This window comes from Scyliorhinus canicula, chromosome 4, assembly GCF_902713615.1.
Source record: "Scyliorhinus canicula chromosome 4, sScyCan1.1, whole genome shotgun sequence".
Taxonomy (NCBI): Eukaryota; Metazoa; Chordata; class Chondrichthyes; order Carcharhiniformes; family Scyliorhinidae; genus Scyliorhinus; species Scyliorhinus canicula.
In genome coordinates, this window is record NC_052149.1 from 163,732,775 (window position 1) to 163,793,722 (window position 60,948).

Genomic DNA, 60,948 nt, shown 5'->3' on the forward strand with positions numbered 1-60,948 from the left:
CTTCCTCGCCCAACCTGCACCTGCAGGTGCTGGACGGTCACCAACAACCCCTCATGTAGTCCCTGACTCCGTGATTGCACCCCCACGATCAATGGAAGTGTCCATTCCAGAAGGCCGAAACCAGTCTGGACAACAGCTAGTCCCTGGAGTCGGACTGCCCTCTGACTGTCCGCCCTCTTGGGAGTTCCTACCTCCACCTGCTGTACTGGAGCATGTATGTGGTGTGCACCAGATAGTGTCCCAGGAGCCTCGTCACTAAAGTACCCAACCAATGTGAGTGCCTCTGGGACCATGGAGGGTGTGGAGGCAGCTGGGACAGGAAATCAGGGTCATCATCGAACTCAAGCTCCGGGGTGTCCTGGGTCTCAGGTCTAGGGTTCGCGTCTGTGTCAGTGCCCTCATAGCCGATCGGCACCTGGGGCTCTGGCTGTGGCTGGGGGAATGGGACACCAGAAGGGCCTGCTCCATCAGCAGCAGATCCTGCAAGACACAACACAAGACACATGTTTAGACTGCGGGCCGGGTGGGGGCGGTATGTTGAAGAGGGTGGAGTAGGGGTGGTGGTGCAGTGGAGGTGTGGGTGCGGTGTGAGGGTGGTGCGAGGATGAGGATGGTGTGAGGGTGAGGGTGGTGCGAGGGCGAGGGTGGTGCGAGGGTGAGGGTGGTGCGGGGGTGAGGATGGTGCGAGGGTGAGGATGTTCTGAGGGTGAGGGTGGTGTGAGGGTGAGGATGTTCTGAGGGTGAGGGTGGTGTGAGGGTGAGGATGGTGTGAGGGTGAGGGTGGTGTAAGGGTGAGGGTGGTGTAAGGGTGAGGGTGGTGTGAGGGTGAGGATGGTGTGAGGGTGGTGTAAGGGTGAGGGTGGTGGCAGGGGTGGTGATTGATAGACGTGTCATAGGGAACCGCAACTCAGTGGGGTCTCACTCCCTCGCCCGACGCCGACTTCTGCCCCAGCGATTGCCCTTTCCCGGGCCCGCCGACCATGTCCAAGGCCCACTGTTCTGCCGCGGTGAGAGGCCACAGGGCTGGCGGTCCCTCTCCAGTCTTCTCCCACTCCTTGCAGCTATGGGCAGCCTTCTCCGGGCAGGACGGAGAAACAGAAACCACACAGTGATAGACTGTCTGACACATGCAGCCCAGAGATTGGGTAGCTGGTGGCTTCAGTGGCCAGGGCACCCGGCCATGGCAGCTGGTATGGATGCCATTAAAGAGTTGAAATTAGATCAGTCAGTAGAGGCTGGGTTGCAGACTCTTAAATTCAGGGGACCGAGTCTTTGCAGACAACATTTGGGAGATGTGAAGTAATTGAGATGATCCAAGTTCGAGTGGCTTAGAGAGAGTTCAGAGAGGTAGGGCAGAATTCTCCGCAACGGCCGACGCACCCTCCCCCTCCCCCACTGATCCCCCAGCAGCCCATCAGACTCCCAATCCGTCACCCCCATCAACTTACCCTTCCCTAACATCTGCTGCCTCAGACAAATGTGTTTAAAGTAGCAGGTGTTCCAAGTATCAGAGGTTTCCTCGAAAGTTAAGTACACTTGACAGCCTCTGGAATGCAAATCTTCCATTAAATTTCACACAGTTATGCATTTCACTTGTTAGTTGATTGACAGCTATATTAGTCTCAAGACAGGTGCTTACTGATTTGTTTATCGTCTTTCCCTTCATGCTTCAGTGCATCTCAAGTACCCTGCTTTGATACTAACCACCATGTTTATAAACATTCTTGCTATGACTGGCAGCTCCTCACCATACAAAAGGAGCCAAGTGCTTTCTGCTGTGAATAAGAGAAAGTGAAATGGCGGCAACCATTCCTGAGGGCTCTGATCACATTTGAGGAGAGGGCATCTGAGCATGCGGGAGTGGAGCATGTCAGAGACATTGATGATGGGGAACTAGGCCTTGGGAGCCCTCCTTGTATGGATTTATCCATTCAATGCAAACCTGAGACGAATGTGCTGATGCTGTCACTTGTACTCTCCTTTCTCACTTACATGTGCCTTCAGGAAGAAACTAAGGCGAGAGGAGGGAGCGGAGGGGGAGGAGGGGTCTCCCTTTCCAGCACTAGCTACAACCTAGAGATGAGCCAGGAGAGGGCAGAAGAGGCAAGCTCTACATTCTCACGGAGCCCACTTGTAATCTCCACCAGTTCAATACACACACGTTGGTGGGTATTAGTGCTAGTTCAGGAAGGACTCACAATCTGGTAGTCACCGCACGGACACGTGTCGCAACAGAAGGTGGGAAATTCAGCTGAGATCCCCACCTGCCAAAGGATGGCTGGGGAAGAGGCATCAGTGAGGTCAAGTCGAATGACGAGCCTCTGGAATCAGCCTTCCAACTCATGGTGGAGAGTCAGAAAGAGACAGGGCAAAATCAGACAGAGGTTTTGGAAGCCCACAACAGAGTGGAGCGTCTGTCGGAGGGGTCCGCCCTCCAGCCCTTTGATGAAATGGTGTCCACACGTACGCATCCTGTGGTCTCCATCTGGAGGGAGGCAGATGCCCTGGGCACCCTGGTTCAGCAAAATGCTCAGTTTCTGCCGGACGTGTGCACAGACCTGCACTCAATTGCCATTGCCATAGATGAGTTCATGCAGTGGCAATGCAAGAGGGGAAGGGGGCACCTCAATGCCCCTCCAGGTGCCTCTTCCCCTCCAGGAATCAGGCTGGGCCCTTGAGGAGAAGAAAATTAGCTGGATACCCGGTCTTCCCCTCAGGAATCTCAGTGGTTCTCCACTCCCTCCAAATCCCCTCGGGCTGTGACCTCTTCACCTTCATCCTCACCATAGATGGAGCAGCTGGTCCATTGGCGGAAAACCAAAGTGAGCCGGAGCCTTCCAGGCCTCGGCGCTCCAGAGGACGGAAGTTGAAGTCAACAAAGGCAACAGGGCCGTCAATTCCACAGGCTGTCTCCAACCCTCCAAAGACGTGCGGGCTAGGTGGACTGGCCATGCTAAATTGTCCTTAGTGTCCAAAAAGGTTAGGTGGGGTTACGGGGATAGGGTGGTGGTGTGGGCTTGAGTAGGGTGCTCTTTCCAAGGGCTGGTGCAGACTCGATGGGCCGAATGGCCTCCTTCTGCACTGTAAATTTTACGAAATCTATGAACCATGCTGCAGATGTCAGGCGCCGGGAAGTAGTAGACCATGTAAAATCAAGAAATTTGAATCTCAAGTGGTTGCACAGTTGAACGCTGTCAATATATCTTCACTATCACTAGATAATGTTGAGTGTTGTCGTTCAGCATCATTATATATCGGCTTTGTGAGGTTTCATCACCCCCATCTCCCCCAACACTCACTGTTCAGCTGTCGCGGCTGCACCATGAAATGAAATGAAATGAAAATCGCTTATTGTCACGAGTAGGATTCAATGAAGTTACTGTGAAAAGCCCCTAGTCGCCACATTCCGGCACCTGTCCGGGGAGGCTGGTACGGGAATCGAACCGTGCTGCTGGCCTACTTTAAAAGCCAGTGATTTAGCCCAGTGAGCTAAACCAGCCCCTAATGATTGATTAGGTGGGTCAAGGGGGTCAGTGCATAACTGAGGTGCCCAAAGGGCCAATAGAAGGCCTCCTTCCCTTCCATAACACATATCCTGCCCCCCCCTCTAAAGCTGACACAAAGGGGCATCCTCCCTCCCTCCACGAGAATAATAGGTCCCCCCGCTGACAGCACCCTCCCCCTCCCCCACTGATCCCCCCTGATTGATTAGATTGATTGACTGATTAGCCATGATTGATTCTGGAGGGAGGCGTGCCTGTGGCAGGGCCTTTTAGAGCCTTGTGCACGTGCTCTCCCCCACAATCATGCATTATTCATCCATCACACATCTGACTGTCCCGCGCCTTTCCAATGCTGCCTGCTGAGGTTCTCTTTCAGTGATCCAGCTGAGCTGACCAGCATCTCCACCTACCCACTGAATGAACTCTCGTGTAGCACCTGTGACCATCTAACACAAGGCTCCGCTCACTTTCAATTTAGAAGAATGATGGCAGTTACAATTTTCATTAGCTTCCCATTCCTTTCCCCTCCCCCCATTACCCATGTCCTTTCCGCCATCACTATTAACCCCCAATTCTAGCATAACCTTCGATCTCACTATATGTTACCGTTCAACCCGAACCCTTCTCCTTCAACAATGTATAGGTGAACATATATGTTCCTTACTGTCCAGAATATCCCACCCCCCATCCACATTGACCTCCCCAATCTCCTCGTTCCCACTCCCAGGCCCATGTCTGCCTCGGAGTCTCCACCAACCACTCTCACCTCCCGTTCTACCGCTACCAATGTAACTTCACCCTCTCACAGTGATGAGACCATCAATTCACAAGACACGTGATTGGAAGTAAACTGTGGTTTTAATAGTCTTACAACTAAGCCAGCCTGCGACCAGAGGAACTGAGAGCAGGCTTACGGCTGCAGAGCTTTATACTTCTGGTTAGTGGGAGGAGCCATGGGCGGAGCCAAGGGTGGAGCCCAGTACAAACTCCTCATCTCCCCCATGGGCAGAGCCGCGCAACGGCTCGTATACAGAGCCCACAAGGACACAATACATGTAAGGCAATACGGTGTGAATTACGAGGTATATAATTCACCACACAGTCACCATTCCATCCACCATTTGCAAGCCATGTTGATCCAGAAGTATCCTGGACCAGTGTGTTTTCCCACTGGCATAACTGAGAATCAGGCATGGGGGCCGGGGGGGGGGGAGATTCAAGTCAAGCTTTCATTGGATCCCATTAGCGGTATGCAAATCGGTTTCATGCCAGCTTCCAGCAGAATTCCCGATCCGCCATGGCAGGAAACACAAGAAGATCCCACTGCATATTCACACCAGTGTGAAGCTGATTTTTGCTCCTCCAGCTGAATTCCTCCCCCCTCCACATCATCTCTCATTTATCCTGCCAGTGGGGGCATTGAAGAGTTCGCCAGTTAACTCTATTTCTCTCCACAGATGCTGCCTGACCTGCTGAGTATTTAATGTATTATTTTTGTTTTTATTTCAGATTTCCAATGTCTGCATGTGTTGTTTTCTTTATGTAGAGTCTGGCTGATAAATCTTGCCAGAATATTTGATCATGGAAGACATCAAAGCCAAGTTATGATCATGATCTGTTGTTGACACACCACATGGCTTAGAAATTCAATTGGCAAGTATAGGGAGCTGAAAGGTTCAATATTGCAGGTCTGTGTTCATCCCATGCTTCACTTTGTATTGGTTAGAGAACCCTACAGTTTGCAGTTCATCATGAATTTGTTTAGTACGATCTGGGATGAAATGACATACAGTGCAAAACGTATCCTTCATTAGTGCCAGAGAGTAGAAATTCCCATACAAATACGTCTAATGCAGGAACAGTGCAAGACAATACATGGTGCTGTGTTTTTCTTGCACAACTGTTCCAACACTGTACAGCAATTCAAAATTAGCTTCTGACCGCACAGCATGCAGCTGTCAAGAAATTTCTGCATTTACAAAGTTGCAGCATTCAGCTGCACTCTTGGCTGAATGGACGTTTAGCTGCATAAAGATAATCTGAGGTACATTCCCATCGCACACCCAGGTTTCCAAATGAAGCCTTTGAAATGGCATCCATTAAATGAGGCAAAGGGCAATGATGATCTTTTTGGAATCAGTGACAACACCGTTTTCCCTCAACTGTTTTCATAGAATTTACAGTGCAGAAGGAGGCCATTCAGCCCATCGAGTCTGCACCGGCTCTTGGAAAGAGCACCCTACCCAAGGTCAACAACTCCACCCTATCCCCATAACCCAGTAACCCCACCCAACACTAAGGGCAATTTATCATGGCCAATCCACCTAACCTGCACATCTTTGGACTGTGGGAGGAAACCTGAGCACCCGGAGGAAACCCACGCACACACGGGGAGGATGTGCAGACTCCGCACAGACAGTGACCCAAGCCGGAATCGAACCTGGGACCCTGGAGCTGTGAAGCTACCTTTACAAATTATAAGTAATGAGCTACTACGGTCAGCATTATTTAACACCTTAAAATTTTGCTCGGGTGATTTAATTCAAATGAAAACCATATTGAAAACTCCATGTATTGTTCGTCAAATCAATGCTCTTTATTTCAAGTTTTGGTATCTTTGGTTCTCAGACAACAATATGGAATATTATTATCTACACAGAAACCTTCTGCAGTATAAAGATGTCCAATTATAGAAATAAGAATTACAAAATGACCTTGTTTCATGTAACAATTTCCTGCTTCCAGAATGCACACAAATGAATATAGCACCGCAACAAGCAAATAACTTCCTACCTCACATCCTATTTCATTTTCAAAAACTGTAACAAAGTCATAATATATTTTATGAGAACACAAAGTTAAGATTGTTGCACAAGTAGAAAGTAGTTAGAAATTCAGAACAAAAAGTCTCTGTGAGTGGTACAAAGAGGTGAACTTTGGGATTTTTTGATATTAAAAGGACTTGATAAGTAAGTGCATCTCCCCATGGTCTGCCTGGGACTTGTAATTTTGTGTTAAGTGTGGCACGGGGACACACTGGTTAGCACTGCTGCGTCACGGCACTGAAGAACCGGGTTCGATCCGGACTCCTGGTCACTGTCAGTGTGGAGTTTGCACAATCTCCCCATGCCTGCGTGGGTGTCACCTCCACAACCCAAAAATGTGCAAGGCAGAAGGATTGGCCACGCTAAATTGCCCCTTAATTGGAAAAAATATGTAATTGGGTACTCTAAATTTTTTTTTTTAAAGATTGTAATTTTGTGTTCTATATCCAAATGCACTATACTGAACAGAAGGCATAACAACATATTTTGCATGTGTTTGTGCAAACAGGAACTTCAAACCTTGAACTCAGCAATTCAAGGATGACACAATGGACTGAATCTATTGTCGCAATGTTAACTATAGGGTGAGTATAGTATGTGCGGTCCAGGCTTTGGTTGCATGAGGCCCAGAGAGATTTTAACTCTGCTTCTGTGCTTGAGGCTGGACAAACACGGTGGGGCTCACAAGCTGGTCAGTGGGAGGGAGCAGGATTTCGGGTGAGAGGAAACCACTATCAAAAATGTAAGGGAGTGCTCCTTGCCACTTAAGTCAGTGGTTAACGGATAATCAGGACATCATCGCAGATGAAGGATGATGGGGGAGAAGCCCCAGGGATGTCTATGCTTTACTCACGGGGCCTGGAGGAGCAGATCTTCCTTTTCCTTGCTCACAAAAGAAACACATTTTTTAAAAACATCTTCCTTGATCGCTTCTGATCCTACTTCCGCTTGTTGACATGGTTTCCATGGCAGCTCCTGCGTTCAGCCCGAGTCACACATGCAACAGGGGTTAAAAATCACTTCAGGGTCCTAATTGCATCATAGGATCTCCACTTTTGCATATTTATGAGGCCCTTATTGCCTGTGGGCCCCAACCCAGGCCTACCAAATCTTCGGAATTAAAATGGTGTTGGCTGGGAGCACGCAGGTGTGAGCAGGAATGCAAGGACACTTTAATATCCACCACGCCACCTCCAATTTGCCATATTCTTTTCAGGTATGTGGCTGTGTCAGGTATCTGACTGTACAATTTGGTTGATTCGCCATGGCTTCAATTTTAAAATTGGGGATTATGTCATGGGAATTTATTCATCTTATTATGGAAACATAATTATGTAAATCAAGGCACATGGTAGCCAAATCAACAGTATGAAATCGGTCAAAGGCATTCACAAAAGACTTTAGTGTTAGAATCAGATTAATTCAGGATAGTAATTAATCGAGATGTTCACAGCAGAAATAATTACAATAAAAGCTGACTGACTATTGTAAAGTCCTAACTGGCTCACTCCTGCTGTTCAGGTGAAAAAGATTTCCTATCCTTACCTAATGTGCTTACAATTGCCTCTAGTTCGCGTTATGTGGCTCGCTCATCCCCCCCACCCGCCCGCCCCCCAAAGTGCGTTAACAAACCAGTAAGCTTTGAAGACAAACACAAAGATTAAGGCCCACCATCACCATCTCAGGACAACTAGAGTGGGCAATAAATATAGCTGTGCTGTTGTCACTCACATAGAGAGAAAAAAATTAAAAAGAAACTTACTGGTTCCCTGCGACATTCTTCTCTTTGCTATTTTAATGGAGGTATTATTTTGTTAGGTTATGCACTAATATCACTGACTTTAAATAGCCCAGTCTGGATTTTACAAAGTGGTTGAATAGCTTATGCTGTAGCATCTTTGGAAATGTAAGCCTTAGAATCACACAGTACAAGATGTTTGTTTCTTAGAGAATTTGCTCTTCTTCGAGTTCATTCATATAGTCCTGATCAACGTAAATCATAAAGCCAGTGAATAAACTGTCTGCCCTGTGTGGATCATAAAACAGACCATTCTGTTCAGAATAGAATATCTGCAGCCAAACTTCATCTTCGCGTTTCAGGTACATAATCGTTGAGCCAGAGGCTACATCATAGTTCCCAGTGTTAGCGTCAAAGGTCTTAATACGATATTGCCCATTGTGTACTAACCCAATGGCAAGGTGCTTATTTGCCAGGCTAATATCATAAGAGAAGTAGTAAATACCAGGTATCTCACATACAAATTTGCCACTGGAAACATTATAGTGTCCTCCTTCATTTAAGAGGATTTTGTCAAATTTGATGGGCATACGTTCCTTTGGGTAGCTGTAAGTGATGGCCGCAGAGAAGGCAGACCTGGCTGTATTCATGCCACATTGGCAGATTCCAGGCAAACCAAGCTCACCATTGATTCCATCGGTGCCTTTAGTTCCATTAGTTCCTGAATTACCTCGATCCCCTCGAATACCCCTTGGTCCTCGGGGACCTGCTTTTCCAATAGCTCCTCGTATTCCCTTAACACCAGGTTTTCCCGTTATTCCTGGTTTTCCTCTGTCACCTGAAAAAAAAACTTTGCTTTATTTCTCGGTAAAATTTATAATCCAATATTTGATATCATTCAGGATCACAAGATTTTGAAGGCCCTGTACAATAGTGATTACTTTGCAAAAGGACTGTCAAAAGACTGGCTGTGAAGTTGTCGGGGTACCTCGATGTATGAAAAGTGGTTTATGAACTTATGTTTTTGTCACAGGATCAGCTGGAACACTTGGTTAGTACAAAGATTAAATAACCTGTTCCGTTCCCTTTCCTTTTCTCCCTCAACAGTTCCGACCAGTTTTTTGAATGTCCTTGTTCTGTGTCACTATCTAATGAGGAAGGAGCAGTGAACCGAACGCTAGTGTTTGAAACAAACATGTTGGACTTTAACCTGATGTTGTAAGACTTCTTACTGTGCTCACCCTAGTCCAACGTCGGCATCTCCACACCATAACTATCTAATGCTGACAGGAAGAAGTCTAGAGTTTATTGTTAGGCTGTCAGTTTATTTTTCTGCCCCTTTACAATGATTGTTTCAGAACTTAGAATTTTTCCATTAACCTAGAACCACGATGGGTGGAATTCCTGCCTGGTGCATTTTAAAAAATAAATTTAGAGTACCCAATTATTTTTGAAAGAACAGGGAACCATTCGCCACCAAGTGACAACACTTTATTCTGCTCAATGAGCTTGCAGCTACAGGTCAGTAAGATCATAGTAGATCTGATTGTGGCCTTAACTCCACTGTGGTGCCTCCCCTCCCCCATCAACCTGGACTCCCTCGTAGATCAAAAATGTGTCTAACTCAGCTTTAGATATATTCAATGACCCAGCCTCCACTGTTCGCTGGAGGAGGGAATGCCAAACACTAACGACCCTCTGAGAGAGGAAATTCTTCCTCATCGAAATCTTAAATGGGTGACCCCTTATTTTTAAACTGCACTCCCTAACCCTAGATTCCCCCATGAGGGGAACGTGCTCTCTGAATTTACTCTCTCAAGACCCCTCAGAATCCTACGTGTTTTAATAAGATCATCTCTCATTCTTCTGAACTCCAATGAGATGAGGTCCAATCTGCTCAAACTTTCTTCATAAGACAGCCCCTTCATTGCAGGAGTCAGCTTAGTGAACCTTCTCTGTCCTGCCTGCAGTGCAAGTATATCCTTCCTTAAGAAAGGTGACCAGAAAAGCGCACAATACCCGAGGTGGAGTCTCACCAATGTCCTGTTGTAGCAAGACTTCCCTACTTTTATACTCTACCCCCTTGCAATAAAACTAACATTGCATTTGCCTTTCTAATCACTTCCTCTACCTGTGTGCTGATTTTCTGTGGTTTATGCACTGATTATTCTGTTCTGCAGAATTCTTTAGACTGTCCCCATTTAAAGAATATTCTGTTTCCTGCCCTTCCTGCCAGAGTGGACGACCTCACATTTTCCCACATTTTACTTTATTTGCCAAACTTTTGCCCATTCGCTGAATCTATCTGTATTCCTTTGCAGACTCTTTGTATCCTCCTCACATCTTGGTTTCCGATCTAACTTTGTCTGGAATCTTTAATTTGGAGAACCCAAATGGTTTGGTGCATAGTCGTGCACAGCTTCGGGTTCGCTGCAGGGTCATTAGCAACTTTCGCTCTTTTGATTTGTGGCTGACCTTTCCTGGACCTCCTCATGCCAGTTCCAGTGCTCTAACGTAATCCGGCCGGCGTGCCCACTTTATTTACCATGTTAACTCCTGGTCCTGTTAAGGAACTAACTGCTCTCTTTGGCAAGGCAGCAGCAGACCCAAACTGGAGTTAGAGCTTCCTTCCTGGCCAATTGGGCAATTTGAATTTTAAAATATAGTGTTGGGAGAGTGGTGCAGTTTGCGCGCGGCGTCAGGACCGGGGGTTCATCCAGGTATCAGGCTCTGATCCTGCATTGAAAACTAACCCAATGTTTCAGGTCGATGACCTTTCACCAGAACTGATTATCAATTTCTATGTTCATTTCTCCCCTCCCTTCGTATCCTAAAGGTTCTTGGCTCTTGCTGGCTTACAGTGCCGTGGTGTCTGAATAGGGTACCTGGCCCGATTGACCATTTCTCATCAACAGAGAATGTTAGCATGCTGTAGAGGGCAGTTCATTTTTCCTTTACTCATTCATGGGATGGCTAGGCCAGCATTTATTGGCCACAACCAATTGCCTGTGAGAAGATGGTGGTGAGTTGCCTTCCTTTGAACCACTGCTGTCCTGTGATGTAGGCAAATCCACAGTCCTGTTGTGTGTGTGTGTGTGTGTGTGTGTGTGTGTTGGGGGGGGGGATCCCAGGATTATGATCAAGTGACAGCGAAGGAATGGTGATATAGTTCCAAGTCAGGATGGTAAATGGTTTGGAGGGGAATGTCCTGAGGGTGGTGTTCCCATGGGCTGAATAATAAGGTGGAGGGCGGGGGTGGAACTGCATGCCCACCCGGAATTCACGTCAGCATGATACCGACCGACAATAGATCAAGTAGCCCCACAGCCACAAAGAGAGGCTCATGAATCGTGGCTGAGTGGGACTTCAGTCCCCTCACTGGGGCAGAGGTCCCACCCTTTGGAGCTCCCGGTCAATTTGATTGACTGGCAACTCCATCCATTCTGGCAACACCAGGGAGGCATCAGAGGCAGCGGAACCCAAGGCCTAAGATCCCCGGAGCAGATGAGTCTGGTGTTCTGGGCCAGGAAGGATAGGGGAGGTTAGGGAGAGAAGTGGGTAAAAATGTGCTGGGCTCAAGGAAGGAAGAAAGCAGGAGGGAGGGGGTATTTACTTTAAATGGGACCACCCCACGATTGGCAAAGGGCAGCCCCCCAAAGAGTAACACCCCCTTCCTCCCCAGCCTTTCACCATTTCAGGTTAAAAATCGGTTTTCCTGCTCCGGCCATGGCGTGGGTAGCATATTAGGCTTAATCAATATGCTTGATAATAAGACTAATTGATCTTTAATTGGTTATTAATATGGCAGGCCAATTTCTATAAAATATATCACACACATTTCATAGAGAAAGATGGGATCAGTTAAAGCTTCTGATGGAATATTGAGAATAAGTTAAAGCCATTAAGAAACATAGCAGGTCTGTGATGTTAAGTTCAGGTTTAATTTCCTTGATTTTTAATTTACTGACTTGAAATGGAAATAATAAGACATTCTATGAAAGGAAATCATTATCTGCTGTTAATTCAAAGGAATATTTATTGTGAAAGTTTCAAAATTCAAAATTGCAAGGATTTTTGAATTACATTTTCATTTTGTAATTTTCAACTTCCCAACTACAGCGCAGAAAGATGTTAATTGTCACATAAGGATGAAGTGACCTCATATCCAATTTCTATAGTTGCTCAGTTTAAAAAAATCTTGCCCATGGAACAAAAGTACATAAATCAAAAGTTCCAAATCGAGTAACTGTATCCCAGACGAGAATGAGACAAGAAAATCTAAGAGCAAGTTTAAGGATATTAAAGATCTTTATAAGGGTAATTTTAGCATTCCAACATTTTGCCAAATCAATACATCTTCTTGTCTTGGTTTAAGTCAAGGAATGTTTTTTCAAAAGAGTGTAGAATGTATGGCCTTGTGAAATCAACCATTGAAAATGAAAATTGTAAATGAAGTCATTTTAGAAAATAAATAATAATGTTTGTAATGCACTAAGCTTGAAGCTGAAATCTATTTAACTTTATTGCTTTTGGTGGTGAGCACTACTGCCTCACGGCGCCGAGGACCCGGGTTCGATCCCAGCCCAGGGTACTGGCCATGTGCAGTTTGCACATTCTCCCGTGTCTGTGTGCGTCTTACCTCCACAACCCAAAAGATGTCCAGGGTAGGTGGATTGGCCACGCTAAATTACCCTTTAATTGGAAACAAACGAATTGGGCACTTAAAATTTTTTTTTAAAACTTTAATGCTTCGAAAATTTTAACTTCAAGGTTAAGAATTTAAAAAAACATTTTTTCATAAATAGGAGCGGGAAACCTAATATGGATTAACCCTGAACTCACACAGTGTACATAAATCACAAAGTTTGTAAGTAAATATAGCAAAGGTCATGCAAACTTGGACAGGTTCTCAGCTATTTAAATTCTTCCCTCCTCAACATTCCATGGATAAACACAGATTAAAAGCCGCTAGCCATTTACAATTTTCTTACAGTCTGATTGTGTTCTGGATTTTGTAACTAATCCATGCACCCGTCCAAGTATTAATTTAACAGATAAGGAGGGACATCACGTATGGCATCCCATTGTGACACTAAAAATAGAAAATTTATAAGAATGCCTGAAGACATAAAACCAAATTCACTATAAATGTCATTTGCAATGCTTTCTTAATAAAGGGTCTATGAACCTTGCAGAATGCTCTGTTCCTCTGGTGTAAATCTTGACTCAGTGTGATTAACAAAAGATGATAGGGAGTGAGCAACCAGTGGAGAGAAATATAAAATGCACTTCTGACTCTCTGTCATCCGTTTTACACTGTTGAATAAAGTCAGCACCTACACCATTGTGTTTAATGTGGAAGTGCTCACAGGGCCACACTGCTTTTGACAATCATTTTTTAAAAAAAATTTAGTGTACCCAATCATTTTTCCAATTAAGAGGCAATTTAGAGTGGCCAATCCACCTAGCTTGCACATTTTTGGGTTGTGGGGGCGAAACCCACGCAGACACGGGAAGAATGTGCAAACTCCACACAGACAGTGACCCAGAGCCAGGATTGAACCTGGGACCTCAGCGCCGTGAGGCCGCAGTGCTAACCCACTGCGCCACCGTACTGCCCTCTTTTGACAATCATGACTGTAAATTCAAGACATCCTGACACCAGCTGCTGGAAAGAGCAATGCAATTATTTTACCTTCCTCTCCTTTTTGTCCTTTGGGGCCATCTTTGCCATCTGCCCCATCTTTTCCAGGAAACCCCATTCTTCCCATTGTTCCTGCTTGGCCAGGGTAACCTGGAGGCCCTGGAGCTCCTGGAGGGCCAGGGGCACTGCAGATAATCTGGGAAGGATCAATCATAATGGGCGACTTTTTGCTTTTCGGAGGTTGATTGGCAGCATGGGACGTAAAGCAGAAAAGGAGAACAAGCCAGATCATCTTCAAATCTACGAAGGAAAGTTAACACAGGTTATCATTCAGACAGATATTCACTGGACTGTGCATCCAAATGCCTGAGACAATCCCTTAGTTAAAAACTATACAGCAGACGGGTAGTTTGTGAACCTATAAATATCTCCTTTTGTTTGTCCATTCTTAAGCTTGCAACTCATGTTCCATAGGCAACAGTTCCATAGGCACCCATAGTCATGCAATACCTTATATGACTGACTATTCTGGTGGTATGGTGGCCCAGTGGTTAGCACTGCTGTTTCATGATGCTGAGGACCCGGGTCGCTGTCCATGTGGAGTTTGGACATTCTCCCCGTGTCTGCGTGGGTCTCACCCCCACAACCCAAAGATGTGCAGGGCACGTTAATTGCCCCTTAATTGGAAAAAAATAATTGGATACTCTAAAATTTATTTTAAAAAAATGATTGACCATTCAACATGGGTTAGGAGTGAATGTTGAATGGTCACATGGCCACCCACTGATCACAACCTTCCCTTCGCTGGTCATTTACATCAATGTGCTTTCAGCAGGACTCATGATAATCATCTTGGCAAATTTGGGCAAACTTCCATCTGTATGTCAGGAATATTTGCAACAATTCTTGCATCCTTTCCTCCACAGCAATTTTCCCTTCAATTCCTCTTTGTTATGCACAGCTTTTTATTGCACTGCATTGGATTGGATTGGATTTGTTTATTCTGAATAGAGTGAAAAGTATTTTTCTGCAAGCAGCTCAACAGATCATTAAGTACATGGGAAGAAAAGGGAATAAAAGAAAATACATAATAGGGCAACACAAGGTAAACAATGTAACTACATAAGCACCAGTATCAGATGAAGCATACAGGGTGTAGTGTTAATGAGGTCAGTCCATAAGGGTCGTTTAGGAGTCTGGTAACAGTAGGGAAGAAGCTGTTTTTTAGTCTGTTCGTGCGTGTTCTCAGACTTCTGTATCTCCTGCCCGATGGAAGAAGTTGGAAGAGTGAGTAAGCCGGGTGGGAGGGGTCTTTGATTATGCTGCCCATTTTCCCCAGGCAACGGGAGGTGTAGATGGAGTCAATGGATGGGAGGTAGGTTCGTGTGATGGACTGAGCGGTGTTCACGACTCTCTGAAGTTTCTTGCAGTCCTGGGCCGAGCAGTTGCCATACCAGGCTGTGATGCAGCCAGATAGGATGCTTTCTATGGTGTATCTGTAAAAGTTGGTAAGAGTTAATGTGTGCATGCAGAATTTCCTTAGTTTCCCGAGGAAGTATAGGCGCTGTTGTGCTTTCTTGGTGGTAGCGTCGACGTGGGTGGACCAGGACAGATTTTTGGAGAAGTGTACCCCTAGGAATTTGAAACTGCTAACCATCTCCACCTCGGCCCCGGTGATGCTGACAGGGGTGTGTACAGTACTTTGCTTCCTAAAGTCAATGACCAGCTCTTTAGTTTTGCTGGCATTGAGGGAGAGATTGTTGTCGCTGCACCACTCCACAAGGTTCTAAATCTCCCTCCTGTATTCTGACTCATCGTTATTCGAGATCTGGCCCACTATGGTCATATCGTCAGCAAACTTGGAAATAGAGTTGGAACCAAGTTTTGCCACGCAGTCGTGTGTGTACAGGGAGTAGAGTAGGGGGTTAAGTACGCAGCCTTGTGGGGCCCCGGTATTGAGGACTATTGTGGAGGAGGTGTTGTTCATTCCTACTGATTGTGGTCTGTTGGTCAGAAAATTGAGGATCCAGTTGCAGAGTGAGCAGCCAAGTCCTAGGTTTTGGAGCTTTGATATGAGCTTGGCTGGGATTATGGTGTTGAAGGTGGAGCTGTAGTCAATAAATAGGAGTCTGATGTAGGAGTCCTTGTTCTCGAGATGCTCTAGAGACGGGTATAGGGCTAGGGAAATGGCATCTGCTGTGGACCAGCTGCGACGGTATGCAAATTGCAGTGGATCAAGGCGTTCTGGGAATATGGAGGTGATACGCTTCATGATCAACCTCTCGAAGCACTTCATTACGACTGAAGTCAGGGCCACCGGATGGTAGTCATTGAGGCACGTTTCCTGGTTCTTCTTTGGCACCGTATGATGTTGGTTTTCTTGAAGCAGGTGGGGACCTCGGAGTGGATTAGGGATAGGTTAAAGATGTCCGCGAACACCTCTGCCAGCTGGTCCGCGCAGGCTCTGAGTGGACGACCAGGGATCCTGTCTGGCCCATCGTCTCCCAAGGGTTCACTTTCAGGAAGGCCGATCTGACTTCAGAAGCTGTGATGGTGGGTATGGGTGAATTATGGGCTGCTGGGGCACAAGACAGTGGATTGTCGGTTACCTGCTCGAACCGAGCATAGAATGCATTGAGTTCATCAGGGAGGGGTGCGCTGCTGCCGGAGATACTGCTTGGCTTCGCTTTGTAGCCCGTTATGTTGTTTAGTCCTTGCCACAACTGCTGAGAGTCTTTCTGTGGCTCTAGCTTGGTTTGATATTCTCTCTCGGCATCTCAAATGGCTTTGCGGATGTCGTACCTGGATTTCTTGTATAAACAAAAAAACAAATTAAATTACAGCACAGGAACAGGTCCTTCAGCCCTTCCAGCCTGCGTCGATCCAGATCCTTTATCTAAACCTGTCGCCTAAATTCCAATGTTCCTATGTTCCCCGCCCGTTCATATATCTGTCTAGATGCATCTTAAATGATGCTATCGTGCCCGCCTCTACCATCTCCGCTGGCAAAGCGTTCCAGGCACCCACCACCCTCTGCGTAAAAAAACTTTCCACGCACATCTCCCATAAACTTTCCCCCTCTCATGTTGAAATCGTGACCCCTTGTAATTGACACCCCCACTCTTGGAAAAAGCTTGTTGCTATCCACCCTGTCCATACCTCTCATAATTTTGTAGACCTCAATCAGGTCCCCCCTCAACCTCCGTCTTTCCAACGAAAGCAATCCTAATCTACTCAACCTTTCTTCATAGCTAGTACCCTCCATACCAGGCAACATCCTGGTGAACCTCCTCTGCACCCTCTCTAAAGCATCCACATCCTTCTGGTAATGTGGCGACCAGAACTGCATGCAGTATTCCAAATGTGGCCGAACCAAAGTCCTATACAACACGGGGCAGCACGGTAGCATGGTGGTTAGCATAGATGCTTCACAGCTCCAGTGTCCCAGGTTCGATTCCTGGCTGGGTCACTGTCTGTGCGGAGTCTGCACGTCCTCCTCATGTGTGCGTGGGTTTCCTCCGAGTGCTCCGGTTTCCTCCCACAGTCCGAAGATGTGCGGGTTAGGTGGATTGGCCATGCTAAATTGCCCTTAGTGTCCTAAAAAATAAGGTTAATGGGGGGGTTGTTGGGTTACTGGAATAGGATGGATACGTTGGCTTGTAGGATGATCATTGCTCGGCACAACATCGAGGGCCGAAGGGTCTGTTCTGTGGTGTTATGTTCTATGTTCTAACTGTAACATGACCTGCCGACTCTTGTACTCAATACCCCGTACAATGAAGGCAAGCATGCTGTATGCCTTCTTGACCATTCTATCGACCTGCGTTGCCACTTTCAAGGTACAATGGACCTGAACTCCCAGATCTCTCTGTACATCAATTTGTCCCAGGACTCTTCCGTTGTCCGTATAGTCCGCTCTTGAATTAGATCTTCCAAAATGCATCACCTCGCATTTGCCTGGATTGAACAACATCTGCCATTTTTCTGCGCAACTCTCCAATCTATCTATATTTTGCTGTATTCTCTGATAGTCCTCCTCGCTATCTGCAACTCCACCAATCTTAGTATCATCTGCAAACTTGCCAATCAGACCACCTATACCTTCGTCCAGATCATTTATGTATATCACAAACAACAGTGGTCCGAGCACAGATCCCTGTGGAACACCACTAGTCACCTTTCTCCATTTTGAGACACTCCCTTCCACCACTACTCTCTGTCTCCTGTTGCCCAGCCAGTTCTTTATCCATCTAGCTAGTACACCCTGAACCCCATGCGACTTCACTTTTTCCATCAATCTGTCATGGGAAACTTTATCAAATGCCATACTGTAGTCCATGTATATGACATCTACAACCCTTCCCTCATCAATTAACTTTGTCACTTCCTCAAAGAATTCTATAGGTTTGTAAGACATAACCTTCCCTGCACAAAACCATGCTGCCCATCACTGATAAGTCTATTTTCTTCCAAATGTGAATAGATCCTATCCCTCAGTATCTTCTCCAACAGTTTGCCTATGACTGATGTCAAGCTCACAGGTCTATAATTCCCTGGATTATCCCTACTACCCTTCTTAAACAAAGGGACAACATTAGCAATTCTCCAGTCCTCCGCGACCTCACCCATGCTCAAGGATGCTGCAAAGATATCTGTTAAGGCCCCAGCTATTTCGTCCCTCGCTTCCCTCAGTAACCTGGGATAGATCCCATCCGGACCTGGGGACTTGTCCACCTTAATGCCTTTTAGAATACCCAAAACGTCCCCCTACATTATGCCGACTTGACCTAGAGTATTTCAACATCCATCCCTAGCCTCAACATCCGTCATTTCCCTCTCCTTGGTGAATACCGATGCAAAGTACTCATTAAGAATCTCACCCATTTCCTCTGACTCCACGCTAAATTCCCTCTTGTGTCTTTGAGTGGGCCAATCCTTTCTCCAGTTACCCTCTTGCTCCTTATATACGAATAAAAGGCTTTGGGATTTCCCTTAACCCTGCTAGCCAAAGATATTTCATGACCCCTTTAGCCCTCTTTATTGCGTGTTTGAGATTTGTCCTACTTTCCCGATATTCCTCCAAAGCTTCATCAGTTTTAAGTCGCCTAGATCTTATGTATGCTTCCTTTTTCATCTTAGCTAGTCTCACAATTCCACCCGTCATCCATGATTCCCTAATCTTGCCATTTCTATCCCTCATTTTCACAGGGACATGTCTGTCCTGCACTCTAATCAACCTTTCCTTAAAAGACTCCCACATTTCAAATGTGGATTTACCCTTAAACAGCTGCTCCCAATCCACATTCCCTAGCTCTTGCCGAATTTTGTTATACTTGGCCTTTCCCCAATTTAGCACTCTTCCTTTAGGACCACTCTCGTCTTTGTCCATGAGTATTCTAAAACTTACGGAATTGTGATCGCTATTCCCAAAGTAATCACCGACTGAAACTTCTACCACCGGGATCATTCCCCAATACCAGGTCCAGTATGGCCTCTTCCCGAGTTGGACTATTTACATACTGCTCTAAAAAACTCTCCTGGATGCTCCTTACAAATTCTGCTCCATCTACGCCTCCAACACTACATGAGTTCCATTCAATGTTGGGGAAGTTAAAATCTCCCATCACGACCACCCTATTGCTCCTACATTTTTCTATAATCTGTCTACATATCTGTACCTCTACTTCACGCTCGCTTTTGGGAGGCCTGTAGTAAAGTCCCAGCAATGTTACTGCACTGTTCCTATTTCTTAGCTCTACCCATATTGCCTCAGTGCTCAAATCCTCCATCGTGCCCTCCTTAATCACAGCTGTGATATCATCTCTGACCAGTAATGCAACTCCTTCACCCCTTTTACCTCCTTCTCTATCCCTCCTGAAACATTTATACCCTGGGATATTTAGTTGCCAATCTTCCCCTCCCCTCAACCAAGTCTCAGTAATACCAATAGCATCATATTCCCAGGTACTAATCCAAGCACTAAATTCATCTGCCTTACCTGCTACACTTCTGGCTTTAAAACAAATGCACCTCAGACCACCTGTCCCTTTGCGTTCATCATCTCTTCCCTGCCTACTCTTCCCCTTAGTCACATTGAGTTTATTATCTCGTACCTTACTGGCTTTAGTTGCTGCCTCTTTACTGACCTCTAACTTCCTAATCTGGTTCCCATCCCCCTGTTAACTAAACATTAGTTTAAAAACTCCCCAACAATGTTAGCAAAAGCACCCCCTAGACATTGGTTCCAGTCCTGCCCAGGTGTAGACCATCCGATTTGTAATTGTCCCACTGCCCCCAGAACCGGTTCCAATGTCCCAAAAATCTGAACCCCTCCCTCCTGCACCATCTCTCAAGCCACGTATTCATTCTGACTATTCTTGAATTTCTACTCTGACTGTCCCGTGGCACTGGTGGCAATCCTAAGATTACTACCTTTGAGGTCCTACTTTTTAAACTTATCTCCTAACTCCCTAAATTCTGATTGTGGGACCTCATCCCGTTTTTTACCTATATCATTGGTGCCTATATGCACCACGACAACTGGCTGTTCACCCTCCCCCTTCAGAATGTCCTGCAGCCGATCCGAAACATCCATGACCCGTGCACCCGGGAGGCAACATACCATTCGGGAGTCTCATTTTCGACCACAGAAATGCCTGTCTACTCCCCTCAGGGTTATCTGACTTGAACGCCTCAGATCTGTCCTTCAGTAGGGAGTCAATCTCTCAACTGAGCCATGGTTTCCGGTTGGGGAACTTACATACTGCTTTCTTTGGCATGCAGTCGTCCACACATTTGCTGATGAAGTCTGTGACGGTGGTGGCATACTCATTTAAGTTGGTCACTGAGTTCTTAAACATGGACCAGTCCACTGTCTCTAAGCAATCACATAAGAGTTCTTCTGTTTCCTCGGACCAGCATTGCACGACCTTCTTTGCTGGATTCTCCCGCTTGAGTTTCTGCTTGTATGCTGGGAGAAGGAGCACAGTCTTATGGTTTGATTTCCAAAGTGCGGTTGGGGGATGGAACGGTAGGCGCCCTTGATTTTTGAGTAGCAGTGGTCAAGAGTGTTGTCGCCCCTGGTGGGACAGGAGATGTGCTGGTGGAATTTTAGCAGTACACTCTTGAGGTTGGCCTTGTTGAAGTCTCTGGCCACGTTGAACCAGGTCTCCAGGTGTTCTGTTTCATAGTTGTTTATAACTGTGTACAGTTCGTCCAGCGCCTTGTTCACTTCTGCCTGGGTTGGGATGGGATGTAGACCGCTGTGAAAATGGCTGAAGTGAACTCACGTGGAAGATAGTATGGGCGGCATTTCATGGTCAGGTATTCCAGGTCCGGGGAGCAGTCGGTCGCCAGGGTCGACACATCCAAGCACCAGGAGGAGTTGATGAGGAGACACACCTCTCCACCCTTCACTTTGCCTGATGACGCCGTGCGGTCCGCCCAGGTGAATTAAGAAGCCTTCAGGTTGTATGGCACAGTCCGGTGAGGCGGGAGTGAGCCATATCTCTGTGAAACAGAGCACACAGCAGTCTCTTACTTCCCTCTGAGAGCTAAGTCTGGCGTTAAGTTCATCCAGCTTGTTTTCGATCGCTCGGACGTTTGCCAGGAGTATGCTGGGGAGAGGAGTCTTGAAACCACGTTGCTTCAGTCTAACCTGCAGACCGCCGTGTTTTCCTCGGTCGGCGGCTGTAGCTGGATGATCCCGGGATCCGATGGGAGAAGTCTGACCTTGTGGCAGGCAGGTGGTTGCATCTAGCGGGGTCCAGGGCACTGGCGGGAACCAGGGCGCTGGTTACATTTCCGGGGTCGCATCTGGCAGGGTCCCAGGCGCTGATTGAGGTAGAGGAGTTGCTAGGGGGGCATGTTGGCGATCTGGATGGGTCCCGGCGTTCTGCGGGCACAGGAATACCTTGCAGCGCGTTCTGATCCTCACGCAGGGTCTCCGCCATTTCAGGGGTCCTGGGCCGTGGGCAGGGGCTTCCTGAGGCAGGTTTGGCTGAGTCCCGTGGTCTGTTCCCTCCCTGGGTGCTCCTGGAGTCGTTTCTTGAAGTAGGCCCGGTCGGGCCTCCACGTGAATCTTTCTTTCTTCCATCTCGAGGTAGGGCGGATTGCTGGGCGGGCCTCTCCAGGTGGGGTCGCGTCTCGTCATCAGGGGTCAGGTCGGGAGCTCCGGGGTCTGGGCTGGGCGATAGTATGCATAGTATATGCAAGATTACAACATAGCCAAGGACACGGGTACATTAGAGGGAGCGTGGGTTGCACATGGTCTTTAAATGACACTGCGCTGTACATTCCAAATTATCAATCAAAGTGAATGTTTCTTGTAGTAAGCACTGAGTCATAGAGAGGAAAATCCGAGGTTAAATCCTGGTCTTTGCTAAGGCAGCTGGTCTCAGCCACGCTGGCATTATGGGCAGTCATAACGCACTCCCACTACTGAGTTGGGGGCCAGTCAGTGGCTTTGGTTTGAAAATGCACCTGTGAGGATAGTGAATGAGGGCAGGTGTGAGCTTGACCAAAGCTGCCTTCAGTGGAATAGCCCATTTCCATTCACTGTTCAGAGGTACATATAAAGAATGGGTACACCAGGCAAGGCAAAAGAGGGTGAAGGGAATTCAAAGAACCAGTACTCAGTGATCAGTGGTCAAGAAATTGTAGGGTCACAGGGCCTGATTTTCGATCTATTGTCCTCATTTCTCATATTCTGAATGTAAGATAGAGCACTTTGCAAGACATCTCCACTTACACTTTAGCATTATTTAGGAGGCATACAGCTAGGCCACAGTTTCTGAAAATTAAGTGGTAATGTTACCAGACTAGTAATCCCAAGGCTAGAGATTTGAGACGTGAGTTCAAATCCCACAATAGCATCTTGGGGAATTTAAATTCAATTAATTAATACATCTGGAATAAAATGCTAATCTCAATAATGATGATCAAGAAGCTACCCTTTAAGTGTGGAAATCTTCAGTCCTTACCCAGTTTGGCCGACAGAAGGCTCCAGATCCACCATGTGGGTGTCCCTTAATTGCACAAAATGGCCTAGCAAGCCACTCATTTGTATCAGAGAAGAATAAAATGGAATGGTGCATTGACCTAGGCAGAAATGTCAGAGGCACACAAATACCCAGTTGGCCCTGCAAAGTGCTCCTCAGAAACATCTGGGCCTGTGTCAAAAGAACTGTCCCACAGACTTTACAACCAATGTCATAGAATCAATCCTCCACCATCATTCCTATGAAGGACAGACACATCAGAGATTAGAATCACATTTTTTATCTTCAAGTGTCTTGGGATCAATGTTGTGCCCAAAGACATCTAAAACAGCAAGCCTCCTTTCACTCTGATTCTTTGAAGTAGACCTTTGCTCATGATGTAGCAAGTACTTATTCTTTATTGTAGCAGGCTCCATGATGTATACCTTTCATCTACTCCATGTAAAGAATCAGTGTTAACACATATGATGGGTACAGTGTATTATTTTAACTGGAAATTGGATAACAAATTGAAGGACGTTCAGATTGAATTATGGACAAGTAAGAAAAAAAAACTCATTTATATTGTACAAGATACTGCCAAGTGCTTTACACCTAATTGAGTCCTTTTGAAGTTGTAGAGAAAGGCAGCAGGCAAATTGTGATCCGAAATTTCTGTCAATGTCTCAAACCTATTCACTGAATTATTGAATCAATAATTCCGCAAAGAGCTATCCAATTAGTCTCACTCCCCTGATCTTTCCCCATAGTCGGACAATGTTCTCTCTTCAAGTATTTTTTAACTCCCATTCGAAAGTTACTATTGCAACTACACGCCAGGATTTTGCCAGTCTAATGGAGATTGGCAAGGAGACGGAAGGGATGGAAAACTGGGAGCAAGAGGCATTGGGAGAGAAGCCTGACACTGCCATGAGATGTTGCCACAGTTGGTAATAGCAGCGACTTGACCAAGCGGAGGTAGGCAGACCACTTATATAATTTAAAGGCCGATTGAGAGCATTTTCCGAGCCATTGGGTGGGAGGCTGCCTACTGCCAGCCTTTAAGTGGCTTCCTTGGGGGCGACATTCTCAGGAGACTCCGTGCCCCAAAGAGAGAACCCCCAGTGGCAATAGTCGCTCCTGCATCCTCCCCTGTGAGAGGGGTTACCCCTTGTTAAACCTGCCTGGATCCTATTGGCTGGGGACAATTGATTACCCCATGTTACTTGCAGAATGTAAGCTCCCCCAATGACAGGGGTGGAGCAATCATTAGCAGGAAAGCTGTATAAATAGAGCTGGCCAGTGTGTACTGGTTAGAGAGGTAACCAGTAGTGAACTACTGGCCCCCGTGTACATATGGTTGTAAATAAAGTTACTTCTTGCTTGACTCCACAAGCTTATGCTGGATTCTTCATGGTCCTCACAAAACCCCTCCAATCTCTGTTGTCTGTCAGACCCCGATATAGAAATAAATTCTTATCTGCAAGGGCACCTCAATTTCAGTAGTGCAGTCGATTGGGCCAGCAGCTCAGAGAGGCAGCCTGCTGCCTTTAATTGGACAGAGGTCCCAACGGCGACCTCTTATTTGGCAGCCATGGGAAGAATGTCGCAAGGGACCCAGAGGCTGTCCACCCGGGCTTGAGACTGGCATTGGGTCCTGACGTCAGAACTTACCTCGTGGCAGCAAAATCCTGGCCTCAGTGTTTGCTGTAGCTGAGTGGGTGGATTCAGGTCCCACTCCAGAAACTTCAGAATGAGAATCTAGACTGACACTCTGGTGCAGTATTGAAGGATGTCACGTTTTTTTTCAAATGAGACATGAAACCCAGGCCCCATCTGCCCACTTGAAGCATCTGTGAAAGATCGCACTGTGATGAAGAACACGGAAGTTACCCCTGGTACCCTGGCCAAAATTTACCTCTCAATCATTCAACATCACATCAGATAGATTATCCAGTCGTTATCACGTTGTTGTCTGTGGGAGCTTGCTGTGCGCAAATTGACTGCAGCTCTTCCTAAATTACAACAGTGACCAAACTTCAAAAGTACTTCATTGGCTGAAAAGTGATTTGGGACACCCTGCGGTGATTAAAGACTCAACACAAATCCAATTATAAAAATATCTTTGAATCTGCTTGCACTGTCCTTTCCAGATCATAATGATATGCTGCATGAAAAAAAAATCCTTCATCTTCTCTCTTGCTCTGCCAATCCCCTAAAACCTCTATCATTTGGCCACCAACCCTTCTGCCAATGGAAACAGTTTCTCCTTATTTCGCATATCAAAATCCTTCATGGTTTTTATCTCCTCTATTAAATCTCCGTATAATATCCGTTCTAAGGAGAGCAGCCCCAATTCCTTTGGTCTTTTCACGCTACTTAACTCCCTAATTCCTGGTACTGCTCTAGTAGATCTTCGCTGCACCCTCTCCAATGTCTTGACTTCTTTCCTAAAGCAAGGCCAGGTGAAATATCTGGGGCTGGAGCATCCCTACCCGATGATCTGAACACGTTCCATGTCTGCTTTGAGCAGTCAGCCAATGCATCAGTGCCACCCGCCCCATCAGACCTGGACACACCCATACCCACTATTACAGCCTCAGAGGTAAGGGCTGCCTTCTTGAAAGTGAATCCGCGGAAAGCGACTGTCCCCGACGGAGTCCCTGGATGAACACTCAGAGCCTGCGCATACCAACTGGCGAGTGTATTCGCGGTTATCATTTTGTTTTTAATTTAGAGAACCCAATTAATTTTTTCAATTAAGGGGCAATTTAGCTTGGCCAATCCACCTACTTGCACATCTTTGGGTTGTGGGGGCGAAACCCACGCAAACACAGGGGGAATGTGCAACCTCCACACGGACAGTGACCCAAAGCCAGGATCGAACCTGGGACCTCGACGCCGTGAAGCAGCAGGGATTTCCCACTGCACCACCGTGCTGCCCAATTCGCGGATATCTTCAACACCTCACTCCTCCACTTTGAGGTCCCCACCTCCTTCAAGAAGATCACCATACTATCAGTACCAAAGAAGAGCACGGTAGCCTGTCTCAACGACTACCGATGGGTGGCCCTGACATCCGTTATCATGAAATGTTTCAAGTGGCTAGTCATGAGACGGATCACTGCCAGCCTCCCAGACAGTCTCAATCCATTGCAGTTTGCCTATCACCGCAACTGGTCCACAGCAGATGCTATCTCCCTGGAACTACAATCAACACTCGAACACCTCGACAACAAGGACACCTATGTAAGACTACTGTTCATCGACTACATCTCCGCCTTAAACACCATTATACCGACAAGATTAATAACCAAACTCTGCAATCTTGGATTTGACCCCTCCCTGTGCAGCTGGATCCTTGACTTCCTCACCAACAGACCACAATCTGTCAGGATAGGCAAGGGCACCTCCTCCATAATAGTCCTCAACACCGGAGCCCCGCAAGGATGTGTGCTCAGTCCTCTACTGTACTCCCTATACACATATTAATGTGTGGCAAGATTTAACTCCAACTCAATCTATAAGTTAGCGGATGATATGACTGTGGTGGGCCATATCTCAAACGAAAACGAATCAGACTACAGAAGGGAGATAAATCACTTGGTGGCATGGTGTACCGAAAACAACCTCTCTCTAAATGTCGGAAAGACCAAGGAACTGATCATCGACTTCAGGAAGCGTGGCACAACACACACTCCCATCTGCATCAATGGCTCTGAAGTGGACATGGTCGATAGCTTTATGATGGGGGTCACAATCACCAACAGTCTGCCCTGGTCCACTCACGTTGATGCAACAGTCAAGAAAGCCCAACAATGGAGTTTAACCCTGATAAGTGCGAGGTGATTCATTTTGGTAGGAAAAATTTGAATGCGGGTTTCAGGGTCAACGGCAGGGTTCTGAGGAATGTGGAGGAACAGAGAGATCCTGGGGTTCATGTCCACAGATCTCTGAACGTTGCCACTCAAGTGGATAGAGCCGTGAAGAAGGCCTATAGTGTGTTAGCGTTTATTAACAAGTGGCTTGAGTTTAAGAGACGTGGGGTTATGCTGCAATTGTACATGACCCTGGTGAGACCACATTGGGAGTATTGTGTGAGGTTCTGGTCATCTCACTATAGGAAGGGTGTGGAAGTATTGGAAAGAATGCAAAGGAGATTTACCAGGATGCTGCCTGGTTTGGAGGATAGGTCTTATGAGGAAAGGTTGAGGCAGCTAAGGCTTTTCTCTTTGGAGCGGAGGCTGATGAGAGGCGATTTAATAGAGATTTATAAGATGATGAGGGGGATAGATAGAGTGGACGTTCAGAGACTATTTCATCGGGTGGATGTAGCTGTTACAAGGGGGCATAACTATAGGGTTCAGGGTGTGAGATATAGGGGGGATGTCCGAGGTAGGTTCTTTACTCAGAGAGTGGTTGGGATGTGGAATGGACTGCCTGCTGTGACAGTGGAGTCGGACACTTTAGGAACTTTCAAACAGTTATTGGATAGGCACATGGAGTACACCAGAATGATAGGTAGTGGGATAGCTTGATCTTGTTTTCGGACACGGCTCGGCACAATATCGAGGGCCGAAGGGCCTGTTCTGTGCTGTATTGTTCTATGTTCTAACATCTCTACTTCCTACGGAAGCTAAAGGAATTTTGCATGTCTGCATCAACTCTCACAAACTTCTACAGATGTGTGATAGAGAGCATCCTATCCGGCTGCATCACAGCCTGGTATGGCAACTGCTCGGCCCAAGATCGCAAGAAACTGCAGAGTGTGGTGAATTCAGCCCAGCGCATCACAAAAGCTTGCCACCCCCAAATTGACTCTGTCTACACCTCCTGCTGCCTCAGGAAGGCAGATAGCATTATCAGAGACCCCTCCCACCAAGGCATTGCCTTCTTCCAGACCCTTCAATCAGGCAGAAGGTACAGAAGTCTGAAGATCCGCACATCCAGACATAGGAACAGCTTCTTCCCCACAGCTACAAGACTCCTCAACAACTCACCCTCAGACTGATCTGTTCCCTGTAAGAACACTATTCACGATGCCTTATGCTGCTCTTGCTCATGTATTTGCTTTGTTTGGCCCCTTGTTCCGCACTGTAACCAATCACTGTTTATCGATGTACCATTTGTCAATGTTCTCTGTTGATTAATCTCTTTGTCTACTATGTACATACTGTGCACGTTCCCTCGGCTGCAAAAAAATACTTTTCACTGTACTTCGGTACATATGACAATAAATCAAATCAAATCAAAATCTAGAACTAAGCACAATACTCCGACTAGGCCCCAGGCCAGTGGTTTGGAAAAGTTTAATACAGCTTCTTTTCGGTTATTCAAAACGCCTCTACTGAGAAAACCAAGGAACTTGTATACCTTCTTTAACAGTCTTCTCACCTTATCCTGCCACCTTGAAAGATGCACAGCCCCAGGTCCTCTTCTTCCTACACACTGTTAAAATTGTACCATTTAGTTTATGCAGCTCCACCTCATTCCTCCTTCCAAAATGAATCATGTCACACTTCTTTGCAATAAAATTCATCCATTACATGTCTGCCCATTTCACTGCTGCTCCTGAAGTATGTTACTACCCCCTTCACTGTCTGTTACATTCTGAACTCGGAAGTTATGCCTTGAATATCCAAGTGAAGGCTATTGATTCTAATACTGACACTGGGGGACACCATTCTGTACTTCATTCCAGTTTGAACAAAATAAGCACTCGTACTACTCTCTGCCTTCTGTTTCTTACCTGGTTTATCCCTCTTCCCTTTTTTGAACAGGGGGGTAACATTTGCAACCTTCTAGTCCTCTGGCACAACTCCCATATCTAAGCGGATTGGAAAATTATGGTCAGAGCCTCCACTATTTCCAGCCTAACTTCCTTTTGCAATGGCATCCCAGTTCAATTTCTACTTTGAGCCTTGCCAAACCTCCTCTCTGATAGGTTTATGCTAATTGAACTGCAAAAAGTCAGATTGCGACAAAAAATTGGAATAAAAGAAGTAAAGCCAGAATACAACTTGGAAAAATTGTTGCAGTTTGCCCAGTAGCTCAAGACACTGTTTCTGAGCTAGTGACCAGGCAGAGCTAAATTCCAATTGTTCTGACCTCAGCTGGAACCAAAGGAAGGGCAACATAATTAGTTGCACGTTCCTCGGTTATTGAGAAAAATTGGCCAGGACTCCTGCTTCTGTGATTTTAAACTCAAGTCTCACTCATAATTAATGGTCACTTGGGCAAGGATGGGGTACCCGACAGTGATTGCTGTCTGTTGAACTGGAGCACAGTAAAGAAATCAATACTTTCAGGAGAGAAGGGAGAAGGGGGATAATCAAAATAAAGATAAAGGATAAAGGAAAAGCTACATGTGCTTCTGGAAACCAATGAGAATTCGGAATAAAAACGCAGAATGCTGGATAAACTCAGCAGGTCTGGCAGCAGCTGTGAAGAGAGAGAGAGAGAGAGAGACAGAGCTAACGTTTCAAGTCCGTTTGACCCTTCTACAGTCCATATGGACTCAAAATGTAAACTGCTGAGTTTATCTCACATTTCCTGTTTCACTTTCAGATTTCCCGTATCTACAGCATTTTGCTTTTATTTGGGATTTCTGCATATTGTGCCTTGGACGGGCTGAATCGGGCAAGTGGAGGACAACAAAGAAACTTATTTTAAATATTTTTTTTTAAAAGGTAAAAATAAACTTGTTCAGCATCCTCATCAGCCACGTGACAATGCCACTCAACTGGCATTCTATTTTTTTTAATTTAGAATACCCAATTTTTTTCCAATTATGGGGCAATTTCTTATGTTCTTATAAAGATAGATAGTTTTTTGAAGAATAAAGGGATTAAGGGTTCTGGTGTTCGGGCCGGAAAGTGGAGCTGGGTCCACAAAAGATCAGCCATGATCTCATTGAATGGTGGAGCAGGCTCGAGGGGCCAGATGGCCTACTCCTGCTCCTAGTTCTTATGTTCTAATTTAGTGTGGCCAATCTATCTACCCTGCACATCTTTGGGTTGTGGGGGTGGGACCCATGCAGACACGGGGAGAATGTGCAAATTCCACACAAGACAGTGACCCAGCGCCAGGATCGAACTATGGTCCTAGGTGCCATGAGGCAGCAGTGCTAACCACTGCGACACCTTGCTGCCTACTAAACTGGCATTCTAGGCACATGACAGTCGTTTCATTCAGCTTGATTCTGTAACTCTTTCAGCAGGGTCCTTAAACCAGAGCTATAAATTATATCTTTGGTCACACAACTGCCTCCTTTGATCAACCGTCTTGCTCAAATGAATAAACATGAAGAATTAGTACATTTTGTTTACATTCTGAAATATTCTCATGTACTCATAAGCACTGCAATCTGCAGCAAATCATAGATTAACTCTGCTGATGATGCATTTTGAGGGGAAGTTATTGTTAGCCTGTTTTCCGTTAAGTACACTGCTTACTTTTAGAAATCAAGCACCAGAATTAAAGTTATTTGACTTGGAACGTTTGCTGCTCTTTTCACAGAAGTGGATGAAACATAAAGAATGTGGTATGAAGGCTTCAAACACCTCCTTGCTACATTGTGACTGCTTAGAGCAATGTCAATAAAATCAGTAGGCACTTGGAGCAACCGTGTGGTGAAAAAAATCAAGTCTATTTAACTTCCACTGCCATGCGATGAATAATCAGAGTCCCTGAAAGTGTGTTTAGTTCTAGACCAGTCACCGAGATTTGGAGATCTCTCTGGTGTTTTTTTATCCTCCAGTTGAGTCATCTCGCATACATATTCCTGTTGGAGAAAGCATGGCCATTCTTCCTAGGGCTGTAAATCCTTTCATCTAAATCTGTTCATGTTCCACTGTGGAATTTCTTGAATGCCAGAAACGTAATTGATGGAGATATGTTGCAAAATAATAAGACTATAGGAAAAAAAGGGATGCAGTTTTAAATCAGCTAAAAACTTTCCATGTAGTACAAAGTCACTTTGGGTTTTGATTAAATTTGCCCCTAAATATTTGCCAAAAAATAGTGAATTTCAACAACATGGAACTGCAATCACACTTTTGGCTATCTGAGTGATTATCTTGCTTTTCAGTTTGAGCCTCCTTTTACACTGCTCCCCATCAGAGAAATATAAAGAAAATTAAAAGCTGTTCAAAATTTCTGTACTTCTGCCAAAAATCCAGTTTGGTGAAAAAATGAGGGTAGACTTTACAGATACCTGAATGATGTTTCCTTGATTTCCTGACTAACATCAGCATTTATACAGCAACTTTCAATTTCTCAGAATGCCCAATGCCCTTTATTACCAATAAAGTAGTTTTGAAATGTAGTGACTGGTATAATGTAGAACACCGCAGCCAATTTGAAAACAGCATGTTCCTACAAAGAGCTGTGAGATAAGAGGCCAGATAAATCTGCTTTATTGATGCTGGGGTGAGGAATATATATTGCCGAGGACATTGGGAGAATTGTCCTATTCTTAAAGCAATTAAAAATCGTCACCTATCTCTATATTATCACCCTCACATATACCTTTCTGGGCTAGAAAACTCAAGTCACACCAGTAGTCTTTTCCTTTTAATTGAGATGCTGATACTTGAGACCAACCTCTTTCCACCAGTTCCAGGGCTCGAATGTGTTCAAGTTCAAAGTAAAGCCACAATCCTGTGACTCAGAGGTGACAGCGCTGAGTCAACCGGGCGAAGCTAGAATGTTAACATATATGTCATTGGCCAATAATTTCAATTGAAATGCAGGCAGCAGATGAGTTTGCCTGAGTATTCAATTTCAATTGATCCAATGGAAATGAATATATTTGAGAACTAGCACATTAGAATCAATAAAGGATACCTAGAATAATGTTGATTAGAAAGACTAAGATAATTTGCATATATATTTGTTCAATAAATCCACTATTTAGCATTTCTGCATAATAAAAATCTATGGAAGAAACATATAGCACAGGCTGTTGAGAAGACACAGCTGGTCAAATCTATCTTTCGTAGGACATAGGACATTTCCTTTGAAAGACACTATCATGGCAGCCATTGCCTGGGAAGCTGCACATGGTACTGGTGTCACACAAATATGAGGGGGATAGTTCTCATTAATTCTTTGTGAAAATGTGTTTCAGCAAGTGTTAAGCATTGTTTGAATTCTATGACATACTCTCTGTGCAGCATCAAAATGTTTAACTGTGCAAATAATATGGTGTGTGTTTTCCTCTTGTTACAATATGTCACTACCCTCAGAGTAACAGCCCCCAGCACAGTACTTAGCATCATCACCACTTCAAACAACCAGCGGTCCAGAGGTGTTCCCTGATATAACACATCAAATGTCAAACCAGGACTCATGGATAAGCAGAAAAAACACATAAAACATCCTCTGTATGACAATCATGTCTTTAACGCAAACTTAAACCAACTGTGTACTGTCTGATCAGCACTACTTAATGATTAGCCCTCTCCATAATAGCATCTAGCCATAGAGATCAAGAAGGTCACAGACTCCATCACAGTCTGTACTGAATTGGTTGATCACAGCCACGGTTATTTGATGTGCTACTATTAGGCTCAGTACCTCCAGGGATAACAAAAGGAACTAGGGATCTCTCTACTGATCACGTGCCTTCTGTAAAGTGTGCATGTGTAGACACCAGGTACAGGGAGAGTTGGTTCTGGCTGTGATCTTTGTATATGGTCCAACAATCTGATATTTCCTGTCTAGACTCACGTAAAGTATGATAGCTTTGGTGAATTGCTACTGGGTTCTGAGCATCCATAAAACTAACCTACAACGTGAGCCATTCATCTTCAAGAAAGCAGGGAAGGAAGGAAGGGATGGAAATGAAATAAAATAACCGGACTGTTGTAACAGTGTCCGTGGATAATAATGATTTACAGTACACTGGATTGCAATAATTCAAAATGCTACTGATACAACCCACAGGAAATCTGGCAGTGGCAACAACTTTTAAGGAAATTCCTTATTAACTTGTGAACACACTCATCTGGGGAAAATCATTTTTAATTATCTGCGGTTCTAACATTAAACAACAGATGTCAAATATTCACATGCAAAACATGTAAGTAATTGGAACATGGTTTATGAGGCAAAGTAAATCAGGGTGAAGTGGATATCTTGGGAGAATCTTCAAAAGGAAAGCCTGAACGCTACCCAAGTTCCAAGATGGATTACAGATTTGGAGAGGAAAAATTTGCATGCAGCAAATTGGTAAAGCCATTGCATTGCTCACTATTCTATGCCAGCCTGAGGCCTGAGCCAAATCTAGCCTTGTTTTTCATTCAAAAGGATACCAAGATCTGCAGGTGCCAAATGGTCCTCCTGCTCCCGCTCACCTGTCAGGCTAGGCAGGATTTCCATCTGGCTCTACTCCAAGCCAGCTCTCTTGTAGCTCCTGGGTGGAGGTAGATACTTCCTGGATTAACAATTTAAGAGTTCCGTGGCTGTTAATTGTGTCGACTCCAGTGACTCATTTAAGAGCCACTGTTCAAGACACTAAAGATCTGGTACAGCTAGGTGGCGATTGTAAGGCAATAACACCACCCAGCTGTGCTTGAATGTATCAACAGGGTCTCAGGACTGGCCTAGAGCCCTAATTTGTATAATATAGCAGTGTGCCTTTGTTTCAAAGCTGCTCATCCATTTAGAAATCTGTCTGTATACGGTAGTGTTTTCCTGGATATCGATGGGATGGGCGAGGTGCTGCTCTCTCCCACAATGGTTTTCAACTGTTGGCCACGTACTTTTCAGACACAGATACAGGGGCTAGTTTAGCACAGTGGGTTAAATAGCCGACTTATAATGCAGAACAATGCCAGCAGCATGGGTTCAATTCCAGTACCGGCCTCCCCGAGCAGGTGCTGGAATATGGTGACTAGGGGCTTTTCACAGTAACTTCGTTGAAGCCTACTTGTGACACTAAGTGATTATTATTAGATACGGAGCCCTGAGCTGCATTGCTCTCCTGATTTTCTTTTGGAAATGTACTGTTTAGAATGTTTGACCTTTTGGGGCATTGCTCACAGTAAGTGAACTAATATTCTGTTTTATTAGGTCAAGAGCATTCTAATCACCCGGGTGGCAACAATGAGACAGCCAGGTTGGTGTTGTTTAATGGGAAGTGGAAGTCTGAGCATCTCTACATAACTGCCCGCTGAAATGGTCGAGCAAGCCACACAGTTCAAGGGCAGTTAGGAATGAGCAGCAAAGGCTGTCCCAGCAAGTGACACCCACATCCCATGAAAGAATAAAGAAAAATGAATGGCTAACCAATATGTAGCATACTGCTGGCTTAAACACAAGGCAGGGCAACAACCAAAGCTGGGCTCCACAATGCTTGCTGTAGCACAATAATAACCAATCTCAGAAACCAACCACCATTAGGACATCAGCCAACTGCAAAAATATTTTCCCTTGGACCTGAAGCACTTTCACCTCGGGTACAATGGAGTGGTAACTGGCAATCTGCTCCCAGTTGTCACACAACACTTCCTCCTGCTGGACCCATATTGCTCTGTGCTGAGCGACTCCTGCAGACTCCTCACTGCCATATGGCCGAGTCAAATATTAAAGCCCAGTAATTATATTCATATGTCTTACAATGAATAAAAGAGTTTCAGCTGTGGATTTCGAGTCTGAGCCATATCTTGGTGTTTACTTTCCAAAATGGACTTGAGTTTTGTCTCGTCACTGCTGCAGCATCTGGAGCCCCGAATAAACTCCAGCACCCTCTGACACAATTCACAGTTCCTGCTGGATTTAATCGGAGGCTAACATTATCAGTGAGAATGTAAGAACCATGAATGTGCGCCGCCAGTGCTCAAAATAAGCACTGGCTGACTTAACACTGTCATTAGCATGTAAAACAAAGGTTTTCTCTCTGACATATTTGGATATGCTTTTGTGCTATCTGTCCAATTCTTCTTGGTTGGTGTTCCCACAACCTAGAATGAATAGCATTAATCAAATACAACAGAGCAGGGAGTGACTGAGGACCCAACTACAACTTTGGCAACAAATTTGTAGCCAAATGACATTCCAAAGCAGGGGCAATATTTGTATCATGAATTCGCTAAGTTAACGGCGGCAGGATGGCACAGTGGTTAGCACTGCTGCATCATGGTGCCGGCGACCTGGGTTTGATCCTGGCTCTGGGTCACTGTCCGAGTGGGGTTTGCACTTTCTCCCCGTGTCTGCATGGGTCGCACCCCCACGACGCAAAGATGTGCAGGGTAGGTGGATTGGCTGCGCTAAATTGCCCCTTAATTGGAAGCATTAAAAAAAAATGAATTTGCTAAGTTTCCTCCAAGGTGGCATCTGCACAGTTGGGGGCGGGGGAAAATTAATCTTTTGAAAATACATGAAATGCTCTGCTTCCTCAGCATTCCCCCCACCCCCACCCTCACCCCCACCACCTCGATCTGTGGTCTATCCAGAATCCGTGCCACTTGGCAACAAGTGTGCAGCAGGTATTGTGCGGTTAACTCTAAACTAGGCTCGGAGCAGAATATTTTCCACACAACGGGAACTCCATTATCCGCACTCCCTAATACTCAAAGGACGTTTAGTAGGACACAAGCTCACACATAGCAGCTTAGTTCGCTTTTTGTATTCCAGCTTCTCCAAGTAAGGACGATCCTTTAAGGCTGAGATGAGGAGGAATTTCTTCAGCCAGAGGGTGGTGAATCTGTGGAACTCCTTGCTGCCGGAGGCTGTGGAGACCAAATCCCGGAGTGTCTTTAAGACAGAGATAGATTGGGTCTTGATTAATAAGGGGATCAGGGGTTATGGGGAGAAGGCAGGAGAATGGGGATGAGAAATATATCAGCCATGATTGAATGGCGGAGAAAACTCGATGGGCTGAATGGCTCCTATGTCTTACGGCCTTATAGAGGAGTCAACTGAAATGCTAGGCCTGTCCATGCGGGGGGGGGGGGGGGGGGGGTCACCTGAAATGCCAGGTCTGTCCATGGAGAGAGGTCTGCTGAAATGCCAGGTCTGTCCATGGAGAGAGGTCTGCTGAAATGCCAGGTCTGTCCATGGGGGGGGGGGGGGGGGTCACCTGAAATGCCAGGTCTGTCCATGCGGGGGGGGGGGGGGTCACCTGAAATGCCAGGTCTGTCCATGCGGGCGGGCGGGCGGGCGGGCGGGGGGGGGTCACCTGAAATGCCAGGCCTGTCCATGGAGGGGTCAGCTGAAATGCCAGCTCTGTCCATGCAGGAGGGTCACCTGAAATGCCAGGCCTGTCCATGGAGAGGGGTCTGTCTGTCCATGGAGAGGGGTCTGCTGAAATGCCAGGTCTGTCCATGGAGAGGGGTCTGTCTGTCCATGGAGAGAGGTCTGCTGAAATGCCAGGTCTGTCCATGGAGGGGTCTGCTGAAATGCCAGGTCTGTCCATGGAGAGGGGTCTGCTGGAATGCCAGGTCTGTCCATGGAGAGGGGTCTGTCTGTCCATGGAGAGGGGTCTGTCTGCCCATGGAGAGGGGTCTGCCTGTCCATGGAGAGGGGTCTGCTGAAATGCCAGGTCTGTCCATGGAGAGGGGTCTGTCTGCCCATGGAGAGGGGTCTGCCTGTCCATGGAGAGGGGTCTGCCTGTCCATGGAGAGGGGTCTGCTGAAATGCCAGGCCTGTCCATGACATTTTCTCTCTCATGATTTGTTGGAATTTGGTGACCGTACCTTCATTTTTCCAGGCACTGGCTACAAATCGTTCGGTCCGATAGTTGGCCGCATGCGAAGAGTAATTTTTTTTTCAAATAGCAGATAAACAGAGCTTACCAGAAAGTAGCTGAGCGGCCAGGCCAGCTGCAGTAATGTTTTAAAACGAGCAACTCTCCGTTTGCACGCAGCACAGACTGTTTAAAACAATTCGTGGGGAAAGTAAGCCGTTCCTTTCCATGGTGTGTCAATGTTTCCTTCTGGAGTTTAGTGCTTCGAAAACAGCTCACCGACACAGCAAGTTCGGAGACATTTCCATGTTCCGTCTTCCAGGACCCCTCTCCAACTCAAAGCAGCCTTTTGGTCCCCCCCCCCCCCCCCCGGCTTGCTCTCTTCCTCTTTCTCCTACATTCTTTTCCCATAACGTAACCAGCTGGAAAACCTCCCGCCAATGTCACATGTAGTTGGAAATTTTGACTGCATTAAGCACAGGACTGCACATGCTGACGGCGGTCGGAAACTGCTCGTTTTGTGTGTGAAGTTGCTTTGACAGCTGTCTCCGGCACCAACGTGTAAACATTTATTTTCTGGATTTGCTTTAGTTTTATTTGTGTGTGTTTGATCAAGGGCGCAAAAGCAAAAGCGAGATGAAGTAAATCCCCCCTCCATTAATGGCTCTTCTTGTCTCTCATGCAATTCTTTAAAAACAAGAAAGCCAACATATTTTTTTTTTAGCCAATAATAATCCAAGCTCTTTTGGCACTCTTTTCAAAAGTAATCAGCATAGTAATGTTTATGTTGGGGGTACAAGTATTTTGCAATACGCATGGATATGGAAATGCTCTCTAATTCAAACAGCGTTACTCTTTACTAATGGTTAAAAAAAAAGTAGAATGTGAACTGAAACCAATCGAGAACAGTGGAAAATTAAATTGGCAGCATTGACCTTCCAGATGGAGTTTGGTTCACTGAGACACTATTCGATTGCCAAGAAACACAGCCTCCTCTGGGATGCTAATCTCTATGCATCAGTTGTTTAAACCAGGTATTCTGTTAACTTTGTGAATCATTTTTATTTGCAACAGATGAGCATTGTGTTCTGTATAAAGTTTGTTGTAGCTTTGACTGGGCCTTCTAACCCCGGCTCTAAGCCTACTGGGGAACATGGCCAAGTTAAAACGGCACTATATCCTGATGGGCATTTGTAAAGACACCAGCAAAGCGAAGACACAAACAAAGCCTGATGGTGTCATAAACAGTGGGGTCAGAGAGTGAGCACAGGAGCTCATTGGACAATGCCTGTTGCTATGCCTTGCACAGACAGTGATTAAGCATAGTCCCCTGTGTGTCATGTCCTGAGAAGAAATACGACCCCTGAGTGTGACATGACTCTGAACCAGAAAAGATATTGGGCTGGATTCTCTGATTTTGAGACTAAGTGCTGACACCGGTGTGGAAAGTGGTGTTTTACAACAGCAAAAACGGCACAACAGGTGCACCGATTCAGCAACTATAAATGGGTTATCACCATTGCCACGTGGAACGCAACCGGTTCCAAGCAAAACGGCGCAAGATTCGCCGGATCCGTGATTGCCGCACATGAGACTCATACGCTGCAGCTGCACTTAAACGGTCCTTTCCCCCCCCCACACACACTGTCCCAGTCACAAGATGGCTGGAAGGAGAGCAACACCACGGTTCAGCTGAACTGGAGACCCTCCTGGACGCCGTGGTGGAGAGATGGATGACCCTATACCCCGGCTCAGGAGGAAGGCCACCAGGCGCTGCCGTTCACTGTGCCTGGGAGCAGGTGGCAGACGCAGTCTGCGTCATGGACAACGGACTGGCATCCAGTGCAGGAAGAAACTGCACAACCTCCTCAGGGCGGACAGGGTGAGTAAGCAGTGCTGTGCCCCTGGCACCAACCCCCTGCCCCCACACACATGTAACCCGAACCCCCCCCCCCTCCATCCCCAGGGGGCGGCGGAACCCCATCTTGTCCCACATGCCTGCATCCATGCCAGCCGCAATGGCCGAGTGCTCTGGCCACTGATGCCATCATCTACCCAACCCCTGGGTTGCATGCGCCGGACTGTCTAACATACATGTCGTCTTGTATCTTACAGGACCTGCCGGAGATGGGCTTAGTCCATCCGCAGATGCCCACAGCCAGTGCCAGAGCCGTTGCCCCTCCAGGCCGAGCACTGACGGGGAGAGCAGCCCGAACACCAGCCCTCTGCCCGAGATTCAGGAGACCCCATGGTTCGGGTCGGAGGAGGACGCAGACTTTTCATCACAGCTGTCTCCAACACCCTGCACCATCTCAGAAACTATCACTTCAGTTGGGCACATCAGTGCTCCTGGGACACTATCTGGTGCGCACCACACAGTCGGTCTGGTACAGCAGGTGGAAGTAGGAGTGCAGCCGGCCCCAGGAACCAGCTGTCATCCACACGGGTCTCGGGCACCTAGAACATCCAGTCCCAGCCACAGTTGAGATACATGCAGAGACCCAGGGACCACAAGAGCGGATGACGGTCGGCTTCCAGCACCTGAAGGTGCAGGTGGAGGAGTCTATCCGCATGCAGAAGCAGGGGATGGTCGGTCATGCGTGCCACCCAGGCCGACACCGCATGGGTGGCGTCCGCAGTGGAGGCAATGGGGGCGACAATGTCCGATATGGGTCAGGGTGTGCAAGGCTTGGGGCATTCTGTGCAGACGGGAGCCAAGGCCCAGGACAGGGCTGCCCTCTCACATGCAGCCATGTGCCAGAGCCACCTGGAGATCGCAGCGGCACTCCTCAGCGTGGCCCAGTCACAGCAGACCATGGCTGAGAGCTTCGGCGGCATTACCCAGGTGCTGGCTGGCAGAAGAAAGTGGCCCACACCCAGAAGGAAGTGGGCCACACCCAGCTCGATGTGACCCGGACACTGGCCAACGCAGCCCACACCCAGAGGGATGCGGCCCAGTCACTGGCTGATGTGGCACAGATGGAGATGGGCCACTCCCTGTGCTCCATGGCCGTGAACGTGCAGACCTTTGTCGAGACCAGAGCGGGCCTCCAGGACTGGTAGCGCCTGGTGGCGGGGGTGGGGGCTCAGGGGATGGTTCCACTCACACACCCATCCCATGGAGTAGCCATGGGGCCATCGGGCACCCTGAGGGAGGAGGAGCTGGGGCCCGTGCAGGTGACCTCCACAGGGGAGGTGCCAGAGAACCGCAGCACGTCCCCCCCCCCCCCATCCTTGGTGCACCTGGTGGGCAGCGGGCAGAACAGGGTAGCAACACGCCACCTGGGACGCCCGAGCAGCAGCCGGGCCCATCCAGGCCAGGAGACGTGTGCCAACGGGGACCCTTGTCACAGGGCAGGAGTCACAGCAGGCTGCCTCCACTCCTGCCGTCTGAGGAACCATCTTGGCATAGTGTAAGGGCCCGTAAAGCCAGAAAGTTAGACACCAGTTAAGTTGGCACAGGTGCAGGGCACAGTCTAGTTATAGGGGCTAGGGCACAGACATTATATGATTGTTCAGAATAAACACATGTTCACACTGTTAAAACCTGCCTTGGTGCTCTGTCCGTTGGGTGTGGGGGTGGGGTGGTCAGTGATGGCTAGTGGGAGTTGGGGGGGGGGGGGGGTGTGGACGAGTGAAGGCTCCTTGGTGGACCGTGCTCCCCACCCCCCCACCCGCCCCAACTGTCCCCGAGCACCCCCACCCCAGGGATTCGACGGGGCCGTATGATTGACTGGTCAGTTCGCATACAGGGATCACCCAGGTGGAAGGTGCCACTGTGGGCATGAGTCAGACATTGTCAAACGATGTGGAGCACGGAGTTCATCGCAGAGCAGGTTGTCATCATCCTCCATCCCCTGGACCAGACCAGCTGTCACTCCCAACCCAGTGCCCCAGCTCGTAGCGCCGCAGGTAATAATAATAATAATAATCTTTTACTGTCACAAGTAGGCTTACATTAACACTGCAATGAAGTTACTATGAAAAGCCCCTAGTCGCTACATTCCGGCACCTGTTCGGGTACACAGAAGGAGAATTCAGAATTCTCAGCCTTTGGAGGAATTGAACTTGCGCTCCTGGCCTTGTTCAACATTGGAAATCAGCTTGTATGTACAACAGAGGAGGTGTTTTGGTGGTGTGGGAGGTGAGGGAGTGTCGGTTTGGTATTATGGTGCCCGTGCCCCTTACCAGCAATTCCCCTCGCCCCCCCAGTCGGTGAAACATGAGGCGACCAGGGGGTCCCGTGCGCGCTGGCCCTGGCGATGGCTTTGTGCGGCCTCCCATGCCTGGCCAGGCCCCATGTCCCGCGTATTGTCCCCCCTCCTCCTCGAGCACATTGCCCCTCTGCTGGGCTATATTGTGGAGGACGCAGCAGACCACCACGATGCGGGCAACCTTCCAAGTCTCATACTGGAGGGCCCCTTCAGAGCAGTCCAGGCACCTGAAGCGCATCTTCATGACTCCAAATCACCTATCAACCACACTCCGGTCGCTGTAAGGGCGCCGTTGTAGCGGGTCCCCGCGTTGGTCTGTGGCCTCCGGATAGGCGTCATCAGCCATGACCATAGTGGGTCACCCCTGTCGCCCAGCAGCCAGCCCCCCAGCCCCACCGGCTGGGGGGGGGGGGGGGGGCTCAAACATGTTGGGGATCACCGAGTGTGCCAGTATGAATGCGTCGTGCACACTGCCTAGGTATCGGGTGCAGAATGCACATCTGGTGGTCACACACCAGCTGAAGGTAGCCCTTTCTGTTATCCGCCGGTGGCCGTAGGGCAACATGCATCCCATCGATCACCCCTTGGGGGTCCCGGCGATGGCAGCGAACCCCGCCACAGGGCATCATGCAGAGCTGCGGTCATCGCCATGATAGGCAGCATCGCAGGTTGATGTCCAAATGCCATTCTCTGCAGGGGTGAAAGGCCAACATGTTAACATCGCACATACTTCTGTGCCCCACCAGGTACGATGGGCTACATGGTGGCCCCGGTTGGCACTGCGGCCCCCACCCTTGTATGTCATTGTTCCCCCCCCCCCTTGGGGAGCTTGGGGAGGCTGAAGAGGGGGTACCCCAAAGCGGGGTGTCCTCACTTGGGCAGTGTGGGGTACTGTCCATGTGTGTGCGGGTGACATTGCGCATGAGTGGGGGATATGGGTGAACAGACAGAACAGCACTCATGGGGGGTCTCTAAGGGGATCGCAGGCCCCCAGCCTCATGCCTTTTGGGAAGGATGGTGTCCTGGCATTGCTGGTTCCACCTGGGTACTCTGGCAGTGCCAGCCTAAGTGCCATCCTGCCATTTCCAAGGTTCCCAAGTTGGCACTGCCAAGGTGCCAAGCTAGCATTTTATGCACGCACAATTGGGCCGATGTTGCTCATCCTGGGTGTTGTGGGGGGGGGGGGGGGGGGGGGGGTCAGGCTCCCATGTTGCGTTAGGGCTTGCGGAGGTAGGGGATTTAATTTGTGGGCCTCAGAGATCAGGACGCCATTTTAAAATGACGCCCGATCTCTCGCTACAACGGGTAGTTCGAGCGAGTAGAGCTCCCCGTTGTAAAAAGCAAGGCTGTGTGCGACCTCGACCGTGCGTTTCCCATTCCGGCTCCTTATTCAACATGAGTAGCATTGAATAGCCATGTGTTTCTAGGCACTGCGAGTGCTGGGAAACACTCGACGAAACGCGCTCACTTGGGGAGTTTGTTCCCTTTTGGGAAATCAGGCCCTATGTGTGGGCTAAACCAGTGAGAAACTCCCCAGGGCCCAAAAAAGTGAGGATGGGCTGATTTCTCCCGCCCCGCCTGCCACAAGAATGCCACAAGCAAGGCAGCACGGTGGCGCAGTGGGTTAGCCCTGCTGCCTCATGGCGCTGAGGTCCCAAGTTCGATCCCGCCTCTGGGTCACTGTCCGTGTGGAGTTTTCACATTCTCCCTGTGTTGGCGTGGGTTTCACCCCCACAACCCAAAGATGTGCAGGGTAGGTGGATTGGCCACACTAAATTGCATCTTAATTGGGAAAAAAATGAATTGGGCACTCTAAATTTAAAAAATAAACTTGCTTCCGGAGCACTGCTCCTTCCTCAGGTCATTCACCTGAGGAAGGAGCAGTGCTCCGAAAGCTAGTGTTTGAAATAAAATTGTTGGACTTTAACCTGGTGTTGTAAGACTTCTTACTGTGCTCACCCCAGCCCAACGCCGGCATCTCCACATCTTAAAAAAAAAGAAGGCCAAAGGTAAGTTGCGTAGAATGGAAAAATCCATTGACCTCAGACGGGATTCTCCAGTCACTGAGCGAACATGGCTGGGGAATCCCACCCTAAGTGACATTGAATATCAGTGGGGAACGAGCCGTCTGGGCCGGCACCAAACCCCCTGAAAAACCCACCACAAATTAACTTAGACGTTTTGGGGGAGAATCGCGCCCAGTGTCTGATAGAACCCCTCTTTTAGGGGCAGCACGGTGGTGTAGTGGTTAGTACTGCTGCCTCACGGTTCTGAGGCTCCAGGTTCAATCCCAGTTTGGGGTCACTGTCCATGTGGAGTTTGCACATTCTCCCCATGTTTGCTTGTGGGTTTCGCCCACACAACCCTCTATAATAATAGGAATAAGCATTGGGATTTATATTGCGTTCAATAAAGAAGTGATTGATTCAAATTTAAAATTGTGTCTATCAATAGACTGGGGCAACAGCCGCAAGCTCTTCAGTTTTTGATTCATCTTCCTTAGATTCAAATAATGAAAACAATATATTGGCATGTTATATTCAGCAAGCTTGTGACCTTTTTATATATTTCTATGGGCATGTCTTCATAATGTGTAGCTGTATGATTGCACGTGGGAGAGGGATTGTCTGAAATCATTGTGAAATCTACAATTATTATAATTGTTAGTTTGGTAAAAATTAAATTTTTGAACGACATTTACACTTTAAAAATGCTTAGTGAATAGAAAGCAGATTTGGGTATTAAGAATTTTGTATAAGAGAAGGTGAGGCTGGAACTGGAATGATCACTGTTAGTTTTTTGAATGTACTTAACCTCAAAATCCAATTTGTTCTTTAGAGACTTTAGCCATTCAGGCATAGGAGTCAGTCAATTGGTGTAACTCTTGAAATGTTTGTTAAGCAACAAAGGTGGTAGTTAACAAAGCTAGACAGCAACAATATGGCTCCACATGGTTCTTGCTTCCCAATACAGCCTAGGGCTTGCGGCCACACATGGGGGTATTTTCCTCCCACTTCATGGTGTGTTCTGCAGCGATTAAGGGCAGCTCGCCAGCGGCAGAATCTTCTGGTCCCGCCATTGTCAACGGGGTATCCCGCTGAACGCACCCATTGGAAACCCACAGCTTAAAGTTGGTGTTTTTCGACCCTTTTCAAGCTAGAACCTATGGGCAAGATCAGAAGTGTTCTTGGACTCCATAGAATCATAGAATTTATAGTGTAGAAGGAAACCATTCGGCCCATCGAGTCTGCACCGACCCTTAGAAAGAGCACCCAACTTAAGCCCATGCCCTCCGCCCTGTTCCTGTAACCCAGTAACCCCACCTAACCTTTTGGATACAAAGGGACAATTTAGCGTGGCCAATCCTTCGAACCTGCAAATCTTTGGACTGTGAAAGGAAACGGGAGCACCAGGAGGAAACCCAAGCAGATACAGGGAGGAAGCGCAAAAGCCACACAGGCAGTCACCTGAAGCCAGAATTGAACCCGGGTCCCTGGCAGCAGTGCTAACCACTGTGCCACCAATTGGCTTCGGCAGCACATGATCAGTGATCAGTATGAATGGTTTAGATGGGGCAGCACGGTGGCGCAAGTGATTAGCACGGTTGCTTCACGGCGCCGAGGTCCCAGGTTCGATCCCGACTCTAGGTCACTGTCCGTGTGGAGTTTGCACATTCTCCCCGTGTGTGCGTGGGTTTCACCCCCACAACCCAAAAGATGTGCAGGGTAGGTGGATGGGGCATGCTAAATTGCCCATTAATTGGAAAAAATTAATTGGATTCTCTAAATTTTTAAAAAATGATTGGTTTAGGTGGTGTGCAATCAGTTTCTGATTGGTTTCTTAAATGTGATGATCATCTACTAATGTAATTTCCTATTGCTTCTTGACTGGCCTTCTAATGTGCCAGTTTGATGTGGGCCTATCCCCCTCATTATCGCTTTCTTGTTGTTTCCATAACATTTATGGCTTTCTTCTGAGATAGTGGGGTGCCTTAAGAAATTTACTTTGTCCGTTTATTTGAGACAATAGAATATGTGATGTCAAGTCTGCTAATTTAATATTTAGATGCATCGTTCCAAATATCTAGTTGATATCCTGTAGAATTCTTGTCTATCCTTGTTTTTTTGTTGTGGGGACTAATTTGCTATTACCTGCCATTGCTGAGGACAAGTTAATTCAAAATAATAAAAAAGTACGAATGGCACACAGCCTCAACTAATACAGAAATGGCAAATTAACAACATACATAAGATCTAAACAAAGGACGTATAAAATCTGTGCAAAAATAGATGACGGTGTGTTAAATTTGAGGTAGCCTGCTACACTTATAAAATACAGCGTGACACGTTCAATGTTCCTAAGTAATAAAAGTAAAGAGAACTACACAGTATTACGACTGGTGCCGGATGAAACCCCCAATTTGTGATGACTGGAACAGGACCCCAATTTTGTTATGATCCCGGGTGAGGAGGAATGAGTTCATTCCTGCTCTTTATTTCAATCCTGAAAAGTTAGTCACGAAAAGGTTAGTTCAAAAATACTTTCCCCATGGATCCCAGTCCGAATATATTTACTTTTTAGAAACAGTCAATTTAAACAGTTTATTAGTTACTAAAACAGGAGGAAAAATAATAAAATCGCGACACAAACATACACAGATCAGAAATGAGAAGCTAGGAATCCAAATAAAAGTTAAAAAACATATAAATCAGTCCTTGTCTTGTCCTTGAGGTGTAGATAGTGTTACGGTGCAAATGAAGTAGGGTGATTCTGGTAGAGCTGACTTTGACATTCACAATCTGTTGGAGACACTTGGCTTATCCCAGAAGGAGAGATCCTGATTCTACACAGTAACTGTAGAGGTTGCCCTATTTCCTTTTCGCTTGTGGTTTCTGCTAAAACTTTACCTCCAGCAAAGGAGGGTGGCAGAGAGAGAGAGAGACTGAGAAGCACCCCAGCACTGGTCTGCAACTGCTGATCTAAACACTTCTTAAAAGTCGTGAGGGTTCCCACCTCTACCACCCTTTCAGGCAGTGAGTTCCAGATTCCAACCACCCTCTGGGTGACAAAGTTTTTCCTTACATCTCCTCTAAACCTCCTGAACATTACCTTAATCTTTGCACCCCCCCCCCCCCCCCCCCCCCCAGTTATTGACTTCCTCCAATAAGGGAAAAGTACCTTCTGATCCACCCTATCTCCGTCCCACATAATTTTATACACCTCAGTCAGGTCCCTACTGAGCCTTCTCTGCTCCAGGGAAAACAACCCCAGCCTATCCAGCCTCTCATGATAGCTAAAACGATCCAACCCAGGCAACATCTTGGTAAATCTCCTCTACAGCGCAGTGCAGTCACTTCCAGTCACCAGAACTGTACACATTACAGGGGAAAAAATAGAAAATAATGAATACACACATTCTCATTAATTCTCAGAGTATTGGTAAATACCCGAATTACACTAAAGCTGTTTTAGGCTTTGAACAACCAACTCACAAAGGTTCATTTTCCCTTTCAGGTAGTTGGCTACATTCATTTACAAATTAGTCTGGCATCAGGGTTTCAAAGTTGCTTTATGTTACAATCATCTCTGGTCAATAACCCTCTCTCAGTTCCTTGCTGTCATCTTGGATGAAGTATTGTCAATGGGGTTTGATTGTTTTACCTGACTGTTATCTTTCAAATTGCTGATAATGGCCAAACTGCTCACACTGATTTCTTACTGTGCAAATTTGTTTGGCTGCTTTGCTGAGCTGGTCATTTCAGGTTTAACTCTTTGTTTATCTCTGTAATGGTGTAACCCATGGTGTCTCTGTAGTGGTGTAACTCATGAGTCTACTGGCTCAAACCTAGGCAATGGTGCAGATCAAATTGCTAGGAGGTTAATTGGTTGTGCTTTGACTTCCACCTCCTGTGGGGATTCTGTTCCAGGTACTTCACTTTTAGTGTGTTTTTCATCAATACAGTTCTGGTTGAGGTCTAAAAAGTTGTGCTGTTTCATCTGGTTTTATCAGGGCTATTTCTCCACAAGTATTACCTGCTTTGGTATAGGTTACCTCCCTTGCTCCTGTGAAAATCTGATGTTTGTGGTAGGAATGGGTGGCAACTCAAGTTTAATCTCTGGTACAGCATCTGAACTCAGGTCTGGTACCTCCCCTTTAGTGGACTCTGCCTTGACTCAGCAGAATTTGTTGCAGTTTAGAGATGATAAAAATAATAATATTTATTATCACAAGTAGGCTTACATTAACACTGCAATGAAGTTGCTGTGAAAAGCCCCTGGTCGCCACATTCCAGCACCTGTTCAGATACACAGAGGGAGAATCCAGAATGTCCAATTCACCTAACCACATCTTTTGTGACTTGTGGGAGGAAACCTGAGCACCTGGAGGGAACCCACAAAGACACAGGGACAATATGCAGATTCCCCACAGACAGTGATCCAAGCCGGGAATCGAACCTGGGACCCTGGTGCTGTGAAGCAACAGTGTTAACCACTGTGCTACCGTGCTGCCATGAAACATTCTCATTTGATTCACTAGGGGGTAACTCCACATTGATTTCTTTGGTGTACTCCTTGTGGTTTCAACAGGTTTTGTCTACTTTAGGTAGCCTCTCTACTCTTCCTCTTTTGTTTTAGGAAGGGGTCTTCATCTACCCTGTCCCATGCACTCTGCAATACTACGGCCCTCAGGTGGATGTTCAGCTCCTGCTGTACTCCCCTGTTGCTCTTCAGCTAAGTGGTGCAACACCCTCACTCTTCCATGGCCTGTTGGGAATTTCCCTGCTCCTCATTTTAATTTGCCATGGAACAAGCAGAACATTCGTTAGTTAGCACCCTCTATTGCCTTGGGAATCTGCGTTCCCCTAAACTGTTCCATGTCTCCTGAAACATTACTGCTTCCAAGTGGATATTTGCCTTCTGCTGCACTCCATTGTTGCTGTTCAACCGTGTGAGCCACTTCATTCACTATCTGCTTTTCTTGTCCCCAATGAAATCTGCCATGAAGCTGTTTGCGAATATACAGTCTATTCCTATCGTCCCTTTTAACCTTTACAGGTGCCTCTTGGAGCTCTTTTATTTCTGCTGGTCTAGCTTTGATCCTCTTAACTTCCTCAGTTTCTACCTTGTCTCTTTCTACTTCTGTTGGCCTGTTATTGGCCGTTTTAACTGCCTGTGGCTCTGCAACTGGGCATGACACCTCTCTCATTGTCTCCTTGCTTGTCTTGGAACACTTGTTCTGACTACAGCTAAAGTTATTTGCTGAGCAAATCAGATCCCAAAGGGAAACCTGTCTTACTGATCATAAACCTTTCTTGTATTTTGAAAATGAGGAGGAAACGCTGCTGATCCCAGAAACATAGAACTTCAGTAACACCTTTAGGATTTAAAAAATGAAAAGATTTATGAACAAGGTGAAAAAAACGTAAGCACATAAGATTAAAGTTACACAGTTAAAATAGTCTTTTTTTTTCATTTATGAGCACCCAATTATTCTTTTTCCAATTCAGGGGCACTTTAGCATGGCCAATCCACCTAACCTGAAACCCATGCAGACACGGGGAGAATGTGCAAACTCCACACGGACAGTGACCCAGGGCCGGGATTCGAACCCGGGTCCTCAGCGGCGTAGGCAGCAGTGCTAACCACTGTGCCATGTGCCCCCCCCCAGTTAAAATAGTTTTATAAAACATTCCCCAAACAACCCACTTGGTCAAAACTCACAAGTAAACTACCTTCTTCGCAACAACTGTCTTATAGATTTTTTAACTATAAATATCCAGTAATATTGCCCAAGGCAAAAACTGCTATCACGTACAAACGATATACCACATGATGCCTCGAATATGTCCACTCTGCTGGGAAAATTCAAGGAAGCTCAGAAACAGACCGCTTTCTGAAAACAAAGACATTTCTGGCTTAACTGGATGGCTATTACAACTTTTATACCTTCTGCAAGTACAGAGATGATCGCCGGACCTCTCCCCCGCACAGTCAACTCAACTCAATGCCTTTCCTTAAGTATCCTTTCCCTCTTTCATCTCAGATTTGATTGTCCACAAGCACTCAACTTTTTTTGAAATTTAAAAATCTTTCCTATTTTCCTATTGCCTCAATGTTTGGGTCAATAAGAATTTAATAATGTTCCCCTGCTTAAAATTCAACCTCACCATAGCTTCTCGTTACAAATGCATGGATCGAACACCTTACCCTTGTATCTCTCAGCTCTCACAGATAAACCGTCTCTATTAACCTTATACCAGTTTAATTAATCATGGGTGCACGCACAGACAGACAGCCTTCTTTACAAAATACCACCATATTGTCAAATATATTTTTAAAAAACATCCAGCATCACACTCCCCTCATCCCTATCCATTTCTGTAAAAGATATATCTAGCAACTAAATTTACGGATCATCCGCTTTGCTCATTTTAAATTCCACCGGTCTTTTCTGGACCTTTGTTTTTTAAAAAAAGTACATTTTTGCCAAATAAGGGGCAATTTAGCATGGCCAATTCACCTACCAGGAGCATCTTTGGGTTGTGGGGGTGAGCCCCACGGAGACAGGGGGAGAATGTGTAAACTCCACGTGGACAGTGACCCGGGGCCAGGATCGTACCCGGGTCCTCAGCGTCGTGAGGCAGCAGTGCCAAACCCCTGCGCTACTGTGCCGCCCTTTCTGGGCCCTTGTTCACTTTACAGACTTAACTTTTTTAAATTAATGAACTGTTCCTTAACTACCTCCACTGTTACTAGTTCTGTCACCTCTTCTTGAACACCTTGCAGCCCTCTGCATCTCTGCAAACTTTGGCTGCATATTCCCAGCCTCTTTGATTACAATTTGTGGTGATATGCATCACTGTAAATACACAAGGGGTTAATGTAAGTACACGTAGACCATATAGACACTAGAGGGAGCACCAGAGACATGACACACAGACATTCAACCAATAGGTCAGTAAGATAGGACATGACCAATGGGCATTCACAATACACACAGAGGTGACACTATCACAGGAGGGCATTATACCAACCCATATAAAAGCTCACAGCACACATGATCTTCCGCTTTCCAATGGAGACACTCAGTGTGTACACAGGGTTGATTTGAAACACATCATACCCACCACCTGGATTGTAGCAGACTGGTTCGTCAGTCTGAGTAGCTATAGCAGGATTAACAGGAGAGTCGAATCCAAGTAAGAGAATTGTTAACAGTTTAATAAATGTGTTAAAGCTACCTCCAAGTCTGAACTTTCCTTTGTCAGAGTGCACATCAAGGAAGCAGCTTATGCTACGTCAAGATCATAACAAAACACAAGTAGCCACTTCAACCAGCTCTAGTGCCACCTTTAAGGACCCTGAACCATTCTGGGTTCCATGTATTCCTACAGATCCTTATTGGCTTCCTCAAGCCCTTTCAGCTTCTTTTGACTCAAATGATTTTACCTGACTGCTTGAGAGTAGTATTTTACAGGATTCCTCTATCTTCCTTTCCAGTTCACAGGTTCTTCGTTGGAAAGCCTCTTTTTCCCTTTCCTGTCTCTCCTTCTGCTCTATTTGGAAATCTTCCTCTCTTGCCCTTTCCTCTCTTTCACTTTCTCTTCTTCTCACATTGTCTAATTATTTTTGTAGCAGTCCTAGCTGGATTCTCAGTAATTCTACAATTTTGTGTAGTCTTGTCTAACACTGTGATGTAATTCTCTGGACAGGACCTGTACTATCATACTTTATAAAGCTTGTGATGGCAGCTCTACTTCTAAGTGCCTCATTTATTCTTTTAACAGTTCACGGGACAGAGCTTTCAAATCCTCAAAATTAACTTCCCTTCTTCTAACAACAGGAGTACAGATTCAAGAAAACCGGTTTTTTGCAGTTTTAAAAATTGCTTTCAAAGGAACACTTTACTTTTCCCACTCTAATTCCTTTGTTGCAACTACAGGAATGATCCCAGACAAGCCCCCAGTTTGTAACAACTGGTCCTGGATAAGATTCCCAATTTTTTTAATTCCCAGAAGAGATCTCCAATTTGTTAAATTCTTGGACAAATTTGTTATGACCAGGATGTGACCCCAATTTTCTTATGATTCCCAGATGAGGAGAAATGACTTGGCTCCCCTCTTTATTCAATCTCCATTGGTTGGCCGCAACAAGATTGGGTTATAAATTCCTTTCCCCATGGATACCATTTCCCAGTCCTAATGCATTCACTTTTTAGAAAGTGCCAACTTAACCAGACTTTCTTGAGCCAAAGAAAGAATACATTTATTGGTTACTAAAACCCAAGGAAATATAATAAAAATGGAACACACACATACACACAGATCAGAAATGAGAAGTTAAAACAAGTTAAAAAATATATACAAATCAATCTTCGGCTTCTCCATGAGGTGGTACGTTGCAGCAACCAACAGGTGATTTTGGTAGAACTGACTGGCAGGTTCACAATCCGTTGGAGACACATGTTGGTTTATCCTAGAAGGAGAGATTCTGGTTCTTCAGGGTAGCTGAAGAGGTTGTTCTATTTCCGTTTTGCCTATAGTTTCTGCTAAAACCTTGCCTTCAGCAAGAGATGGAGAGAAAATACACCTGCAGCACGGTAGCATTGTGGTTAGCACAATTGCTTCACAGCTCCAGGGTCCCAGGTTCGATTCCCGGCTTGGGTCACTGTCTCTATGGAGTCTGCACATCCTCCCCGTGTGTGCGTGGGTTTCCTCCGGGTGCTCCGGTTTCCTCCCACAGTCCAAAGATGTGCAGGTTAGGTGGATTGGCCATGATAAATTGCCCTTAGTGTTCAAAATTGCCCTTAGTGTTGGGTGGGGTTACTGGGTTATGGGGATAGGGTGGAGGTGTTGACCTCAGGTAGGGTGCTCTTTCCAAGGGCCGGTGCATACTCGATGGGCTGAGTGGCCTCCATCTGCACTGTAAATTCTATGTAATTCTGCAGGGGTGACTGTTTCTTCCTCTTCTTGTCACACACACAGCACCCCCAGCACTGGTCTGCAAATAGCTTTTTAGCTCATTTTCCCCTGTGTATTCCTGGAGGGGGAAAAAAGGCATGTCTTGCACCCAGAGTCCATTTTCCTTTACTCTCAGGCCATTTTGCACATTCTGAGCTATAAATCAACAGTAGATAGATTTTTGGATGACTGCTAAAATATGGAAATCAATCTTTAATCTCTGCAACCACAGGAATCTTTGCAACCTTTCAAGTTTGAAGTATTTGAACTATCCCTTGACACCTCTTCATGTGCAACATTCTATGCCTTCTCAGGTATAATTTGCATCGGAATTTTCTAGAAAGTCTTCACTTTACATTATCCCTGAAGTTCTGTATTTCCCTTTCCCTCTGCCAGGTGCTCCTTCCCTCCCCGGGAGTTGCGCTGTGGCCTCTCCTTTCGCTGCATTCCCGTACACCAGCCTGCTTGCTAGTGTGGTGGCTCCCCTAACAGTCAGATTCCCCATCTTAACCCCCATCTACCTCTCTCCCCTCTTCCCTCCCTCCCCCCTCTCTGCACCTCTGCCGGTGATCGCCCTGCCCCTCTCGAATTCTTACAGCCCAGGTTCTGGCCATTTCCCTCTATCGTTGTTTGCCAAATCCAAATTTGTTGGTATCCTCCGGGGTGTCAAAGTAATGTTCTTTGCACTGGTACTTGACCCATAGGTTGGCAGGGTATAGCAATACCCTGGACAGGAAGTGAGGACACACTTGACGGAAGGCAGAACTCGTAGCAGGAGACAGACACACAGGCAGGCAGCATTTGAGGTAGCCGTAAGTTAAGCTCTGAAGAGAGAACAAATTCACGATAAAGCATCTTCTCCACCTTTGAGACTACGAGCTTTATTAAGACACGAGGAACAACACAGTCGGTGGGAATCTGAAACTCACTACCTTTAAGGGTTGTAGGGGGCGAAAACCCTCACAACATTTAAGAAGTATTTAGATGAGCACTTTGAAATGCCGTCGCATACAAGGATATGGGCCAAGTTCTGGAAATTGCAATTAGAGTAGGCAGGTGATTGATGGTTAGCATGGACGCGATGGGTCAAATGGCCTCTTTCTGTGCTGCACAAACTCTATGACTCTCTATGACATGCAATGTAAATAAGATTGAATCCCTCATTATCAAGTGCCACAAAATGTTACCTTGAAGGTGGTTCTAACCTGGTCATAAGTGTTAAGTTTTCAGCTGTCACTGTACTTCAGGTCATGGTAACTTCTTTAAAATAAATTTCCATTTCTTTCTGCAGGCAAAACAGGCACATAATATCCGGGAGCATTCACTAACCGGGAGGTGTGTTACCGTACCTGAAGGATCTCACTCCACAGCCCGTAGTAAGGACTGATGGAGATTTTGGGATGAGTCAAGGTAAGAAGAAAAGTTAATTGTTCATATCATCAAGGTGACAGTTAATTTAATGTAAAAATAATTATGTTTCTTTTAAATTTCACAGATGGCATGGTGACGGCAGAGCAGAATGTAGCTGACCCTCACACAGCAGCAGAGGTACCTGCAAGAGATTTGATGGAAGTGAGGACATCACAGCAGCGCAGTGCTGAAACTCCAGCAGAGGAGGGTGAGACCTTGCAGCAGGCTGATATTTCAGACTTTGACAGTGATGTTCAAGGAGATAGAGTGGTGGTTGAGGGGAGGCCTCCAATAACTGCTGTATTGGAGCAAGAGTGCTCAGAGCGTTCAGGAGGTGAGGAGCCGTCGACATTGTCAGTGGAAACCACGCAGTTTTGAATGTCAATTTGCAAATCGTACAGACGTTACTGGTGATTTGCTCATTCAGCAAATGTGTGACATTGTAACGGCAATGGCTATGGCGGCATGTGGCGCAGTGGTTAGCACTAAAACTGCGGCGCTGAGGACCCGGGTTCGAAACCCGGCCCTGGGTCACTGTCTGTGTGGAGTTTTCACATTCTCCCCATGTCTGCGTGGGTCTCACCCCCACAACCCAAAGATGTGCAGGTTAGGTGGATTGGCCATTATTGGGCGCTCTAAATTTATTTTTAAAAAATTAACGGCAGTGTCTGGAGGTTTTGAGACCAGTGCAAGGATCCAAGATTAATCCATAACTAAAGTCTCCCTGCAGCTCCAAAGAGTAGCTGAAGTCAATGCTGAGCACATGCGGACTTCTCAGCAAGTGCGTGAGCTGGTGACACAGCAAAATGAACTGTTTAGACAGCAAAATGACATTTCGTTACAGCGAATGGATGTTTCATGACAGAAAAATGAGCTGCTGAGGCCGCAACATGAGCATCTTCAACAGATTCTTAACAAAAAAGGTGGCACCAGATGCTTCACCCTCTGGTCTGTTGCCAACCCATTCAGAGTCTGTTCAGATGTGCAGGTTAGGTGGGGTTACAGGGATAGAATGGGGGTGTGGGCCTGGGTCAAGTACAAGGGTCTCCTACTGCACTGTAGGGAATCTATTCTATTGGTTCCATACATGGAATCATAGGGGCTTTTCACAGTAGCTTCATTTGAAGCCTACTCGTGACAATAAGCGATTTTCATTTTTTCATTTTTCATTTCATTTCATTTGCTGTTGGGCAAGATGCACTGTCATCAGGGTCAGGGAGGCCGGAGGTTATGTCACGTGGACAGGGAAGCACCCAAGGGCGATGCGTGAGGAGTTAGGGTCCCTCTCCCTCAAAAACTGCTAACTCTATCTCATCCACTCCTCCACTTAGAACATAGAACATAGAACGATACAGCGCAGTACAGGCCCTTCGGCCCTCGATGTTGCACCGACATGGAAAAAATCTAAAGGCCATCTAACCTACACTTATCATCCATATGCTTATCCAATAAATTTTTAAATGCCCTCAATGTTGGCGTGTTCACTACTGTTGCAGGTAGGGCATTCCACGGCCTCACCACTCTTTGCGTAAAAAACCCACCTCTGACCTCTGTCCTATATCTATTACCCCTCAATTTAAAGCTATGTCCCCTCGTGCTAGCCACCTCCATCCGCGGGAGAAGGCTCTCGCTGTCCACCCTATCTAACCCTCTGATCATTTTGTATGCCTCTATTAAGTCACCTCTTAACCTTCTTCTCTCTAATGAAAACAACCTCAAGTCCATCAGCCTTTCCTCATAAGATTTTCCCTCCATACCAGGCAACATCCTGGTAAATCTCCTCTGCACCCGTTCCAAAGCTTCCACGTCCTTCCTATAATGAGGCGACCAGAACTGTACGCAATACTCCAAATGCGGCCGCACTAGAGTTTTGTACAACTGCAACATGACCTCATGGCTCCGGAACTCAATCCCTCTACCAATAAAGGCCAACACACCATAGGCCTTCTTCACAACCCTATCAACCTGGGTGGCAACTTTCAGGGATCTATGTACATGGATACCGAGATCCCTCTGCTCATCCACACTACCAAGAATTTTACCATTAGCCAAATATTCCGCATTTCTGTTATTCTTTCCAAAGTGAATCACCTCACATTTCTCCACATTAAACTCCATTTGCCACCTCTCAGCCCAGCTCTGCAGCTTATCTATGTCCCTCTGTAACCTGCAACATCCTTCCGCACTGTCTACAACTCCACCGACTTTAGTGTCGTCTGCAAATTTACTCACCCATCCTTCTGCGCCCTCCTCTAGGTCATTTATAAAAATGACAAATAGCAACGGCCCCAGAACAGATCCTTGTGGTACGCCACTCGTAACTGAACTCCATTCTGAACATTTCCCATCAACTACCACTCTCTGTCTTCTTTCAACTAGCCAATTTCTGATCCACATCTCTAAATCACCCTCAATCCCCAGCCTCCGTATTTTCTGCAATAGCCGACCGTGGGGAACCTTATCAAACGCTTTACTGAAATCCATATACACCACATCAACTGCTCTACCCTCGTCTACCTGTTCAGTCACCACCACCACTTATGCATGATCCTTTTTTAATTGTTCTGTGCAGTTGTCCATGGTCTTGATCTGCGTGTTTTATACCATCTGATTTTTTTTTTTGATTTGTGTTTATCATCATTATTTTTCTGCCTCGTTTGCCTCAATTATGTTACTAAGTTCAAATTACCTGAGAATTGTATTTTGATGTTTGAATAAAACATTTGTAGAAGTTTGTAAAGTTTAATGGAAAACATTTGTTAACAAAAATAATTTTATAAATACCAAACTTTGAAACCATGTTAACACTTAATTTAACATTTAACTTTAGCAGTTGCAGGATGATATTTTGTTTAATACAGTAACTACCCCAACTCTTCCAAACATCTTGCAGTCGAATATATTTTCTCATGAAACACAATAATCAATTAATTCTATTTTTCCACTTAAATACAATGGTTCTGACTTTTTGGAAAGCGGAGGGAAGGGAGGATGAGGAGGGAGGGAGGGTTTGGACATATCAGTTGTTAATTTTACAAGCTCATTGTCCCAAAGCAGAGGCAGCCATGCAATCTCAAGCTGCCCTTGCGTCTCCTGGAACCTGGGCTTGCACATTCGCAGCAGCAGGTATGCCTGCACCAGGCTCGATATTACTTTCCTCCAGCTCCTCCATTTCTAGTGGAAAGACTTCTTCCGGGTGAATGCTCAGTCCATGCTGAAGGGCAAAGTTGTGCAATGCGCAACACACTACAACAGTCTTTGAGACTATCTCCGGTGCATACTATAATGTACCCCCGACCTGTCCAGACATTGAAAATGCGATTTCAAAACACCAATTGTCCTCTCCACCACCTGATGTTTTGCTCCGTGTGCACAGTTGTATCGTTCCTGTGCTTTGTTGTTGGTCCTCCGGAATGGTGCAATAAACCATGTTCTCAGCGGGTATCCCTTATCACCCAGTAACTATCCTTTAATTCCTGGTGGTGTTGTCATGGACCAGCATAACACTGCGTTTGTAAAGACCAATGAGTCATGGTCACTTGTGATTTTGTTTGTATTTACAGTGAGGATCCTCTTTTGTGCATCACGCACTATCATAGCATTTAAAGAATGGAACCCCTTCCTATTGATGAATGAAACAGTGTCATTTTTGGTTCCTTCAATGTAATATGTATTCTATCGACAGCCCCAATTACTTTTGGGAAACTAGCAATCCTGTAGAATGGCATGGACCTGTCCTTCATCTTCACGGGGATGTGTCAAAGATAATAAGCTCCGAAACCCAGCGATCAATTGTGTCCATTATTTGGTGAATGCAGGTCCTCGCAGCATTCTGTGAAATGTTACAGAAGACACTAATGAAATGAAAATTAAATGAAAATTGCTGCTTGTCACAAGTAGGCTTCAAATGAAGTTACATTCCGGCGCCTGTTCGGGGAGGCTGGTACAGGATGCCATGTTGAAAGGACCCAGACGCAAAGAAATGCAGCACCTGTCGTGAGTCATATCTCTACTGTTAAGGCAGTGCAGTAGTTAGAGTTCAGCTTCAGGTCTTCCTTCAACATTACAGAAAGGCATCCCATTGCTTTTTTACTGAAGCATGGTCTCCTGGCACACACCTCCTCTGAGATCATTTAATATCATATCCTTTGTCTGTGCTCTCTCAGGGATCGTAATTGATTTGCTTCTTCACCAGGCGGAGACGACAGTTCGCTCATGAGCCCTGCCCCTATGTTAAAGCGTCAAAAGAACTTCAATGATTTTAAGAACCCAAACTATAAGTGTGATGCTCCAGCGGAGGGGGAGCATGAATACAGATTTTGAATCTGCACTGGATTCTGCAATACCTGTCAGAGTGCTAGTTCACATGAGCTTACAGGAGGTTTGCATTTGTCAACTAAGGCATTAAACTTTGCTAAAACATTTGAAGTACTCACTGAGGCTTGTAAGGATCAACATTAGATCAGGGAGACTCTTAAACAACGCAGTTTAAAATACATTGCACAATCTAAATGTACTTTAGCTCTGCATCAGCTGGGAGGACAGGCATACTAACATTAGTGTCCTAGAAGGATCTTGAGAAAGGAATGCCTGATAGTCAGAGGATAGATCCCACCTTCTGGAAACACCCATCAAGTATACAATTGAAGATGCAGCTCCAGGATTGGGCTCATCAACCATATAAGAACCCACAGAACCCATGACCAGTAACATAGAGTATCTTAGATGGACAATCATACTTACATGATCACCAAAGATTACATTCACTCCAAACTCGTTCTATCCATTATAGTTCCTTTAATGGAATTAACATTCTCATTACAAACCAAAATTTTAAAAATAATATTTATTTCACTTTCTGTGACTCCAAATTCACTTTATAAAGTAAAGTACCTTTTTAATGGAATTACAGCCTCATGACAGTTTTAGCTTAGTTTAGCTCAGCTGGCTGGACAGCTGGTTTGTGATGCAGAGCAAGGCCAACAGCATGGGTCCAATTCCCATATTGGCTGAAGTTATTCACGAAGACCCCACCTTCTCAACCTTGCCCCTCGCCTGAGGTGTGGTGATCAGGTCAAATCACCACTAGTCAACTCTCCCCCCTCAAAGGGTCACCTTATGGTCATCTGGGACTATGGTGACTTTACTTACTTACCTAAAATTTAATGTGGCGAAGTATGAAGTGACAGATTTTGGTCGGAACCATGAGGAGAAGCAATATAAAATTAAGAGTTCAATTCTAAAGGGGATGCGGGAGTAGAGTTACCTAGGGATATGTGCACATATTGTTGAAGGTGGCAGGGCAGGTTGAGAAAGCAGTTGTAAGGCATGTAGGATCCTGAACCTTATCAATCGAGGCATAGCGGCAATGGTGAACCTTTATAAAACACTGGTACAACCTCAACTTTTAAAAATTCTTTTGTGGGATGTCGCTGGCAAGGCCAGCATTTGTTCGTCCCATTTGGTTCTGTTCTGAACTGAATGGCCACCTGCAAAACCATTTCAGAAGACAGTTAGGAGTCAACCACATTAACCAATGGAGTGCTGTGTTCTGTTTTGGACACCACACTTTGGAAAGGATGCGGAAGCATTAGAGGGGGTGATGAAAAGATGAGAATTGCTCCAGGGAGGTGGGACTTCACTGACCAGGATAGATTAGGGACAATAGGTTGTCCTCCTTAGAGAAGGTTGAGAGAAGACTCGAATGACGTGTTCAATATCAAGAGGAGTCTGGATACAGTAGAACGGGTGAAACTGTTCCCTTTGGCAGAAGAATCAAGGACTAGAGGACACCGATTGAAGGTGATTGGCAAAAAAACCACCGGCAAGATGAGAAAAAGCTTTTGTCAGCAATGAATAGCTAGGATCTGGAATGCATGGCCTGTGAGTGTGGCTTTCAAAGGGGAATTAGACTATTATCTGAGAAAGTTGCAGAGCTACAAGGAAAACGTGGGAGTGAGACTAGCTGAATCGCTCTTGAAGAGAGCTAGTACGATTGCAAGAGGTTGAATGGCTTCCCTCTTTCTGCAACAATTCACTGATCCTGTGATTCTATAAGAAAATACAAAATTGGAACTCTCTCTGTGTTGCCACAATGCTGTCAATATTTCTGAAATGTTTCTCATTGTTTCTGAAATACATGGTTCAAACAATCTTTGAGCTATGCGTTTTTTCAAGCTCCTTAAAGTACAATTCATCTAAAATGATTGGACAGCAGCAGCAAAATGTATCCAAAGGAACTGACAAAATAAGTGTTTCCGTTCTCAATGATCTTAATTCACTTTTAATATTTTTTTTCTTTTTTCTTTTATAAATTTAGAGTACCCAATTCATTTTTTCCAATTAAGGGGCAATTTATCATGGCCAATCCACCTACCCTGCATATCTTTGGGTTGTGGGGGTGAAACCCACGCAAACACAGGGAGAATGTGCAAACTCCACACAGGCAGTGACCCAGAGCCAGGATCGAACCTGGGACCTAACCCACTGCGCCACCGTGCTGCCCCTCACTTTTAATATTTATAATTGCTGTAATTTCCAAATGTTTTGATTTTAGGAACACATGCTACTCCCACGAATATTTCTTATGCTTCTATTAGGGCACAATTGCACATTGAATAAGCTGCCAAAAGTGCATTATTTCCTATTCAGTTTGTGTTAGCATCTCAGAAATGCACACGATCATTTGAAAACTCAAGGAGTGCGAAATACGGTGACTCGGTGCCCCTTTTTACATTTGTGCAACGAGCATCTAAGGATCCAATATGGCAACTGGTTTGCTTGGTGTCCCACAGAGTTGCAGCACCCGACCCTCTTTTAAAGGTCCCGCAGCAGTACCTACAGTCGAATCAGAATGAGACATAAAACTGTGGCCCCATTTACCATTTCAGGTCAACGTTGAAGTTTGCACGACAAGATCAAAATACAGGCTTCTGGTCACCAACTTCCTTCTCAATCAACATCATTAAAGCACTTTAACTAGGCACTTGCTGTCTAAGGAAGCTTGCAGTGTGTAATAAAAAAAAATGAGAGTACCCAACTCTTTTTTTCCAATTAAGGATTTGTTTATTGTCACGTGTACCGAGGTACAGTGAAAAGTATTTTTCTGCGAGCAGCTCAACAGATCATTAAGTACATGAAAAGAAAAGGAAATAAAAGAATATACATGATAGGGCAACACAAGGTACACAATGTAACTACATAAGCACCGGCACCGGCATACAGGGTATAGTGTTAATCAGGTCAGTCCCTAAGAGGGTCGATTAGGAGTCTGGTAACAGCGGGGAAGAAGCTGTTTTTGAGTCTGTTCGTGCGGGTTCTCAGACTTCTGAATCTCCTGCCTGATGGAAGTTGGAAGAGTGAGTAATCCGGGTGGGAGGGATCTTTGATTATGCTACCCGCATTCCCCAGGCAGCGGGAGGTGTAGATGGAGTCAATGGATGGGAGGCAGGTTCGTGTGATGGACTGGGCTGTGTTCACAACTCTCTGAAGTTTCTTGCGGTCCTGGGCCAAGCAGTTGCCATACCAGGCTATGATGCAGCCCGATAGGCTACTTTCTATGGTGCATCTGTAAACGTTGGTAAAAGTTAATGTGGACATGCCGAATTTCCTTAGTGTCCTGAGGAAGTATAGGCTCTGTTCTGCGTTCTTGGTGGTAGCGTCGACTTGGGCCAGGACAGATTTTTGGTGATGTGTACCTGGAGGAATTTAAAACTGCTAACCATCTCCACCTTGGCCCCATTGATGCTGACAGGGTTGTGTACAGTATTTTGCTTCCTGAAGTCGATGACCAGCTCTTTAGTATTGCTGGCATTGAGGAAGAGATTGCTCTCGCCGCATCACTCCACTAGGCTCTCTATCTGCCGCCTTTATTCTGACTCGTCGTTATTTGAGATCCGGCCCACTATGGTCGTATTGTCAGCAAACTTGTAGATGGAGTTGGAACCAAATTTTGCCATGCAGTCATGTGTGCACAGGCAGTAGAG

General features: G+C 46.1%; 1 protein-coding gene and 1 long non-coding RNA gene across 4 annotated transcripts; one reads left to right on the forward strand and one right to left on the reverse strand.

Moving 5' to 3' along the window:
• Positions 1-8,137: 8,137 nt before the first annotated feature.
• On the reverse strand, positions 8,138-36,734 carry c1qtnf2 (C1q and TNF related 2). Of its 3 annotated transcripts, none has more exons than XM_038795468.1 (3): positions 36,488-36,734; positions 13,762-14,010; positions 8,138-8,904 (listed from the first exon to the last, which is right to left on the reverse strand). In XM_038795468.1, exons 2-3 carry the CDS (start codon positions 14,000-14,002, stop codon positions 8,273-8,275), a joined length of 873 nt encoding a protein of 290 aa, XP_038651396.1. In that variant the 5' UTR covers positions 14,003-14,010; positions 36,488-36,734; the 3' UTR covers positions 8,138-8,272. The 3 variants fall into 3 exon arrangements, with proteins under 3 accessions (XP_038651396.1, XP_038651395.1, XP_038651397.1); XM_038795467.1 differs by lacking the exon at positions 36,488-36,734 and adding an exon at positions 35,295-35,338; XM_038795469.1 differs by lacking the exon at positions 36,488-36,734 and adding an exon at positions 22,692-22,725.
• Positions 36,735-37,756: 1,022 nt separating this feature from the next.
• On the forward strand, positions 37,757-59,938 carry LOC119964173. The gene is made up of 4 exons (XR_005460269.1): positions 37,757-38,260; positions 52,845-52,963; positions 53,049-53,171; positions 59,854-59,938. It is a non-coding gene; the product is annotated as an uncharacterized LOC119964173 (long non-coding RNA).
• Positions 59,939-60,948: the final 1,010 nt, after the last annotated feature.

Excerpts from the sequence above, each read along its gene's own strand:
- c1qtnf2 (XM_038795467.1), bottom strand. Across the intron at positions 8,905-13,761 it reads AGGACAAAAAGGAGAGGAAG|GTGACAGAGGAAAACCAGGA; the intron begins GTAAAATAATTG and ends TTTTTTTTTCAG.